The sequence below is a fragment of the Barbatula barbatula genome, assembly GCF_947034865.1.
Source record: "Barbatula barbatula genome assembly, chromosome: 3".
Lineage (NCBI taxonomy): Eukaryota > Metazoa > Chordata > Actinopteri > Cypriniformes > Nemacheilidae > Barbatula > Barbatula barbatula.
Genome location: NC_136764.1, coordinates 1,024,737 through 1,096,825, shown reverse-complemented (window position 1 = coordinate 1,096,825; position 72,089 = coordinate 1,024,737). Strand labels below are relative to the sequence as shown.

The following is a 72,089-nucleotide window of genomic DNA, read 5'->3' as shown; positions in this document are numbered from 1 at the left end:
ACACAAGTGCAACCCGTGTGCTATATAACAGACTGAAAATCTGCAGTAGCTTTTACATTTAAGATTATTTTTATACTACGTCTGCATATGCAAATACAGGTTTGGAAGTAAAAGACACGAGGTTTATTCTTATGAACTGATATTTTCAGTAATTATATCTCTATAATTGTTATTATAAAATATATTTTGTGTCTTCGTTCACAGCTCCTGAAGTTTATTCAATGGCTGGAAGAGGCCGAGGAGTCTTCAGAGGGGGATGAATGAACATCGTACCTATTATGAGAACCTTCAGTGATTCATAAACACATCTGATGGATGGACATGTTCTCATTGGATTGAATTGGAAGAACATTAGACGATCATCCTTACAAATTCAGTTTAAAAGAAACCTGCAGCGTTGGGTTTATGAGGCATAGCTTATTATTTGCTGTATGGTTGTAATGTATATTTAAAGACGTTTATTGGGAGAGAATACCACAAGCTTCAATAAATTATCAATTTATAGTTGTCTCTTGTTTTTTGTCAAGTGGAAAGTTTATTTTGAAATACTATTTAAAGGCGCATCTCAAAAAATGTATTTGTCTTTTGTAATCTAACTCCAATAAGCAAACTTTCTTATATTCTAGATGCGTTACACACAAGTTTTTGTGTGTGTTTTAATTCTGATGGCAACGATTTACTGCTCAAAGATGTAAACAATGAGGCGTCTTAAGGAAATGAGGTCTCACATTCATTCCTAAAACCAAGTCACTCCTGAACCAGAAAAGTTCAAAGTTCTCTTTTCAGATGAGAGTAGATTTTGCATTTCATTTGCAAATCATGGTCCCGGTGTCTGGAGGAACGTGGAGAGGCACAGAATCCAAGTCGCTTGAAGTCCAGTTTAAAGTTTCCAGTCTGATGATTTGGGGTGTCATGTCCAAAGTCAAAGCATGAAATATTTCACTTTGTGTGTAATGAATGTAGAATATGAGTTTTGCTTTTTGGAGTAAAATTTCAAAAGAAAAATAGCTTTAATTCTACCTTTTTGAGATGCGCTTGTATGTCCTGGCGTTTGGGAACACTTGACAACTGAATTTAAAAATATCCAAAATAATCCAAATATAAACATATCCAAATGTTAGTGCACAATAAACCAATCCACATTATTCCAAAGAATTACTTTCTGTTTAAAAGAACGCATTATTAATAAACTTGCTGAAGACAAGAATGTTTTATTAACATATTTTTATCCAACTTGCTATAGAAAAACTTTATTTTCAGTATTAACGCATTTTTAACAAACATGCTGAAGACAAACTTTGTTAACATATTTTTTATAAGCTTGGTATAAACAAACTTTTTTTATAACGTATTATTAGTAAACTTGCTGAAGAAAATTTTCATTTACAATATTAACGTATTTTTAATAAACTTGCTAAAGACATTTTTTTATTTAATGTATTTTTATCAAACTTGCTATAGACAAGCTTTATTTATTAACATATTTTTAATAATATATTTTATATAATTAAGGTTAAGGGGTTGGGTTAACATATTTAACCGTGCTCATTACTTACCGGCGTACACTTCATCACAATGACATTGATAAGAGAAAACTTAACTCTCCAAATTGTGGCTAAGTATTGAAAATGGGAGGATCTGGATTCAACTTCGCCCCCTGGATCTTGTATTCGGCAGTGAGGACCATCTCGGTATGGACCACCCATATCTCCCAATCCTTTCTCAGCTAAAAGTCTCCTATTATAAACTATTGTAATAAAAAACCTTCTTAAACAAAACCAAAGATAGCAGCAGATCGTTGTTTATTTTCCTAGTGTGGCGCGTACATTTCATGATTCTTAAACATCTTAATCAAAAACAGTATATTGGAAATCACAGTTTTAACAGATTTAAATCAAGTTCTCAGACATCCTCTTACTCAAAACGCCACAACACATTTAAAACAGCACCAGTGATATGAGATTCAATCAGTTCTTCTTATCCTTGAGCCCAGTATGGATGAAACCAGCTATCAGCGTGAACCCCGTGATGCCGAACAGCACCGTCAGCCCTTTCCACATGTTGGCGCTGTTCTCCTGCCGCTGAATGAAGCTCTTGTAATCGCCGGGGATCAGGATGTAACTGCGACCGTCTCTGGGTGGCCGCAACTTCACGACCTTGTCCTGCTCCAGCACGAGCTCTCCGAACCCTGTGAGAAACGACCCGACCCGCAGCATCTCTTCACACTCCTCTAGAGCAACGGGCTTCTCCCCGCTGAACTCCTGGACGATTATGTCCACCAGGCCCTCTTTAGCCTGTCGGAGGCGTTTGTGCACCCGCTCCAGGTAATCACCGGCCGCCTCCAGAGGAGAATCCACATGGACGGAGACCTCGCTGGTGTATGATCCAGGCTGGACCAGGCTGAAGGGCACCGTGTTGTTGGTTTCCTTCTTGTTCACTGTTTTAGAGACCCTGTCCATGGACAGATAAGCTTTTATTGAGCATTATATCTTATTAAATCACTGACTCTGAGAATGCAGTTTCTCCAAGTCACACTATATGTTATGTGCTATCAAGACTTTTGGATGAAATGCAATATGATGATCGATTGAGCGTTTACCATGATTTCAGCATCGAGTTCCAATGCTTCCAATGCTCCTGGACGGTAATTTTTTGTATGACACCATGACACCGTGGCACGTATTGGCTGGAAATGGGCTCTCCGTTGGCCTGCACCAAACCATCTACAGCAACATAATGAAGTCTTCTGTGTGGGGTTGCGTTCAGTATTCTGAGCAGGTGATGGTCCGGCTGAAAGTGTGGGATCTCCTAGAAAAATGATAAAAATACACATAGCATTCGAGTTCTACTCCAAAATGAAAACAACCTCTATAAAAGTGTGCATACGCACAGTCAAGACCATTTGTACAATTTACGCCACATCTATTTCGATATAAACCCTACATTTCGTACCCACATGCCCATTTTGTGTTGCCTGCCATGTGTACTCTAGGCCTGTCATCTTTCACCTCGCGTGTTAGTTTGTTCTAGTGTTTGGCAGGCGGAAGCACATTACCTTCAGCTTTAGCGTTTCTTGTGTTTTATCCTTGTACAGCTTATAAAACAGAGCAGAGAAAGCCAAGCTGGATCCGGCACATATGACCGTAAACGGGCTTTGAAATGCGTCACTCATTTCTGTTCTGAAATAAAGACAGAATATTGACATTTAGGCATTTGGCTGACGCTTTTATCCAAAGTGACTTGCATTGCATTATCCTATACATTATACATAGATATCTGCAATCCCCTGAGATCCAACACACAACCTTGCGTTGTTAACACTGAGATACAGGAAAGATGTTGAAACTTTGCTTTTCTTTTCACAGTAAAATACCATATGCAGCAGACAAGGTTTGGTAAACGGGAACAAAAAAACATACACTGCAGAAATGACTTTCTAACTCAGTTTGTCTTGTTTATCAGAACAAATGTCAAAAACATCTTGAATCATGATGCGTTTCCTCGATGAGGAAAATGACCCGTTTTGAAATATGAAATTTCAATGAATTTGTGCTTAAAACAAGCAAATAAATCCGTCAATAGTTTGAATTAAGGTTCAGCTTTCTCTCAGTCACCTTTTCTGACCCCATTGGCAGATTTATTAGTTTGTTTTAAGCACAAATTCATTGAAATTTCATATTTTTGCTGTTTTTAGGTCATTTTGCTGATGAAGAACAGAATGTTTTTGTTCTGGAAAACAAGACAAATATACCAAGTAAGAAAAAGAGTCGTTTTTGCACTGTAGACACCTCCCATGTAGATGTTAAGGGTTTTAAACCACAGTTAACACATGTTTATTTGTTGCTCTTTATTTGTAGCGTTTAAAAGTAAACTAATAACAAGCCAACAAGGAAGTAAAATGACATCCAGTTCAAGCAGTTTTGTTGACGATCAGAATCTACTTTCGCTTTCATTGATTCTCAAGATATCGCGGTGTAACAATATAACACTGTTTGTAACAATATAACACCGGTTGTAACAATATAACACCGTTTGTAACAAAATAACACCGTTTGTAACAATATAACACATTTTGTAACAATATAACACCGGTTGTAACAATATAACACCGTTTGTAACAATATAACACCGGTTGTAACAATATAACACCGTTTGAAACAAAAGCATCTTAATCTCAATGTATCTGTTGACTTCACGTCGTTACTTCAGAACAAAACTGTAACATTGTAACATTGTAACTCACCGGGTAAAGACGACAGGTGAGAGCAGACAGACCTCAGATCAGATCAGATCAGCGAAAGTAGAACATAAGTTTCGGTGAATGAGGAAACCACACCTGCATTAACAAACAGAAGACCGCCATCAGTGATGTTAGATCAGTTATATGACGTTTAAGATATCAACGTGGACACTTTTCTGTTTCGAGTATTCATGTTCTCACCTGTCGTCTGTTGTTTAATCCGCCATTCTTTTCTATGGCATGTCGATGTGCACGAGGATGTCCACGAGAGGGCGCAGTCGACGAGGAAACGATCCCATTTCTGTGAGATTTCAATCAATCAAGTGTTTTGTAAATGCGTTCGACTCACCGTTGACATTAAATAAACGCGAACAGATGCGTGTGAAGAAAGCACAAGATCACGTTTATGAAAAACCTGAAAAGTTTGGGATGATACAACAAAGCATGTATTGAAGACACCTGTCTGTGCGTCAAAAAGAGCTCACCTTGACGTCATCTTATTAAATGTTGATGCAAACATGTTCATTCATCCTAAAACACACAACTAGACTTTTGCTCGGATGTCAAGTCTGCAGATGCCATCAGTTCTACATGAAACTTTTTGTGTAGGATGAAAATATGTTCAGATCTGTAACGTTCCACTTGTAGTGTATTCCAGCCATAAAAACAAAGTTTATTTGTTATTTAACACAATGGCATGCAGCTTTATGTGTTTAAAATAAGTTCCTTCCGTTCCAAATAAACTTTAAATATACAATAGATGTGCATTATAGGTACACAAATAATCAGGATTATATCGAGTGGATGTAAAAAGTCTACAGACCCAGATGAATTGTGTCAGAATTATGTGAATATATTTCTCTATATTAACATGAATAACAATAAGAATCATGTAGTTCACCGTTCCCAGTCTGGCAGGCTGTTGTGTGATTTCCGTCATTATTATTTTGTATAAAATATCTGGTTTCCAGGCCTGTATGTGTGTATCTGTCTCTATGGCAACACTCAGATGTTCATTGAGTCTGTACATACATCAGAGACCTCACAGGAAACTCCTCTCACCGTGAGGTCACATCCTGAAGGTCTCTGATCATCCACAACAGGATGCCACGAGCTATTCTTCTTCTATCTGGCTCTTAACCAAACAATGCATCGGCCCCCGTGTTTTTCAGATCTACACTAAATGTGAGCTATACAACATGACAGGGCTTAAGATGTTCCTACAGCATTCGTTTGCGTTTGCAACACTGCTTTACGAAACATATGACCGTAATGTTTGTGCATCCTGTTGCTCACGGTTTGTTTCATAAGGATCAATTTGGCTAACCTTGGATCATTGAGTCATTGAGCCGACGCTTTTATTCAAAGCAATGAGCGATATGTGTTAACTTTTCACTTCTGCAATATATTATCGCATCAACAACAAGTGTGCTTGTAAAATATATTTATGATCACACACTTGTTAAGGGTGTCAAGGATAAACCTGATGACGGATTGTCATTCATTTATTAGATGTATATTTAGGTTACCAAACACAGCGTTGTGTAATGTTAGAGGCAGGTCAATAAAACCAGAGATAGGGGAAGACATGCACTGCATACTTCTTTGAAGAAGAAAATATAGACATTGTACAGTACAGGTATGACTTGTATTTGCCTGGTATCGACCGGTTCTGGGAACTGAGCAAGAACTCCCAAGAATGTTGAAGTGCTCATAAGGGACCAACTCCAGAACAACGTCGCTCTCTGAAGAAGGAAATGATATATTGATATATGATATAAGGATTCATAGAATCATAAGATTTTTTATTGTCTTCTGAGAAGAGACGCTTGTAAATGATAATATTTAAGGGAAGGCGTGGTCAAGTAGACCTTTTTCTAGAAAACCTTCAGTAATGAAAATGTTCAATGGTTTTCTGGATTGCTTTTGCCATTTTTTCAGACAGTAGGATTGAAGACTATTATCACATGCTGTTGTTTCCAGCGTACGCTATGCAGAATGAATAAACTTTGGATACATGATGTCACATTTGGTTTGTTGTTTTATTTCAATCTGATGAATGTTGTGTTGTCATGTTTGTCACAGACTGTTCAGAGCCCCAGTCACCATTATGGTCTTTACTTGAATTCTTCTAAATTCAGATTGTTGACAGTCTTGGACAATAACTTGACAAGCGAGATTCATTTCACCAAACTTACTTTATGGTAACAATGGACTTACATTTGATGTCCAACCTGTGCACCAGGTCAATGGCATCCTGTCCAACACTGAATTCTGTGACATCATTAAAGCTTTTTGTGAATGTCATTCATGTCCACTATATAATCTATTTTTAGACCATCGAGACACAGGACTCTTAGCAGTTCTCAGAAGTTCTCGGGCTTTATAAATGTTTTTCTCAGAAGAGCGTCTTGGATATCTCATGTCCTGACGAGATAAAAACTGAGTACAAAGATCAGCCTGTTATAACAGTATTTCGACCCTTGACGCTTTTCGACATTTCTAAGAACCAACCATCCCATTAACTGATATGTTAACAGTGTTTGAGTGCAATGATATTGCTGGGAGTGTTCAGCTTATAGCAATCTCTCCAGGTGGCTTCTGCTGGCCTTGACTTGTTTCCTTTATAAACAGGACATTCAGTAAAGAGTGACAGAAGTGTCCTTCGAGAGGGAGAGCTATACATGGAGTTCCTCTCTTACTCGTGGAGCAGAAGTCCCCAACCCTAGGATCGCGACCCAGTACCAGGCCGTTGCCGGGTCGCAAGAATGTGCTGAACATCCCTGTAACGTCACTGTATATTTTTATTATGCCTCGGCCCTTTAAGAGCGACCAAATTTACCCAGTTTTTTAAGCAATGATGAGACTTTCTATGTTCAACCAGAATTAAAATGAGTGCCAAACAAACATCGCTCGATGGATTCTTTAGTGGAGGAGGTAAGAAAAGAAAACGTTACTTGCAAGAAAAAGACAGCCACCTTTAACCGAAAATAAGACGATTCATATCTAAATTATGGGTTTGAAAAAACGTAAATAGGGCGACCGCTGGCAACACACACAAACCATAACTAAAAGCCAGGCCTGGTGCTCTCTCACTGACGGTCCGGTCACTCGTCCTCTTATGCTCCCGATCTCCTCCGTGAAACGAGACCGGTGCGCGTACAGGCAAAGTATTACAATTTCAACTAAATTAAATTGACGTTGTGATGTTTATTTTTATGCCCTTGGCATGAATGCGCAGTTTGACGATTAAATGGAAAGTAAATTAATAATAAATAAGTACGTAATAATTAGTTATTTATGCACAGTAATGGATAATTATTTTTATTGTACTTCCCTCCATCCCCACCAGCCTGTCCGTGTGAATATTATAGATATAAACAAAACCGGTCCATGGTCTAAAAAGGTTTGATTCCAAGGGTATATACATATAATGTGCAGCTCAAGGGCATTTATAGAAAGACACTTTGGATGAAAGCGTTTGCCAAACAAGTTAGTGTAGATAAACACTTGTAGGTGTGTTTTTATCTATGATAGATAGTTTATATGTGTGACCTTAAGTCTTAAGTAGCACCGGAACGTTTGAAGTAATAGCTCTTTCTTTTATGTCCAAAATCACTAGGATATTAAGTAAAGATCATGTTCCATGAAGATGAACATTTCGTAAACCTAAATATATCAAAACTTTATTTTTTGCGGGTGGATGCAGCAAAATGGCAGGAAACACATCGCTCGCTGCTGTCCGCTCTTTGGGAATTACCCACTTGAGATTGGTATCTATATAAAGCCTAGAATTTCCGCTTTCAGGTTCATCTACTCTCCACAACGACATTACAGCATTTGAGCCAACAGAGAGATTTAAAACAAACCTGTTTCCTCTTATCAACGGCCTGCAGCAGCGCGTCAGATGGACAACTTTAAAGGCCATTTCTCATTTTTTCTCGTTTTTAAATAGTTCAATCTTGGACAAACATATCGCTTATTGCTCCCTGAACTCTTTGTAAGTCGCTTTGGATAAAAGCGTCTGCTAAATGTAAATATTGTTCTATCCTATCAATCTGATGAGGTGTTTTCATAAAGGTTTATAATGTTAAGTGTGTCTATTATTTATGACAATGTATTTCCGATGTTCTTTTCAAATTTCATATGTTGATATTTTCTGTAATACATACAGTATTTGGGAATTATTAGATTTTTTTTCTTTTATGCAGACAAAGGTTGTGATGTTGTTGTGGTGAAAAAATGTCAACAACGTTGTTTTTTTTTTTTTTTCATTTTAGTTGGGGTCTGAGATTGGTTGGTTGTGTGTTGGTGATCAATGAAGATCCAAATTGAAATTCATGACATTTAGGTCGTTAACTGATTATATTGATAATTGTTAAACAATTGGTCTACACAGGTGTGTACAATGATCATAATGATGACATAATCATTTCTAATGTGGATGTGGCAACCAAATGGATAAACCCACTGAAGAGGGCATTAGTCGAAACGTTTGTGTTGACCTGCCTCCCATAATGGAATAAAAGTATTTATCGCACCATTATAACCAAGGAAATACAAAAGCTCAGTGCAAATAACTTGGAATTACCAAGTTGCGTCAAACGCTTCTTTATACAGCTCTCAGATGATGTAAACATCTCAATTTCGGAAAACTGACCGTTAAGACTGGTTTTGTTGTCCAGGATTACAGCTGTGAAATCAAACAGATGTTTGTTCGACTGTGGAAAACATTAAGAAACCCCTCTAGTTTTGCCTATTCAGTATCTCTGCATGTACAGTGTTCAGCATTTCACAACAAAACTCAGGAAGTACAAAATCAACAATGTGAAAGACTGAGAGAATGCAAAGACGACGCCCCCCGAGCAATGTCCAAAATACATCTTGTCCACGTGTTTGTTGACATTGACGAAGCGTCCCTTTAAGGGCCAAAGGTAAAAGGCTTTACTAGGTATTTTTCTGACGTCAGGCATCAATACAGTCACATAGTGGCACGAAAAGCCACGGTTGGATAGATTGGTGTCATTCATGTCCGGAGTCAAAGTTGAAGTTGTGGGTTTGTCCGAACCTTAAGAGCAATATACTACATACAAAGAACCACTATAGGTCAGCATCTGCCTGATACTCCTACCCGTGTGATGATTTGAGTCCCACAGAATGAATGACAAATGTCTCATTGTAATCATGTGGTCCTCACATCTTTGGGAGTTGATGGATGTGAGCGTGTTACACATGAAGTGCAGTTTATTAAACAGACTCTTTAAAGCGCATCTATTACATTACTAGTGGATTACAATCCGTGACGCATTTGGTCAGACATATGATAAAAGACTTTTATCCGTTACAGAGGAGCTTCAATAAGGATGATTTAGGTTTCAAGAGTCTTTGCTCACGTGGACGGATACGAACAAACTTTTCATACTCTCATGTTATATATAATGTAAAGAACACAGACGATCCCATGAGACTTTAAAATCTCATTTCATTAAATGTCTAGATTTGTAGATTGTACTGTCATTCTGTATCATGTGTAAGCTCATTCAGATACAAACATTTTAAAACATTTACTCTTTCTGTAAAATCCTGTTGTTCTGGGAAAGATTCAGCAAACGCTTATGGCATTATTTCTAAAATAATGGTACAAAAAAATTATGTTTTATTGTAAATAGGTGGAGGTTTATATCTCCTATTGTTAGTTTTGGTGAGTGGGGTAGTTTAAGAGTTCTGCTTGTTTTTAAGATGTTTTAAAATGTTTTGCAATGAAATCCCCATTTTTTAAGGGAAAGTCATTCCACAGCGCCAACGTCCATCTTTACATTCATCCTTAAGTTAACTTGGAGCTTTATTGCAGAATGATTTCATCTAGAATGTGGAAACTGAGCATTATCCAGCAGCTCACACTGCACTTAATGCAAGAGGTTAAAGTCATTCATTTAGCCCATATGATGGTTCATCCCCGTAAACTCTCACATAAGACGATGGCTTGTTCGTGCCACACATGGAGCATGATGTGTTCTCGCATCAGCCGTTGAAAACACAAGGTGTGGTGATGTGAGTCGCGAGAGGTCGCAGGGACACGTGGATCAGCAAACACGCCGGCACGCATCACCTCTGATGGCCTGGGCACATATGGCTCAAAGATGAGGTGAGATATAACAATCACCTGCAATTCAAAGCTCATTATGAATTCACAGGTTTCCACAAGAAAGCACGTTTGAAAAGTGACGACTGTTGCTAGGGAACACATGTGGTGCTTGTTTCATCCTCTCAGAATGGGATAATACCTAGCTGTCCTTTGGTTTGTGCCGAAAGCTTTTCACTGTCCGGACGAAATACAGAAATACATGATGTACAAAACGTCATCTCAGAACTTCTGCATGTCTCTTTGAGGGAACGTGTTTGGTGTCTTTTTCAAAGATGAACATTTAGAGTTGTGGTGCATGTGTTCATGAAAGGGTGCTGATGGGAATCAACAGGTTCGATCCGGAAACGTCTTTTGTTGTGCTAGTGTAGGCTTCTAGAAGAAGTTCAATATGTGGCACAATCACAAAGATACTAAAAAATATATAATTATTTAGAATAACTTTTGGCTTATAACGACATAAGAATGTAATTTAAAACATTTTCTTGATGGATTTTGAATGTCCTATTTAATAATGTATATCAAATAAATATAAATGATGACATATGTATATCATGTGACTATATTGCTGATATCAATAAACATATTTCAGTCACTTTAAGTCATTTATTTTTAAGTTGAAAGTGTAAATATTTATAGAAAACCTAGAAAGTGGAAACACTGTATACCAACTATATTTGTACTTGAACAAGGATGCTTCACTTTTAGATGTGAAATTCATTCCTTAATATTCTAAACCTTTAGTTCACAAACATATTCATGTGTATCTATGTATTTTGTATTATATTTTCAGCTGTGCTTTAACAGGCACATGTGGACGTGTGGCAGGATTAAGCCTTGTTACCAGTGATGGTTTGCTTATCTGCATCAGTTCCTTTTTATAGCCAATGTGCTTTGAATCTATTTTTACAAGCTTTTATTGGCCCATTTACTTGCAGCTTTCTACCCGAATCACCGCTCGGTGGTTTACCCATAATGACAGACACTTTCTTTTCCTTTGACATCAGCTGACAATCAATCAGATCGATGGCCAGCCAGCACATTTACAATACACGTCAATAGCTCCTGAAAGTAACACAGCTCTTTCTGTGTTGATAAAAGGGACCTGATGTTCAAACTCTTATTGTTTCAAAAGGTTTGAGTATTTAGGCTGAAATATAATAATAACCATATGGCCTCATAAAACTGTGGATTACTAGATGACTTTTGGGATAAAGTTCTATAGAGATATAAATCTTATTTCCTTACACCATAAAATCCTATTACAAGAAGAATAGATGGTATCTCTCGACACTGGGTTCAGTGTGTTTTACAGTATGTGTGATTCAGTGATGAACAAGTAAACATGTTTGCATGGCTTTGTACAGTATGTGTGTGTGTTTTGCCTCTGAGCTGCACTTGTCATGAGGAAGTTGAAACAAAGCCCCAGACAGACAGGAAGTGATGTCCGTGGCTCAGAAAAACAAAATTCCTTTTCTGTCATCAGCTGCTCTGGAAGATGTTTCACACAACTCCAGTGTTACCATCAGTTAGTCTGTTCAACTTTCAGAAATATTGCCCTCAATGACCTGCTGTGACTGAACAGGCATGTTATGTATTGATGACGGTCTGGTGGTCCAGATACACACCGGTGGCCGTAAAGTAAACTGCCTTTAGTAACGGGTCAGAATTCTTTGTGTAGTGAAATACAGGCGTAATCGATACAACGCTTCTCAGCGCATATGTGTTCTTATTTACAGCTTAACTTCTTGGTTTCTGTAAATTTCACTTTGCATCTCGTGATAGAAAGACACTCAAATGTAAAGTGTCCAATGGTCAAATTAGCAAAACTTCCAAAAATGTCTATGACTTTGTTTCACTTTATATATATATATATATTATTAATATATGGGAAAAAATCTGGAGGAATTAAAAAATCCCCAGATGAACATGTGACAAGTCAAAGTCAAACCTGTAAATATGTCGCTGTATAAACTTAAAAACATTATTTCTGGGCATTTACTTTATTTGTATTAATATGTTCGACCAATAAACAACGTCTCAATAATATTTAATTGTTATTCATTTATTCTATTACTGAAGTGTTACAAATATGCACACAGAGAAAATGTAACATGGCGGGTCAATCCTCTCTCTTTTTTTCTCTTATTTTTTAAAGTAAATTTTACTTAGTTTGATTTGCAACTTTCTTTTCACTTTCCTCTTGGTCTGTTTTAGTAAAACTACAACCACGTTTTACCATTAAACCGAAAATCATTACATTTTTCAATTTTATTAAGGCTGTTCCATTATTTAGTGAAAGAAACATAAAATAATATGTCGCCTTGCTTTGTGTTTATTGACAAATAACACTCAACGACATTTACATTTGCTACTGTAAGTAAAACAGCATCTACACAGAAAAGAAAATATTCACAGATTTGAAACATTTGCATAGCAAAGATATAGTTTCCAGTGCATTGAAACATTACCTTCAAGATCAACCGAATGCTTCACACATTTAACTAAACACTCCAGTTCAAGTACAATGAAGCTCTTTAAAACAACAGCAACAGCTACAGTATCTGAACGTAGAAGAATAGAGAGTTGATGTTTCATCAGCTGTACGTGGTTTCTGGATGGTTATCATCCGTGAACTCATCAGAATCAGTTCCAGAGCTCAGCTCAATGTTGGACGATTCACTGCTCGTGCTCTCACCACACAGCAGACGAGTCACCTGCGCGTCAGACTTCAAAGACTTCACATCATTTCCAATGCACAACTCTCCCAATTCATTGATGATGACACACAATTCCTCTTTGCTGTCCTCGAAACAGTCGTCGTCTAGAAACTCATGGAACAGCATGACCCTCTCCTCCTCTCTCTCCCCGACCAGATCTTCAATGATGGAGTGCAGCTTAGGAGCGCTTCGGCTGCGCTCCACCGGAGGTTTGTACACGTTCACCATCTTCCTCTTGGGCACAAGAGGAACTGTTTGCTCTCCTATGAGAATCTGTTGCTGATGTTTGGCGTCTTCTCTACGTTTGAGTCTCTGAAACTCGCTCAGAGCCGAGCTGGAGGTCTGGTACAGCAGAAGCGCCATCGCTTTCGCCTTCTCGGGTTTGGAGACGAGGACCGCGTGACATCTCAGCATCACTGCTTTGTGCTTGATCTCGTGTCTGTAAATCCAGGCAAAGATTTTGGGAAGCCTCGGATCGGCTACGCAGTACGTGATTCGGTGAAGTAAATACAGATGTCCTGGTTTTCTGGACTTCTCGTCGGAGTGGATCATGCGTATTCCCTCAGCGCCCATGGTCAGGCGCATTTCAGTGCCGTGTCTGCCCATCTCGCTCTTATTCCAGATCTTCCTGATGACCACGTCCGTACATCCCTCTCCTTTTGACTGAATGGTGGTTGAATTGCCCAAATATAAGACCGTATAGGTGGGATCGTCTGAGGTGATGCCTAACTTTTTCCTTCTGGATTTGAAGATGGTCCCGATGCGGGTCAGAGCCCCGTCTGGATATGATTTGGTAAATGAAGACAGAGCTGAACCAAGAGAAAACTTTGAGTGTTTCTCTTTTTCTATGAGTTCATCTTCATTCTCTTTTAGTTGCAACATTATGACATTAAATGCTGCGCCGTATTGAATCTAAACTTTCACAACCTGCCAGACAGACATCTGCTCTACAGCGCTGCAGTCGCTTATATATCTGTGTGGACTGAACCATTACAGATCAAAGCAGGGGTGTCCAAACTTTTTTCTATACACTGTTAAAGATCCAACTTGAATATGTTCATTTAACAAAGGAAATTACGTTACTTGAACAAATAATGTTTGGTAAAAGGAACCAAGATATAATTTTGTGTGTACTGAATACAATTCATCCACAGCGTGTTGCTAACAAAGATTATTTTGTTGACTGGACTTAGATACTCTTAGATAAGTTATTGTTCAAAACTTGCAAAATAATGAAAGAGGATTCGACACAAACTGCTCGAGCAGTTACTGAACCAATGTTGGTCTGTCTTCATTGGAATTATGATTAGATCGTGTTTATAATGTAATACAAATAATATAAGAAAACATCACATTTTGGGTTTGGTGGCCTTAAATCCATAGTTGAGAACTCACACGTAATGTTGTCCAGTGATTTCAAGTTGGTTTCTTTTTTGTAATCACTAAGAAAATGTAGTTGATGTAAACTATTTGATCAGAAGTTGACTAAGATTGTTTGCTGTTTTGTGGAAATTGTTTAACTGTATAAGAGCCCTATTTCATATATACTGTATATTGAAACATTATTTTTTTCATGTGATCAAAGCAGAATTTTCAGTATCATTACTTCAGTCCCACATTAATAAAAAAGTGACTATTTTTCTGCAACTTCAAATCCAGAAGACTGATTTGTGAGTTTTGCCTGCAAGTGCAAATCTCAACATTCAACTTTTCACATTGGGGCTGTGAGTGTACACCTATAGATACTTATTTTACAAGTTCACAAGTGTGTGTGTGTGTGTGTGTGTGTGTGTGTGTGTGTGTGTGTGTGTGTGTGTGTGTGTGTGTGTGTGTGTGTGTGTGTGTGTGTGTGTGTGTGTGTGTGAATACTGGCGGGGAGCAGGATATGACATATATGATAATATACTTTACAGCGATCTGGCTTTACATTATGACCACTGACGGGTGAAGTGATTAACACTGATTATCTCATCATCACAGCACTTATTACTGGGGGGGAAATATTAGGAAGCAAGAGAACATTTTGTCCTCAAAGTTGATGTTAGAAGCAGGACAAATGGGCAAGTGTAAGTATTGGAGGGAGTTTGATACTCATTTTAACCTGCAGAGGCCGCCATTATCTTTCTTCAATGACATTATCTGGTTGCACTCACAGGCAGCCAAACTGAACAAAGACAAACAAATCAGATCTTCTGTAGATATAAGATGCTGTAAGATGAAAAAGAAAATAAAGACGCGATCTGGTGTTTTCATACATTTTATTATTGTTGGTTAAAAACAACACAAACATACATATTAATAAGATAAAATCATTGTAAATTTGATATAGGCCTATACAAGACTCCATTAGCTATTATAAAGTGTATTTTATCCAGGTTTTGACTTTTTGAAGGACCTCCCACATTATACACACACTTCATATTTGCAGTTTTAAAGTAAAAAGAAATCCTACAAAGTTTGTCGTCTCTCAAAAACCACGTCCTTTTTTGGCACATCCATAACGCAAGTTTATTTCCCTTTTTTAAAACAGAATATTTGTTCATAGACCGACATTTTTTTATGTTTAGACTCTTTCAACAAGGGTTTAGTAAAATATAAACAGACGGTACAATATATTCGTGCGTTTTTGTCACATCCATAATGTTGGAATTACCCATGTGACATTAGTTCATGCTATTGTAAGGTAAAAGCTTCAAGACACAAGTCACCTCAGGAGATATTTAAGACTTCTAAGGATTCAGATGTTGTTTATCAACAATAAGCATTAGCATAATATCTCATTACATTCATATTCAGAATTGAATCTTAATACAAATATGTTCAAATGCATTATTATTCACATTAATATTTCAAATAAATGTCACTTTCCTGACACACACATACACTAAAAACCCTTCACGCCCGCAGCAAATGTGCCGATGTGACACAGAAAGCTCAGATTTAAGGACAATCTGCTGCATTTGAGCCCTTTTGCTTTATAGTGGACTGAAGCAGAAAAACACAAAGAGACAAACAATCAACAGTTTGTGTGTTTTCATCTCTAACAGACTCATGTTGAGCTCTTATGAGTCACTGATGTTGTTTGTCCAGTAAGTAAACAACTCTTGTAGTTTATGACAAAACACAGTTGCTTGGTTTATGATTTTGGCTAAATCCTGTAAACATCAGAGAAACATCAGATATTATTATTATGAACTCATTACAGTCATTATCAACAGATATCATCTAACAATGACTTGTGTTGTGATCTTAAGATATGATAAATATAAACTTACACACTTCTGAAGTGACTTATATATGAGAATAACACAGAAACACTTCATCCAAACAACAACACAACACAACACAGGTGTGTTTACACAACAAGACTAATAGATGAAAGTGTATTTATAAAGAGTCACTTTTATTGACAAATAGTACAAATTATAATGACTATTGAATTTAATATGATCATTTCAAGAGTAAATAAATAACTCACCGTAGTTTCTGTAGTTTACATTGAGGATCCTTCAGTAGATCAGAGAGCAGCTTCACTCCTGAATCTTCTGGTTTATTATTGTTCAGATTGAGTTCTGTCAGATGTGAGGGGTTTGATCTCAGAGCTGAAGCCAGAGCAACACAACCTTCAGATCCAATACTGCAGTTCCACAGACTGAAACAAGAAATAAACTCTTCACACTCACAGCAAATGAATTCATGATTTATAATATTTGTGGGATTATTGTCAGTTAATAGAGAAACACATGACAGATATTTAGACATTTATTCACAGATATAAGTTGCTGGTGTTGGATTTAAACTCTTCTACCGGCACAGAAACAATAAATGTGTGTTTACGTCTGAAATGACTTGTGAGGGTCAAATAAAAAACAAATGTGTTTTAAAAAAAGTTCAAATTCAATAAACTTTTGCACATGAAGACTTGATGAAAGAGTTTAACACGTCCTTACATACAAACATTTATTTATTTTCTATTTCACTGCAAAAAAAGACTTTCTAACTCTTTAGTTTTGTCTTGTTTTCAGTACAAATGGCTAAACAGTCTTGAATCAAGATGCTTTTTCATGATGAGCAAAATCACCTGTTTTGTTTTTAGACAACAATTTGAAATGTCAGTGAATTTGTGCTTAAAACAAGATAGAAAATCTGTCAATGGGGTCAGAAATATAATCTTGAATTAAGTTTCACCTTTTTCTTAGTCAGTAAATTCAAGATTATATTTCTTACCGTATTGGCAGATTTATTAGTTTGTTTTAATAACAAATTCACTGAAATTTCATATTTTTCATCTTAAAACAAGAATTATTTTCTTATTTTGCTCATCATGAAAATGCATCTTGATTCAAGAATGTTTAGACATTTGTGCTGGAAAACAAGACAAAAATATCAAGTAAGAAAGTCATTTCTGCAGTTTAATGTCATAATAACACTTTCACTCACTGTAGTTTCTGTAGTTTACATTGAGGATCCTTCAGTAGATCAGAGAGCAGCTTCACTCCAGAATCTCCTGGTTTATTATAGTTCAGATTGAGTTCTGTCAGATGTGAGGGGTTTGATCTCAGAGCTGAAGCCAGAGCAACACAACCTTCAGATCCAATACTGCAGTTAGACAGACTGAAACAAGAAATAAACTCTTCACACTCACAGCAAATGAATTCATGATTTATAATATTTGTGGGATTATTGTCAGTTAATAGAGAAACACATGACAGATATTTACACATTTATTCACAGATATAAGTTGCTGGTGTTGGATTTAAACTCTTCTACCGGCACAGAAACAATAAATGTGTGTTTACGTCTGAAATGACTTGTGAGGGTCAAATAAAAACAAATGTGTTTTAAAAAAGTTCAAATTCAATAAACTTTTGCACATGAAGACTTGATGAAAGAGTTTAACACGTCCTTACATACAAACATTTATTTATTTTCTATTTCACTGCAACAAATGACAAAAAAAGACTTTCTTATTCAGTATGTTTGTCTTGTTTTCCAGCACAAATGTCTAAACATTCTTGAATCAAGATTCATTTTCATGATGAGCAAAATGACCTGTTTTGTTTTTAGGCCCAAAATATGAAATTTCAGTGAATCTGTGTTAAAGACAAGCTAGAAAATCTGTCAATGGGGTAAAAAAATAATCTTGAATTAAGTTTCACCTTTTTCTTAGTCACTAAATTCAAGATTATATTTCTTACCGTATTGGCAGAATTATAAGTTTGTTTTAAGAACAAATTCACTGAAATTTCATATTTTTCATCTTAAAACAAGAATTATTTTCTCAGGTTATTTTGCTCATTATGAAAATGCATCTTGATTCAAGAATGTTTAGACATTTGTTCTGGAAAACAAGACAAAAATATCAAGTAAGAAAGTCATTTCTGCAGTTTAATGACATCATAACACTTTCACTCACTGTAGTTTCTGTAGTTTACATTGAGGATCCTTCAGTAGATCAGAGAGCAGCTTCACTCCTGAATCTTCTGGATTATTATAGTTCAGATCGAGTTCTGTCAGATGTGAGGGGTTTGATCTCAGAGCTGAAGCCAGAGCAACACAACCTTCAGATCCAATACTGCAGTCAAACAGACTGAAACAAGAAATAAACTCTTCACACTCACAGCAAATGAATTCATGATTTATAATATTTGTGGGATTATTGTCAGTTAATAGAGAAACACATGACAGATATTTAGACATTTATTCACAGATATAAGTTGCTGGTGTTGGATTTAAACTCTTCTACCGGCACAGAAACAATAAATGTGTGTTTACGTCTGAAATGACTTGTGAGGGTCAAATAAAAACAAATGTGTTTTAAAAAAGTTCAAATTCAATAAACTTTTGCACATGAAGACTTGATGAAAGAGTTTAACACGTCCTTACATACAAACATTTATTTATTTTCTACTACACTGCAAAAAAAGACTTTCTAACTCTGTAGTTTTGTCTTGTTTTCAGTACAAATGTCTAAACAGTCTTGAATCAAGATGCTTTTTCATGATGAGCAAAATCACCTGTTTTGTTTTTAGACAACAATTTGAAATGTCAGTGAATTTGTGCTTAAAACAAGATAGAAAATCTGTCAATGGGGTCAGAAACATAATCTTGAATTAAATCTCACCATTTTCTTAGTCACTAAATTCAAGATTATTTTTTTGACCCCATTGGCAGATTTTTTAGTTTGTTTTAAGAACAAATTCACTGAAACTTCATATTTTTGTCTAAAAAGAAGACTTATTTTTTTAGGTTATTTTGCTCATCATGAAAATGCATCTTGATTCAAGAATGTTTAGACATTTGTGCTGGAAAACAAGACAAAAATATCAAGTAAGAAAGTCATTTCTGCAGTTTAATGACATCATAACACTTTCACTCACTGTAGTTTCTGTAGTTTACATTGAGGATCCTTCAGTAGATCAGAGAGCAGCTTCACTCCTGAATCTTCTAGTTTATTACAGTTCAGATTGAGTTCTGTCAGATGTGAGGGGTTTGATCTCAGAGCTGAAGTCAGAGCATCACAACCTTCAGATCCAATACTGCAGTCAAACAGACTGAAACAAGAAATAAACTCTTCACACTCACAGCAAATGAATTCATGATTTATAATATTTGTGGGATTATTGTCAGTTAATAGAGAAACACATGACAGATATTTAGACATTTATTCACAGATATAAGTTGCTGGTGTTGGATTTAAACTCTTCTACCGGCACAGAAACAATAAATGTGTGTTTACGTCTGAAATGACTTGTGAGGGTCAAATTAAAACAAATGTGTTTTAAAAAAGTTCAAATTCAATAAACTTTTGCACATGAAGACTTGATGAAAGAGTTTAACACGTCCTTACATACAAACATTTATTTATTTTCTATTTCACTGCAACAAATGTCAAAAAAAGACTTTCTTATTCAGTATTTCTGTCTTGTTTTCCAGAACAAATGTCTAAACAGTCTTGAATCAAGATTCATTTTCATGATGAGCAAAATTACTTGTTTTGTTTTTAGGCCCAAAGTATGAAATGTCAGTGAATCTGTGTTAAAGACAAGCTAGAAAATCTGTCAATGGGGTAGAAAAATAATCTTGAATTAAGTTTCACCTTTTTCTTAGTCACTAAATTCAAGATTATATTTCTTACCGTATTGGCAGAATTATAAGTTTGTTTTAAGAACAAATTCACTGAAATTTCATATTTTTCATCTTAAAACAAGAATTATTTTCTCAGGTTATTTTGCTCATCATGAAAATGCATCTTGATTCAAGAATGTTTAGACATTTGTACTGGAAAACAAGACAAAGATATCAAGTAAGAAAGTCATTTCTGCAGTTTAATGACATCATAACACTTTCACTCACTGTAGTTTCTGTAGTTTACATTGAGGATCCTTCAGTAGATCAGAGAGCAGCTTCACTCCTGAATCTCCTGGATTATTATAGTCCAGATTGAGTTCTGTCAGATGTGAGGGGTTTGATCTCAGAGCTGAAGTCAGAGCATCACAACCTTCAGATCCAATACTGCAGCCAGACAGACTGAAACAAGAAATAAACTCTTCACACTCACAGCAAATGAATTCATGATTTATAATATGCAGTTTCCTAAAACACACACACATGAAATTAGTCTGTGTTTCGATTTGACTACTTTTTTGACGCTGCAAGCGTCTGTTTTGCATTATAATCCTATGGACACAGTGTTTTCAAGAAAGTCCTGAATGTTTTTTTAAAGGTCAGTGTCGGCGTCTTTTTCTGGAGCTCACAGCATCTGTTGAGGTTGAAAAGAGTTCAAATGATGTCCTACGAGCGTTTTCTAAACTAATAAAGCACTTTTGTCAACTTTTTCTTGTCCAAAAATAAGTTCGTTCAAATTTCTGGGATTTTTGTTATCAATAATATACAAAATTAATAACAATTTAAATTATTTTAAATGTATAAAATATTGTGTTGTGACATTCCTTTTTTGTCCATGAAGGTCACAAAGAGGGTCATCTAATGGAGACGATCAGAGGGTTAAGTGAAGAAGTTGAAACCTGAAACCGATTAGTATGGAAGTATTTTAATGACTTTAGTCTTTGAAGCTAAAATCATGTTGAATTACCACTAATCAAAAATAAACCTGTTGCATTACCAGTGCTTGCATGTTTAGAGTTTACAATCCAATACGGTTGTAAAATACAACCTTTAATATTCAATAGAAAAATTTCAATTCATATTATTTCGGTTAAAAAATTTGCTTCCATAAATTCAGGCGTTCAAATTCACATCCGGGAATCACAGGTGAAGGAAAAGAACGCATTCAGCCAATCCATGATCTCTACCTGCTGCCTGACCGCTTCACCAGCAGATGTTGAAAGTCGGTTCTGATGAAGATCAGAGAAATGCAGATGCTTTTTAATATGTTTGCCACACAGTCCACTCATCTGCTCGATGTGAATTAAGTTGTTCTCATAGAAAGCTTCTTATGCATCATCATGAAAAATGATTGATGCTTATACTGGCAGCTTAGCTCACTACTATCAGCCCTGGAACGGACATGAGCACAGGTACAATTCCAGCTGGCCAGGAATCAGTGGACTAGTAATACATTTAAAATATTCATTTAATAATTTACATATCCTACCTGATCTCCTAGTACTGCCTATTTATAGTACGAGTTTATGTTTGTATTTGGCTTGCTATACTCATTCATTACTTTTTACGTGCATATGATACATTTACATTTAGTCATTTAGCAGCTTTTAGCATTTTTATCCAAAGCAACTTATAAAGAGTTCAAGGAGCATTAAAGCAAGTCATACAGGAGCAAAACAATATTGGTTGAGTAGGTATGTGCAATACAATATAAATAACATATTAAAATAAGTATTTTCTTAAAAACTTATATTTTAAAAGATTTTGTAAATGAGGGATATAAATGCTTGATCTTAAACAAACGAATAACTACTTAAAAAAGAAATATCAATGGACTTAAATATGCCTTCTTTTCATCTGAAATCTCTCAGAACGCAAACAAAATAAAGTCAATTTGTAAATTTGAAGATTAAGCAACATTAAAAGTTTTAGCACGGTACACCGGCCCTGATGGAGGTCGGTGGACGCTAAAGGGATAGATAGGCTACAGGCACTTAGCAAGTCTCACAAGATTATATGTTTTTGTTCTACCATGTCACCATGCCACATATTCTGGTCTAAGTCGTTGAAAATATATGTCATGGCACATGTGGTGTCCATTATGGCATCGGGTCCACGGTTATTTAAAAGGAATGTATTTTAAGCGAATCTAACCGAAAGACACAAATTAAATACATTTAATGGTTAGGTAAACAACAAATATTTGTTACACCAAACTAGACATAATTCATAATATGAACTCAAGCAGTTTGGTGTGTAGTGTGTGACACATTATTGGAAACACGCAGAACGCAGCAAAAGTTTGTATCTTTGCGCTTAAAAACCATTTTACAGCTGTTAGATCCATAACGCCATGAGGTATCTCGCTTGGGTGCAGGCTGCACAAGACGTTTCAGGTCTAGTCTAAGCTGCTAGTTGAGATCTCAGATATTTGACCTCTTTAAACACAATAAATGTCATGTAAATGCTGATGATACATATTATTGATGTGAACACGATGTGCTGAAGTAAAATTAATTAATTCCTTCAAGCCAGAGCAGGAGGGCACTCAAAGTCTGAGCATAATAGGCCTGTGTCTGTGCGGACTGCTGGCAGTACAAGCGTAAGTACAATTTCTGATGATGCATAAGAAGAGATCTATACGAAAAAATTAATTCACTTAAAGGAGCAGATGAGTGGACTGTGTGGCAAACATATAAAAAGTATCTGTATTTCTTGCTTTGATCTTCATCAGAACCGATTTTCACCATCTGCTGGTGAAGCGGTCAGGCAGCAAGCAGAGATGCATTGGAGGAATCGTCACTCTATTGCTTCTCCTGTAATTCCCGGATGTGAAACTTTGAATTTCAAGCCGCATTTGAACCCCTGAATTTGTGGAAGCAAATTTTTTAAACGAAATATGTACTGAAATTTTCTGTTGAATATTAAAGGTTGTATTTTAAAACAAGTTGAATATTTTGAATGAAATGTCAAAGGTGAATTTTGATTATTGAATTTATAAACGGTGAAACTGTTTCAAGTTAAAATATTCACATCTTCGGGCGCTACTGAGGTGCACATGGAGTAGACGTGTTTCATCAAACTCCTCCGCTCCAAGTTTTTTAAGCTGATGGAATTAGGTGCCGTCTTACTATTTTATTTCATATAAGTTGATTTTGAACTTCTACTTGCTTGCGTCTCTTATCTGGATACGAAAAATGCCTTTAAAACCAGCAAAAGCCTCGAAAAGTGCTGGCCCTCAGCCTTCAGCTAACGTTAGCTGTGACGATGCAAATCTCGCCGTTAGCCATCATGCTTCTACTGACGATATGACACTGATGTGGGAAAAGATGTCGAACAAGATTCTTTCAACCATAAATGAAAGATTTGACAAGTTTGAGGAAGATTTTCGAGCTCTACAGACATCGGTACGAGAATTTGCGGAGAGAGTGAAGACTGTCGAGGGTCAGATACGGGACCATGAGGGTCGCATATGCTCTCGAAGCAGCTGTGTCAGATTTGCAGAAAACGAATAAAACTCTTCGATTGAAGGTCAACGACTTAGAAGGGCGATCGCGACGCAACAACATAAAAATAATTGGTATTCCTGAGGGAGAGGAAAAAGGAAGACCCACTGAGTTTGTTGCATCGTTGATTCCGAAACTACTGGGCGAGACGCACTTTCAGGCACCGCTGGTCATTGACCGTGCTCACCGTGCTCTCAAGCCAAGGTCGACAGATGGGGAGAGACCCCGCATCATCATTGCACGTGTGCATTTCTTTCAAGAAAAGGAATTAATCCTTCGACTTCGCCCAGAGATCGCACCCTGGAGTATAACGGGCACAAGGTGTATATCTTTCCAGATTACACAGCAGAAGTGATGGAGCAGCGAAGAGCATTAAGTGATGTGATGCGGGAGTTGAGAGAGTTAAAAGTTGTACATAGTCTCAGATTTCCTGCGCGCCTCCGTGTTCAGCACAACGGACAGTTCAAAACCTTCAATGAACCTGCTGAGGCTGCGAAATTTGTGGAGACCAAGCTGAAGGAGTAGAAGAATAATATGCACAAAACTGGTATCACTCTTAAAATATTATTGTTACATATTATATATAGTTTTCTTTTATTTTTTTGGCTTATAAAAATGACAAATAATTGTATATTTTTATCATTACTATTTTTTCTTCTACTGCCTAGCGATATGCTATTTTTGGTATGTTTTTGTTTTATTAAGAGTGATTACAAAACGCATATACACTCAGCCTATATATATAAATATACGGCGCTACTGTTAATTGTTCTAGATCTTTGTTTATTACTTGGATGTGGAGTTGAGCGAGGTCGAAGTGGCTGGAGCTAGATCCACTTACTACTTACATGCGAGTGGTGTTCTCGGGTCAGAAAAGGGGAAAAGTGCTTCATTTCGGGGAAGCCAAAAGTGGGAGGAGGGGGGTTGACTTTGTTCTAAATCCTGAAGAGTTCTATGTATCGATGTGTGTGTGCGCGCGTGTGTTGGTGTTTGTTTTTGTCCCGTTCGGACTGCCTCATTTCAATATCCCAGTCTTTAATTATTACGGAGATTGATGACTAATACGAATGGGGAAGCTATTACATTGCCTTCTTGGAATGTAAGGGGCCTTGGCCATGTAATTAAAAGAAGTAGAGTGTTTGCACATTTGAAATCACTCAAGGCTGACATAATATTTCTTCAGGAAACTCATCTTAGTATAACTCATCAATGCAGACTCAGGAGCAACTGGATATCTCAGCTTTACCAGGCCCCATTCAATTCTAGAGCAAGAGGTGTAGCCATTATTTTCCCAAAGAATGTTCAGTTTCGATTTTCATCCATGGTTGCTGATCCTCAGGGTAGATATTTAATGGTATCTGGACATATCAATTCTCTCCCCATAACTTTGCTCAATATTTATGGCCCCAATTTTGATGACTCTGAATTTTTTCGCAAAGCCTTTAATATAATTTCAGATGCAAATTCTTCCAATGTAATAGTAGGTGGTGATTTCAACTGCTACTTAGATCCTTACATGGATAGACTTTCCTCAAAACCACCACCTACAATTACCTCCATACAAACACTTCATAATTTAATCAAATCTAGAAATATGGTTGATATTTGGAGGCTGCAGCATCCGACAGATAGAGATTATTCATTTTACTCTCATGTTCACAAATCATACACTAGAATTGATGACTTTTTGGTAACGTCTGAATTGGTTTCAAGTATTAGCAACACTAAACATCACAATATATTAATATCTGATCATAGTCCAGTTACATTTCAACTAGATAATGTTTTGCCAAAGGTAAACTACTGTTGGCGTTTTAATCCAATGTTAATCAAAGATTCAAATTCTACGGAGAGGTTTCAGATTCGACTTTGTGGGAAACATTTAAAGTTGTTATGCGAGGACATATCATAGCGTTTGAGTCATCTAAAAAACAGGCTTCGAAAAAACGCCTTCGAAAAATAGAAGAAACATTACCAGTGCTCGAACAAGCATATAGTGTGTCACTCTCAAACTCGGATTATAATAAAATTTTAAAATTAAAGTATGAATATAATTCAATCCTGAATACTCAAATAAGTAACCTTCTCCTCAAACTTAAGCAGAAGAATTTTGAATTAGGGGATAAACCCGGTAGATTGTTTGCCAGGCAGTTGAGGGGAGAACAAGCTAAGAAGGCGATTCATATGGTTAAATCAAAAGCGGGCAGTTTAATAACTAATCCAAAAGAGATAAATGATTGTTTCAGAGACTTTTATTCTGAATTATATACTTCAAAAGTACAAGATACAGACCCTAATTACGATAGTTTTTTTTCCAAATTGAATCTTCCAAAACTTAGTGAATCCTCCAAATCTGACCTAGAATCTGAACTCTCAATTGAAGATATATTGGGGCAATTCATGCTTTTCCATCTGGGAAAGCTGCAGGCCCTGATGGATTTGGCAGTGAATTTTTTAAAGCTTTTAGTAAAAGACTTGCTCCTTATATGCTAAGAATGCTACAGGATTCAATCCAAAGGAAGAAACTTCCTGATTCTTTGTATGATGCAAACATTTGTGTAATTTTGAAAAAAGGAAAGCCTGAGACTAATCCAGCTAGTTATAGACCCATTGCACTCTTAAATTTTGATCAAAAAGTATTGAGGAAAATATTGGCTTCCAGGTTAGCACAACATATCTCAACAATTATCCATCCTGACCAAACTGGATTTATTCCAGGAAGGTTTTCATTTTGTAATGTCCGCCTACTTCTTAATATTTTATATGCAGATCGTCAGTTAGCCAGAAGTTCTACAGCTATTATCTCACTAGATGCCCAAAAAGCCTTTGATCAAATTGAATGGCCATATATGTTTGAAGCACTAAAACCAGTGGCGTAGCCAGGGGAGGGGCCATGGGGGCACTGGCCCCTCTTGAAAACTGATTGGCCCCCCATTGTGCCCCCACCCTTCTACTTGTCTGTCACTCACAAATTCAAATTATAATCGTTCAGTTTGTAGTAATTAATGATTGCGTCGCGATGCTTCTCAACGAGGACCAAGAATAGGAAGCTGCTGTTTTCCAACAACAACAAAAAACACACGGTAAGTTGATCTATTTTATATTGCTTATGTTTTTTCGATTAGCGAGTTGTTGCAGTGCAAGAAGGGTTTGGTACTATTAACGTTAGCAGCTACCGTCTTTCGGTGTTAGGACAGACCAGGTTCGATGACGATGTTATCTCCTAGAGCAGACTAATATAATGCTAATCGTTATATTTACTATGCACCTGACCTGATGCTGAATGTAACATGGGATTTACTTATTTTTTGGCCGCAACAACGCAAGTGATATTGCAAGCGAGGTGACGAAACAAATCGTATGATCTATGATGTTTATCTAACGCTACACACTTTAAGTTGAGACACGGTAGGCAAAAACATAGTTTTCTATTATTTTTTACTTGTCAATTGTGAGATTTGGGGCTAACGTTATTTGTCTTCAATAACATGTCTTCTTTCAGACTTGTGGTGAAAAGAAAAGTCCACAATACACACGTCTTTATTTTGCTACACTTTTAATCTATTTGTGTCTGTAGATTTTTCCTAAATTCAACAAAAGTTGGCGTTCTAAATCACAACCATGGTGCTGCATCGCTTTCTGCACTGTGTCATTACGTCATCATAAACCTCTCTCTCTCTCTCTCTCTCTCTCTCTCTCTCTCTCTCTCTCTCTCTCTCTCTCTCTATGTTGTTTAATCCAAATATGGTCATTTCCATTTCATCATCAACCAATCGTGAAAGTAAAATGGGGCATTTAACTCTAAAAGCGAATCTCATAGCTGATGCCAATTTCCGACAACGTGATTCGTTCAGACGCATTTTTCATTCGTTCAGACGCCGAGTTATAAGTTTTAAAGTGTTTTAGTTGGTTTGTATTGTTATTGTTGTTGTGGTATGGTATAATCAGGGCTGCACATTTGCTTAAATTTATATATTGGTACTTTAGTATATTGGTCATTTCAGGATCATACAGAAAAAGTGCACTCCTGAGTGTTATTCTATTAATGCATAAAGTTATGTGGTTAAAATCCTTATATTTGACTAATATGCCTTTGTGTTATAGCTGTCTCTAGGGATGAAACAGATGAGAGTGAAAGTGATGTGGAAAAGCTGGATACTTCCCCACCTTCAGAAGCTGAATTGTACTTTTTTTAAATTAACCAGATACATAAACCTATTATAAGCCACATTTTACAACTTATGAACTAAGTTGTTGTTTATTTGCTTGGTCAGTATTAACAGTTGTTTGGCTAAAATTAATTGTATCTAATTTCTATAACTTGATGTTTACTTTTCTTGCCATCTTGCTATACAATATATTGTAGTTTTCTTGAATTTTGTGTCAAAGTAAATCAAATTAGTCTCAAATTTAGTGTGTACTGTGTTTTCACAGAAGTTTATTTATTACAGTTTTTCTTTCACTTTTGTAATGTGAAAAGTTAACACAAATTGTTTTGTTTTGATTTAGAGCAGTGAATAACTGCTATTAAAATATAATAGGGTATCACTGTTTATTACTGAATTTAAAGGTTCCTAAACTCTTAAAATGATTTTGATATACAGTTCACACAACACAAGATTGGCCCCTCTGTATTAATTGTGCCCCCCTGTTGAAAAAATCCTAGAATCGCCCCTGACTAAAACAGTTTGGCGACAATTTTATCGACTGGATCAAAACGGTCTATTTCAGTCCATCCTCAACTATTTTGAGTAATGGTAATAGATCCAGCTCTGTTAAGCTCCACAGGGGGGTACGACAGGGAGATCCTTTATCACCTCTTCTTTTCAACATTGCACTTGAGCCATTGGCTGTAGGAATAAGAACTCATCCACATATTCATGGTATTTCATTGGGGAAGGCTGAAAGTCTGGTAAATTTATATGCAGATGATCTTTTACTGTGTGTTACTGACCCTGTGGTTGCTGTCCCCAAGATTTTAGATTACATTGATACTTTTAGTAAACTTTCAGGATGCTCAATAAATTGGAGTAAAAGTGAATTTTTGCCCCTAACAAATAACTTAAGCGATGCCTTTTTGAAGAGTATACCATTTAGAATAGTGGAGGATCATTTTACATATCTTGGCCTGAAAATTCCAAAGAACCCTAAACATTTATTTAAATTAAATTGTTTAGACATGATTAACAAACTTAAATTAAGCATCGAAAGTTGGAAACTGCTTCCTTTATCACTAATTGACCGTGTGAATGTGATAAAGATGGTTACTCTGCCTAAGTTTCTCTATCTCTTTCAAAATCTCTCTATTTACTTGCCGGCAACCTTTTTTAAACAACTTGATTCAGTTATTCTGTCATTTATATGGAACTTTAAAACGCCTCGCATAGCAAAAGCCCACTTGCAAAAACCTACTGATTGTGGAGGCCTTGGCCTTCCTATTTTTAAACATTACTATTGGGCAGCAAATGCAAGAGCTCTCACTTTTTGGCAAAGGGGCTTCCTGGATAACATGCCACCTGAGGTATGCCCATTATGGGTTTGTGCAGAGGCAGTGCCAAGGTCCTCTCTTCCAGCTTTACTTTTTACAGAATATAAATCTATCTGCAAAATAGGAAACTCTAATTTTGTATTGAGAAATTCTTTGAGAATTTTGAAGCAGATAAATAAATTCTATAAATTACCGAAGGTCTCACTCAATACTCCAATCTCATGCAATCCTTCATTTGAGCCCTCTCAGATTGATGATTCTTTTGTAGGATGGAGGAGAAAAGGTTTATGCCATATAGGAGACCTCTATATAGATAAAACATTTGCATCTTTTCACAACTTAAAAGTAAGTTTGCACTTCCGCAGTCTCACTTCTTCCGTTACTTGCAAATCAGAAATTATGTAAAGGAAAATATCCCACAGTTTACAAATAAACCTGAAAACCATATTATTCACAATCTTTTATCTTCTAATCCTGAAACCAGACAATTAGTATCTGGTTTTGTTCGGGCTTTTGCAACATCTACATGCACCAACCACCTTAAAGCCGCCTGGTCTACTGAACTGAACGATGAAGTGTCTGATGAGATCTGGGAAGAAGGCCTATCGAGAATAAAGAGCTGTTCTGTAAATTCCAGATACAAATGAATCCAGTTTAAAGTTATACACCGAATTCACTACTCCAAAACTAGATTAAGCAAAATATTTCCCTCCATATCTTCTCAATGTGATAGGTGCAGGATGGCAGAGGGGACATTGGCACATTTATTTTGGTTTTGCCCTAACTTATATGATTTCTGGTCAAAGATTTTTGAATTGTTTTCAAGCGCATACAGAATTAGTATTCAACCTGACCATAATCTGGCTATTTTTGGCTATTCTGATGTAATGGAAACTATCCCTCGTACTCTTCAGCATGCTCTAACGGTAGGCCTGATTGAGGCCAAAAAAGTAATACTCCTCAATTGGAAAAGATCACACACGCCTTGTTTCCAGAGATGGTTAAATGAGATGCTTTATAATATTCAAATGGAACAATTACATTTTGAAGAGTTTTGCTCACAAAAACGATTTGAAGCCACATGGGGACCTCTCCTGAAGGGTTTGGAAGTTTAATATCTATCTTCCTCCTGTGGTAAATTTGCTGTATTATAAAACTATTGTGAATATTGGATATATATTTATTTTGTTTCAACAACTATTTTGTATATATTTGCTGATTGAGGTAATCCATATGTGTGTTTTTTTTTTGCCTTTGCTGTCCTGATTGTTTTATGTTTTTGTGTCTGTAATTAAAACTTCCAAACTGTTAATAAAAAATAATATACAGAGAAAGTCATTTCTGCAGTTTAATGTCACAATAACACTTTCACTCACTGTAGTTTCTGTAGTTTACATTGAGGATCCTTCAGTAGATCAGAGAGCAGCTTCACTCCTGAATCTTCTGGATTATTATAGTTCAGATTGAGTTCTGTCAGATGTGAGGGGTTTGATCTCAGAGCTGAAGCCAGAGCAACACAACCTTCAGATCCAATACTGCAGTGAGACAGACTGAAACAAGAAATAAACTCTTCACACTCACAGCAAATGAATTCATGATTTATAATATTTGTGGGATTATTGTCAGTTAATAGAGAAACACATGACAGATATTTAGACATTTATTCACAGATATAAGTTGCTGGTGTTTGATTTAAACTCTTCTACCGGCACAGAAACAATAAATGTGTGTTTACGTCTGAAATGACTTGTGAGGGTCAAATAAAAACAAATTTGTTTGTGTTTTAAAAAAGTTCAAATTCAATAAACTTTTGCACATGAAGACTTGATGAAAGAGTTTAACACGTCCTTACATACAAACATTTATTTATTTTCTATTTCACTGCAACAAATGACAAAAAAAGACTTTCTTATTCAGTATGTTTGTCTGGTTTTCCAGAACAAATGTCTAAACATTCTTGAATCAAGATTCATTTTCATGATGAGCAAAATCACCTGTTTTGTTTTTAGGCCCAAAGTATGAAATGTCAGTGAATCTGTGTTAAAGACAAGATAGAAAATCTGTCAATGGGGTCAGAAAATAATCTTGAATTAAGTTTCACCTTTTTCTTAGTCACTTAATTCAAGATTATATTTCTTACCGTATTGGCAGATTTATTAGTTTGTTTTAATAACAAATTCACTGAAATTACATATTTTTCATCTTAAAAGAAGAATTACTTTCTTAGGTTATTTTGCTCATTATGAAAATGCATCTTGATTCAAGAATGTTTAGACATTTGTGCTGGAAAACAAGACAAAAATATCAAGTAAGAAAGTCATTTCTGCAGTTTAATGACATCATAACACTTTCACTCACTGTAGTTTCTGTAGTTTACATTGAGGATCCTTCAGTAGATCAGAGAGCAGCTTCACTCCTGAATCTCCTGGATTATTATAGTTCAGATTGAGTTCTGTCAGATGTGAGGGGTTTGATCTCAGAGCTGAAGTCAGAGCAACACAACCTTCAGATCCAATACTGCAGTTCCACAGACTGAAACAAGAAATAAACTCTTCACACTCACAGCAAATGAATTCATAATTTATAATATTTGTGGGATTATTGTCAGTTAATAGAGAAACACATGACAGATATTTAGACATTTATTCACAGATATAAGTTGCTGGTGTTGGATTTAAACTCTTCTACCGGCACAGAAACAATAAATGTGTGTTTACATCTGAAATGACTTGTGAGGGTCAAATAAAAACAAATGTGTTTTAAAAAAGTTCAAATTCAATAAACTTTACATTTTTATTTACAAATTTAACGTCCTTACATACAAACATTTATTTATTTTCTATTTCACTGCTACAAATGTCAAAAAAAGACTTTCTTATTCAGTATGTTTGTCTTGTTTTCCAGAACAAATGTCTCAACATTCTTGAATCAAGATTCATTTTCATGATGAGCAAAATGACCTGTTTTGTTTTTAGGCCCAAAGTATGAAATGTCAGTGAATCTGTGTTAAAGACAAGCTAAAACATCTGTCAATGGGGTTTAAAAAAATAATCTTGAATTAAGTTTCACCTTTTTCTTAGTCACTAAATTCAAGATCATATTTTTTACCCCATTGGCAGATTTATTAGTTTGTTTTAAAAACAAATTTACTGAAATTTCATATTTTTCATCTTAAAACAAGAATTATTTTCTCAGGTTATTTTGCTCATTATGAAAATGCATCTTGATTCAAGAATGTTTAGACATTTGTACTGAAAAACAAGACAAAAACATCAAGTAAGAAAGTCATTTCTTCAGTTTAATGACATCATAACACTTTCACTCACTGTAGTTTCTGTAGTTTACATTGAGGATCCTTCAGTAAAACAGAGAGCAGCTTCACTCCTGAATCTTCTGGTTTATTATCACTCAGATCAAGTTCTGTCAGATGTGAGGGGTTTGATCTCAGAGCTGAAGCCAGAGCAACACAACCTTCAGATCCAATACTGCAGCCAGACAGACTGAAACAAGAAATAAACTCTTCACACTCACAGCAAATGAATTCATGATTTATAATATTTGTGGGATTATTGTCAGTTAATAGAGAAACACATGACAGATATTTAGACATTTATTCACAGATATAAGTTGCTGGTGTTGGATTTAAACTCTTCTACCGGCACAGTAACAATAAATGTGTGTTTACGTCTGAAATGACTTGTGAGGGTCAAATAAAAACAAATGTGTTTTAAAAAAGTTCAAATTCAATAAACTTTTGCACATTAAGACTTGATGAAAGAGTTTAACACGTCCTTACATACAAACATTTATTTATTTTCTATTTCACTGCAACAAATGACAAAAAAAGACTTTCTTATTCAGTATGTTTGTCTTGTTTTCCAGAACAAATGTCTAAACATTCTTGAATCAAGATTCATTTTCATGATGAGCAAAATCACCTGTTTTGTTTTTAGGCCCAAAGTATGAAATGTCAGTGAATCTGTGTTAAAGACAAGCTAAAACATCTGTCAATGTGGTCAGAAAAATAATCTTGAATTAAGTTTCACCTTTTTCTTAGTCACTAAATTCAAGATTATATTTCTTACCGTATTGGCAGATTTATTAGTTTGTTTTAATAACAAATTCACTGAAATTACATATTTTTCATCTTAAAAGAAGAATTATTTTCTTAGGTTATTTTGCTCATCATGAAAATGCATCTTGATTCAAGAATGTTTAGACATTTGTGCTGGAAAACAAGACAAAAATATCAAGTAAGAAAGTCATTTCTGCAGTTTAATGACATCATAACACTTTCACTCACTGTAGTTTCTGTAGTTTACATTGTGGATCCTTCAGTAAAACAGAGAGCAGCTTCACTCCTGAATCTTCTGGTTTATTATCACTCAGATCAAGTTCTGTCAGATGTGAGGGGTTTGATCTCAGAGCTGAAGCCAGAGCAACACAACCTTCAGATCCAATACTGCAGCCAGACAGACTGAAACAAGAAATAAACTCTTCACACTCACAGCAAATGAATTCATGATTTATAATATTTTGTGGGATTATTGTCAGTTGATAGAGAAACACATGACAGATATTTAGACATTTATTCACAGATATAAGTTGCTGGTGTTGGATTTAAACTCTTCTACCGGCACAGTAACAATAAATGTGTGTTTACGTCTGAAATGACTTGTGAGGGTCAAATAAAAACAAATGTGTTTTAAAAAAGTTCAAATTCAATAAACTTTTGCACATGAAGACTTGATAAAAGAGTTTAACACGTCCTTACATACAAACATTTATTTATTTTCTATTTCACTGCTACAAATGTCAAAAAAAGACTTTCTTATTCAGTATGTTTGTCTTGTTTTCCAGAACAAATGTCTAAACATTCTTGAATCAAGATTCATTTTCATGATGAGCAAAATGACCTGTTTTGTTTTTAGGCCCAAAGTATGAAATGTCAGTGAATCTGTGTTAAAGACAAGCTAAAACATCTGTCAATGTGGTCAGAAAAATAATCTTGAATTAAGTTTCACCTTTTTCTTAGTCACTTAATTCAAGATTATATTTCTTACCGTATTGGCAGATTTATTAGTTTGTTTTAATAACAAATTCACTGAAATTACATATTTTTCATCTTAAAAGAAGAATTACTTTCTCAGGTTATTTTGCTCATTATGAAAATGCATCTTGATTCAAGAATGTTTAGACATTTGTGCTGGAAAACAAGACAAAAATATCAAGTAAGAAAGTCATTTCTGCAGTTTAATGACATCATAACACTTTCACTCACTGTAGTTTCTGTAGTTTACATTGAGGATCCTTCAGTAGATCAGAGAGCAGCTTCGCTCCTGAATCTTCTAGTTTATTAAAGCTCAGATTGAGTTCTGTCAGATGTGAGGGGTTTGATCTCAGAGCTGAAGCCAGAGCAACACAACCTTCAGATCCAATACTGCAGTCAGACAGACTGAAACAAGAAATAAACTCTTCACACTCACAGCAAATGAATTCATGATTTATAATATTTGTGGGATTATTGTCAGTTAATAGAGAAACACATGACAGATATTTAGACATTTAGTCACAGATATAAGTTGCTGGTGTTGGATTTAAACTCTTCTACCGGCACAGAAACAATAAATGTGTGTTTACGTCTGAAATGACTTGTGAGGGTCAAATAAAAACAAAAGTGTTTTAAAAAAATTCAAATTCAATAAACTTTTTCACATGAAGACTTGATGAAAGAGTTTAACACGTCCTTACATACAAACATTTATTTATTTTCTATTTCACTGCAACAAATGACAAAAAAAGACTTTCTTATTCAGTATGTTTGTCTTGTTTTCCAGCACAAATGTCTAAACATTCTTGAATCAAGATTCATTTTCATGATGAGCAAAATGACCTGTTTTGTTTTTAGACCCAAAATATGAAATGTCAGTGAATCTGTGTTAAAGACAAGCTAAAACATCTGTCAATGGGGTCAGAAAAATAATCTTGAATTAAGTTTCATCTTTTTCTTAGTCACTAAATTCAAGATTATATTTCTTACCGTATTGGCAGATTTATTAGTTTGTTTTAAAAACAGATTCACTGAAATTTCATATTTTTCATCTTAAAACAAGAATTATTTTCTAAGGTTATTTTGCTCATCATGAAAATGCATCTTGATTCAAGAATGTTTAGACATTTGTGCTGGAAAACAAGACAAAAATATCAAGTAAGAAAGTCATTTCTGCAGTTTAATGACATCATAACACTTTCACTCACTGTAGTTTCTGTAGTTTACATTGCGGATCCTTCAGTAGATCAGAGAGCTGCTTCACTCCTGAATCTTCTGGTTTATTATAGTTCAGATTGAGTTCTGTCAGATGTGAGGGGTTTGATGTCAGAGCTGAAGTCAGAGCAACACAACCTTCAGATCCAATACTGCAGTGAGACAGACTGAAACAAGAAATAAACTCTTCACACTCACAGCAAATGAATTCATGATTTATAATATTTGTGGGATTATTGTGAGTTAATAGAGAAACACATGACAGATATTTAGACATTTATTCACAGATATAAGTTGCTGGTGTTGGATTTAAACTCTTCTACCGGCACAGAAACAATAAATGTGTGTTTACGTCTGAAATGACTTGTGAGGGTCAAATAAAAACAAATGTGTTTTAAAAAAGTTCACATTCAACAAACTTTACATTTTTATTTACAAATTTAACGTCCTTACATACAAACATTTGTTTATGTTCTACTACAATGCAAAAAATGACTTTCTAACTCTGTAGTTTTGTCTTGTTTTCAGTACAAATGTCTAAACAGTCTTGAATCAAGATGCTTTTTCATGATGAGCAAAATCACCTGTTTGGTTTTTAGACAAAAATATGAAATGTCAGTGAATTTGTGCTTAAAACAAGATAGAAAATCTGTCAATGTGGTCAGAAATATAATCTTGAATTAAATTTCACCTTTTTCTTAGTCACTAAATTCAAGATTATTTTTCTGACCCCATTGGCAGATTTTTTATCTTGTTTTAAGCACAAATTCACTGACATTTCATATTTTTCATCTTAAAACAAGAATTATTTTCTCAGGTTATTTTGCTCATCACGAAAATGCATCTTGATTCAAGAATGTTTAGACATTTGTACTGGAAAACAAGACAAAAATATCAAGAAAGAAAGTCATTTCTGCAGTTTAATGACATAATAACACTTTCACTCACTGTAGTTTCTGTAGTTTACATTGAGGATCCTTCAGTAGATCAGAGAGCAGCTTCACTCCTGAATCTCCTGGTTTATTATCACTCAGATTGAGTTCTGTCAGATGTGACGGGTTTGATCTCAGAGCTGAAGTCAGAGCAACACAACCTTCAGATCCAATACTGCAGTCAGACAGACTGAAACAAGAAATAAACTCTTCACACTCACAGCAAATGAATTCATGATTTATAATATTTGTGGGATTATTGTCAGTTAATAGAGAAACACATGACAGATATTTAGACATTTATTCACAGATATAAGTTGCTGGTGTTGGATTTAAACTCTTCTACCGGCACAGAAACAATAAATGTGTGTTTACGTCTGAAATGACTTGTGAGGGTCAAATAAAAACAAATGTGTTTTAAAAAAGTTCAAATTCAATAAACTTTTGCACATGAAGACTTGATGAAAGAGTTTAACACGTCCTTACATACAAAAATTTGTTTATTTTCTACTACACTGCAAAAAATGACTTTCTAACTCTGTAGTTTTGTCTTGTTTTCAGTACAAATGTCTAAACAGTCTTGAATCAAGATGCATTTTCATGATGAGCAAAATCACCTGTTTTGTTTTTAGACAAAAATATGAAATGTCAGTGAATTTGTACTTAAAACAAGATAGAAAATCTGTCAATGGGGTCAGAAAAATAATCTTGAATTAAGTTTCACCTTTTTCTTAGTCACTAAATTCAAGATTATACTTTTTACCCCATTGGCAGATTTTTTATCTTGTTTTAACACAGATTCACTGAAATTTCATATTTTTCATCAAAAAACGAGAATTATTTTCTTAGTTTATTTTGCTCATTATGAAAATGCATCTTGATTCAAGAATGTTTAGACATTTGTGCTGGAAAACAAGACAAAAATATCAAGTAAGAAAGTCATTTCTGCAGTTTAATGACATCATAACACTTTCACTCACTGTAGTTTCTGTAGTTTACATTGAGGATCCTTCAGTAGATCAGAGAGCAGCTTCACTCCTGAATCTTCTAGTTTATTATAGTTCAGATTGAGTTCTATCAGATGTGAGGGGTTTGATCTCAGAGCTGAAGCCAGAGCAACACAACCTTCAGATCCAATACTGCAGAGAGAGAGAAAAACTTACAGCAAACTATAATGTATGATTCATGTGTTTCTGTTATGAACAGGGAAAAGCAAATTAAAATAGATCAATATTTTCCAAACGATTTTTACATACATATACGTGATGCAGTTAATGCATCATTTAAACCCAAACATCAAAATTAAGCAAAAACAAATATGTACAAACACAAATATTTATTTAAGAATATCATTAAAGAAACACGATGTAAAACAATCTCTTAATCTGTTATTCTCAAACTGAAGATCACACCTCAGCTATTTTTATACACTGATTTATTTCCATTAAATGTGTTTATATGGGTATATTTGGTATGTCACACATTTATAGATTGATGTTTTACTTGTTTGACACGAAGGAACTGAAAGAAATGATGTGCACATTGTCAACTGCCATGCAGGGGCGGAGCCAGACAATATAGACATTGGGGGCAGAGCCCAAATCTATGGGCATGGTCCCCCGAGGAGATTTAATTATGGCAGCTATCACAATTTGTTAAGTGTTCTTTGCTTTATCATTTTGAAACCATAACATAACAAATGTTCACAATGACATTTTCTCTTCTCTTAAAATATATCTCAGCAAAATATATCTGCTGTGAGGAATTTAAAATAAACAGCATTACTGATTTTGAATCTTGAGGCCTGTTAAGTACACTGTAAACAATTATTCTGTGTCGTAGAAGATTTCATGAAATTAATTGAGTAAACTTTACTTAATACAATTGTGTTCTAGTTTTTTTAATTTAAATTATAGAAATATCTCGGAATTCTAAATGCAGAAATAATTAAGTGAATTCAACTTCATTTTATCATGTTCAACCCACTTAAACTTGTAAAAAGGATCTTTATTCAATTATTTTGTGGTGGAACTACAGGAATTATTTATGTTGTGTAAACATTAATAAATGTTAAACTGAAGTTGAAAAGATCGAGAAGTTAAATCCAATGAGTATTTCTTCTTGACTTTTTCAAGTTTATCATGTGACGTGCTTAAATCATTTAGGTAATTTTACGTGATGTATTTGTGGAATATTGCGTTAAAAATATGCTTATATATGAATAAAATGATTTTTCTTTCAAGATTCCAAAGGAAGATTTGACATGTTGTTCAGTTTGAAAGATGAACTTCACTGAATTTCTGACATTCTTTAACATGGCAAGACTACATCTTCTTTTAAGAGACGGGATTGTGTGTATTTGTGTGTGTGCACATGGTAGTTTGTGTTTGTTTCTCTTTCTTTCTCTGTATATATACTGTATATTGTTATGTTTTGGTGTACTATGTTCTCCTTTTTTCTATGGTTTTATTACTTTTATACTGTTATGCTTTGGTTTCCTTTCTTATTCCCAACATTCCTCCCGCCTGGTCACTGGTCTCAATTATTATTTCGTTCATTGTACACACCTGTTTCCCATTAGCGATCTCTATTTATACCACGGTGTTTCTCTCACTGGTTGTGGCGTTGTCGTCTTTACTCAACGACCCATGTGGATTACGGTCAATGGTTTGTTCTTGTGTGGGATTACGGTCAATGGTTTGTTCTCGTGTGGGATTACAGTCTGTGTTTTGTTTCTCGTGTGGGATTACGGTCTGTGTTTTGGTTCTCGTGTGGGATTACGGTCTGTGTTTTGTTTCTCGTGTGGGATTACGGTCTGTGTGTTTTGTTTCTCGTGTGGGATTACGGTCTGTGTTTTGTTTCTCATGTGGGATTACAGTCTTTGTTTTGTTTCTCGTGTGGGATTACGGTCTGTGTTTTGTTTCCGTGTTTTTCAAAGCAGTCTCGTTGAGGCCGGTTTGGACGTTATCTCTCCCATTCGGTTTCCCTGCTTTACCAGACGGACCTGGCGCTAGCTCACCTTCTCTGGATTATTGTTTTTTGTTATCGTTTGCTGTTTTCAAACCAGGAGTGCCCCGTCTCACTGTGTACTGGATTTCTAACCAGTTGGATCAATAAACCCCTTTTGTGATTTAATCTCCTTTTTGTTTCTCGTGTGGGATTACGGTCTGTGTTTTGTCTGTGTTTTGTTTCTCGTGGATTACAGTCTGTGTTTTGTTTCTCGTGTGGGATTACGGTCTGTGTTTTGTTTCTCATGTGGGATTACGGTCTGTGTTTTGTTTCTCATGTGGGATTACAGTCTGTGTTTTGTTTCTCGTGTGGGATTACAGTCTGTGTTTTGTTTCTCATGAGGAATTACGGTCTGTGTTTTGTTTCTCGTGTTGGATTACGGTCTGTGTTTTGTTTCCGTGTTTTTCAAAGCAGTCTCGTTGAGGCCGGTTTGGACGTTATCTCTCCCATTCGGTTTCCCTGCTTTACCAGACGGACCTGGCGCTAGCTCGCCTTCTCTGGATTATTGTTTTTTTTTTATCGTTTGCTGTTTTCAAACCAGGAGTGCCCCGTCTCTCACTGTGTACTGGATTTCTAACCAGTTGGATCAATAAACCCCTTTTGTGATTTAATCTACTTTTTGTTTCTCGTGTGGGATTACGGTCTGTGTTTTGTCTGTGTTTTGTTTCTCGTGGATTACAGTCTGTGTTTTGTTTCTCGTGTGGGATTACGGTCTGTGTTTTGTTTCTCATGTGGGATTACGGTCTGTGTTTTGTTTCTCGTGTGGGATTACGGTCTGTGTTTTGTTTCTCGTGTGGGATTACAGTCTTTGTTTTGTTTCTCGTGTGGGATTACGGTCTGTTTCTCGTGTGGGATTACGGTCTGTGTTTTGTTTCTCATGGATTACAGTCTGTGTTTTGTTTCTCGTGTGGGATTACGGTCTGTGTTTTGTTTCTCGTGTGGGATTACGGTCTGTGTTTTGTTTCTCGTGTGGGATTACGGTCTCGTGTGGGATTACAGTCTGTGTTTTGTTTCTCATGAGGAATTACGGTCTGTGTTTTGTTTCTCGTGTTGGATTACGGTCTGTGTTTTGTTTCTCGTGTTGGATTACAGTCTGTGTTTTGTTTCTCGTGTGGGATTACGGTCTGTGTTTTGTTTCTCGTGTGGGATTACGGTCTGTGTTTTGTTTCTCGTGTGGGATTACGCTCTGTGTTTTGTTTCTCGTGTGGGATTACGGTCTCGTGTGGGATTACGGTATGTGTTGTTTCTCGTGTGGGATTACAGTCTGTGTTTTGTTTCCTTGTTTTTCAAAGCAGTCTCGTTGAGGCCGGTTTGGACGTTATCTCTCCCATTCGGTTTCCCTGCTTTACCAGACGGACCTGGCGCTAGCTCGCCTTCTCTGGATTATTGTTTTTTGTTATCGTTTGCTGTTTTCAAACCAGGAGTGCCCCGTCTCACTGTGTACTGGATTTCTAACCAGTAGGATCAATAAACCCCTTTTGTGATTTAATCTCCTGCATCTGAGTCCTTATTCACACGCCTAACAGTATCTACTCTGTGAAGTAATCCTGAGGAGTTTCTTTTACAGAATCATGTTAAATACTTTAATGGTGAAATTCAGTATGAGGGGTGGTGGTCAATTTGAAGGAAAAAAAAATTTAGTGGACATTCTCTATGAACACCAGGTTTTCCCAGAAATGTTTACACACCTAGTTAAGGGTACGGGGGCAAGTGCTTTAAACTAATCTAACATATATTCTGTGTCACAATCCAAACTCTTCATAGAAGTTTTCATTCATATAGCGCTTTTAACAATATGCATTGTTCCAAAACACCTTTACAGGAGAAAATAAGCAAAACACAAAAAAGTTAAAACATTGTGTTTCTAGAACAAGATAAATTATTCTAGTAAATAATATCTAATGTCAGCATCTCCCGGTGGTTTATTTAGCATATTCTGCATGAAGTGAATGCTTGTCTGTAAAGATGCGTTTTTTAATCTAGATTTAAATTGGGCGAGTGTGTCTGATCCTCTAATAATATCAGGAAGGTTATTCCAGAGTTTAGGTGCTACGTATGAGAAAGCTCGACCTCCTTTGGTGGATTTAGATATTCTAGGTGTTATCAAAAGTCCTGAGTTTTGAGATCTTAGAGAGCGTGATGGGTTGTAGTGTGATAGAAGCTCTGTTAGGTAGGTAGGGGCTAAACCCTTTAAGGCTTTATAAGTGATTAAAATAACTTTAAAGTCAATACGATACTTAATGTGTATCTAGAGAAGGGTTGATAACATTGGGGTTATGTGATGGTATTTTCTGGACCTGGTTAGAACTCTGACAGCTGCGTTCTGAACTAACTGTAGTTTGTTTATTTATGATGCAGGACAACCACTAAGTAGCGCATTACAGTAGTCAAGTCTTGAGGTCATAAATGCATGAATAAGCACATTTCTTAGGTGGAAAAAGGCTGTTTTTGTGACATTTGAGATGTGATTTTGAAATGACAGGTTTACGTCTAATATATCGCCTAGAGCTTTTACTGTATTTGTTGGAGTAACAGTACATCCTTCAACTTGCAGTTTAGAAACAGAAATATTCGGTTTATGTTTCTTTGGTCCGATAAGTAATATTTCTGTTATATTAGAATTTAAAAGAAGGAAATTACAGGTCATCCAATGTTTTATATCTTCAATGCACTCTGCCAGTTTGGATAGCTGGGGGGAATCATCTGGTCTTGATGAGATATATAGCTGAGTATCATCTGCATAGCAACAGAAGCTTATTCCATGTTTTTTAATAATGTTTCCAAGCAGCAGCATGTATATGGAACAGCACCGGTCCTAAGACCGATCCCTGAGGTAATCCATAATTTACTTGCGTTAGATTAGATGATTCCACATTTTAAATAGACAAATTAATGTCTGTCTGATAAGATCTGAACCAATCGTAGTGCCTGTCCCTCAATACCGGTATAATTGTATAATTGATCTAGAAGTATGTTATGGTCTACAGCATCTAGCGCAGCACTAAGGTCAACCAGGACTAGGAGTGAGATTTTACCTTTATCTGATTTACCTGAAACACCTTTTTGGGTTTGTTTACATTTGTTTTGGGTTTGTTTACATTTGCGCTCCAGTTAACACGTTTCTCTTTTAAGGGCGCAAGTGGTGCTATTGTACTGTGTTTTTCTCATTAATCTTTTTTGACTTCATAGGTTCGACAGCTTCTAATGTATTAGAGAAAATAGTGCCCAATTTGCTGGTCATGTCATCGAGCGATTCTGAATTTATTGGTATGTTTATTAAAGGAGTCAGATCTGGAAAGCTCTTTGCGAAACTATCTTTAGTAGTCGAGGTAATTGTTCTACCCTGTCGATAACGAATTAAACGGCTGATTCCTGCAGTGCGCAGTGTACATGTTATAAGATAGTGATCAGTGACATCATCGCTTGGAGGTATAATATCTATATTGGTAATATCGGCTCTGTGATATATAATCAAGTCTAGTGTATGATTTAATCGATGAGTGGGTCCATTGATGTCTTGTTTTACTCCAAAAGAGTGAAGTAGTTCTGTAAACACCACTACTAATGCATTGTTAGCACTATTAGTACTTTATCAACGTTAACCAATATGTCGGATAAGAAATCCGCAAACTCTTTCAGAAAATCAGTGTAGGGCCCACGGGGTCTATATACAGTAGCCAGTGTAATAGAAAGCAATGGATTTTTACTTTTGTTTGAAACAATTATGTTCATCGCAAGCATGTAAACGGATTTAAATTGATGCTTTGTTCTCTGAATGACAGTTAGAAAGTCTCTAAAGATTGTTGCAACACCACCACCTTAACCAACCAGACGTGGCTCATGCATATAACAGTAGCTTTGGTGGGGTACTTATTTAGACCCCAATAATAATTTGGTTTAACCCAGGCTTCAGTAATCAATGTATATCAAAAATGTTGTCTGTGATAATTTAATTAAGAAAAACTGCCTTTGAATTTAGTGATCTAATATTAAGTTGGCCGAACTTTATGAATTGGTTTAGGTTGTTTATTACATTGTCTTCAGGGTAGACTTGCCATGATCCAGATTGGCAGCTGTTTGCTGAAGTTCATCTTTCAAACCGAACAGCATGTAATGCAAAACTCATCAGGTGCTTTTGCAACCCTTAACAATGTAAGTTCCCTTTCTGTCTGTCTTTTGACGTTGTGTCGAGACTGACAGAATAGGATTTGACTAGAGAACCTATCATCTCTGATTATACTTTGAAAAGGCCAATGAACTTGGTGAATGGGATGGCACGCCAGACTCCGCCACGTACATACGGGTATAAAAGGGAAGATGTCGTGCCCATTCATTCACCTTTTTGCCCTACAGAAGAGGGAACCGAGGCTACATCCGTCACAAGACATTTATTCTAGTGTTATTAGTAACTTTGAATGCCATAAGATTGTTCTAGGGAAAAACATGTAATACATAATAAAGTAAGTAATACTGTACATGTTAATTACAATCTTAAATTAAGTCGTAGGATCATAAGACTTTTTCAAAACGTGAGGTAACTGTCACAAACTTGACACTACAGGTCTTCACGGAGGACCGTGCGGGTTCGGGTCTATATTTGAACCGGTTAGCCGGGTCCGGGTCGGGTCCAAATCAAATTACTTCAGGTGCCCGGTCTATTTAATATTTTTTGAGTCGATTAAAACTCAGTTTGTGTTTTGTAACTTACTTTCAACTGGTAAAATTAGTTGAAAAAAACCAACGAGCGAGCTCGGTAAGGAAAGAATTAAATTAGAGAGCTCTATAATTCAATTATGACTAGTCATATATCTCCATTGACTTCCATTCATTTTTAATTACAGAGCTCTCTAATACAGATTTTACTAGTAACATTTGAATTAGAAAACTCTATTGGAATGAGAGATCTGCAATTGTATTTTACTAGTAATAATTTAATTAGAGAGCTCTGCATTTATACTAGTAAGAATTGAATTACAATTACGACGAGTAACTCTGAGGAAAATTTAAGCTAATTCGGCTTGCCATAAAATAAAGCTGCTCGTTCAGTCAGCTAGAAAGGAATAACATGGAGACCACATTAGCATTGCATCACAATTCAGTACGAGGGAGTAATGTTAGTAGGTAAGACAAAAAGTCATTAGAAAGACAAATGTCACATTTATTGCATAAAATAAAGGGTTTGAAGATTTTAAGTATAAAAAGAAGGATAAAAGTCAGGCAGGGTGTTGGAGAGAAAGATCGTCTAAAAATCACCCCAGAGGAGCAGTTTGTGTGGTCTAAGCTATGATGAAGCTCAGCATTTCATGCTTGCATTGCACAGCACGTTTGAGTGCAGAGCTAGCTAACGGTAAATAGCAACGCTGTTAAAGGCGTTAGATCTGACAGTGAGATAGCAGTTAGGAGTAAGTCAGTAGATGTTTTTCTCCCCTTTTGTAAAATCAGGAACAACCGGACACTGTACTGCAGGGTAAAGGGAGAGGAAGAGGAAACGCATTTGTGGAGCTGTTTGTTCGTTTAGGGCTACTGTACAAAAATGATGAATTCCATGTAGGCTCTGTAGACCCACTCTGTATGTAGATAGAAATAGCTTATTCTAAGGTAAAACAAACAAACAGTTCATTACATCTTCACTTCTGAAGACATAGTTCTGTATATCATATTACATTTCTGTCAATGGATCCTTCTAAAAAACAGACAAGGCTCCTTTAATCTGTGTAATCAACATGTCCTGCATTTGTTCAGGTAACCTTATATTTCATCAAAGATAGTTGAGAGCTGATAGGTTTAGAGGGGCTAAGATGAAAAACAGCGGGGCTGAAGCCCACCTAAAAAGGGTCTAGAACCGCCCCTGCTTGATATCCTGCCCCCATTATTCAACTGCAGTGAAAGCATATACAAGGATATAATTTGCAATGAAGCACTGTGTCATCAAGTTCATTTAATAATAAAAACTTTTAATTTTATTAATAATTTAATTATCCATCTTTAACATTCCTTATTGTTTATAAATAGAACTGGAGTTTTAGAGACTTAGAGACTTACTGTAGTTTCTGTAGTTTACATTGAGGATCCTTCAGTAGATCAGAGAGCAGCTTCACTCCTGAATCTCCTGGATTATTATAGTTCAGATCAAGTTCTGTCAGATGTGAGGGGTTTGATCTCAGAGCTGAAGCCAGAGCAACACAACCTTCAGATCCAATACTGCAGTTAAACAGCCTGAAACAAGAAATAAACTCTTCACACTCACAGCAAATGAATTCATGATTTATAATTTAGAGTGTCCTATCACACACACACACACACACACACACACACACACACAGTTGTACCCAACACAATTGTTTTTTTACAATTCAAAATTGTTAACTTCCAGGCTATATGCAGTCAGTGAGTATTAGAGCCTTATATTGGCCATTGATATGTTTTAAATGTAGCTAAAAAAAAAAACTGTCCTGGCCGAGGGGGGCCTTGGTCAGGGCAGGTGATGGGTGGTGTCCAGGGAGGCAACAATACCACGTGTGCCTGCCTGAACTGCAACCAAACATGCTGGACAGCGCGGGGTGGAATCCGGAGGAGGAGCAGTAGGGTGAGCTGTGACATCTGCCGAGTGAGGGAGGATCGAGGCATGAAAGTACGTGTCCTGCAGGTCGATTGCCAATCCTGATGTCAGACGGACCTCAGGACGTGCCTCTGCGTCAACATTCTGAAAGGAGGCCTGAAGAGCTTAGTTCAGAGAGTGCAGAAGGTAGCGGGAACAGCCTGACACAACGTTGAGCAGAAACTGCACTACGTTTAACAATACACCCAGGGAGGAGGACGCTCTCTTGAGTCAAAAAGTGGGTGCCAGGTCCTGAAAAAGGTATGTGACGGGACGGGGCAGGAGCCATCCCAGTGCGACACGACAGAGGTGTTGACTGGAGCCACGCCCAATGTCCTGGCCTCCCTGGGTTGTCCCTGTCAGGTTAACTTTTCTTAATGCCTCCCTCAATGCTCCTACCAAGGGGGGCCGCCTAAAGAGGGGGCAGCGGAACGCTGTGGAGAAAGGTGTCACCGAACAGTCCACCCTGCGTAATGGGTGCATCGAGTCAAGGCAAGGGAGCATGTCGGACGCGAATGCGCCGAAAAGGGGGTATTCTTGGTCCACGTGAGCTTGTGATGGACGTCCTGAAGATAGGTACAGGGTACCAATCCATCAGCGAGTGTTTCGGGAAGTCGGTGCAGTTCACTGCAACCCAACCCTCGCGGCAGCATCAGCCTCGTCCTGGGTTTGACCGGCCGAAGTTGAGAGCTCCAGGGAGTCTTTCACGTCTGATGGCAGGAAGTCGCTATGGGCCGTTCAGTGCTGCCCATCGGAAACACATATTGGGTTATGAACGGCGATGTTGCTGATATGTGTTGTATGGACCAGTAGGTAAGTAAAGAGCAAAAAATTGCATAGCATAAAGATAATGCTTCACAGGTTCTGAAGAACAGAAGGTGAATGAACGGGCAAAAAGTGCAATCGGAGTTTTTAAGATCAAAGCACACCTGTCAGTTCGACACAACGTCTGGAGACCGATAGAAAGGAAACTATTTCTCATCGTAAACAGATAAACAGATCAACTCTGAACATCCTTAAACAACCTAAATACAAACCAAAATACACATTTTATAAGATAATAGAACAATTCATTTGTTTAATGTATTCATGTTGCAATGCATGCTGGGAGTCATGAATAAGGTTGTATGAAGTTGGCACTCAACATGCACTGCAGTTTAAAGCAGTTTTGTTGATTGTCACCATTGTTAAGATCCAAACACTGATTCTTGATGTCTGAATTCAGTTGCAAAGCTTTTTTACTTTCATAACTATCACTTCACTTACAAGGTGCAAAACTTCAACTTCATTATAACAAAACCTGCAGTATTTGTGCTTAATATTAAATGTAATTGATGTTGTTTTGTGAGGTTTAATGCTAAAATGTAAGAAAACACAATTTAAATGATGCAAATGTAGACGCTCACACTTATTGGATTAAGAATGTACTTACTGTAATATCTGTAGTTTACAGTTTGTATTCTTCAGTCCATCAGAGAGCAGCTTCACTCCTGAATCCTTCAGATTATTGTGACTCAGGTTCAGTTCTGTCAGACTTGAGGAGTTTGATCTGAGAACTGACGCCAGTGATGAACAACTTTTCTCTGTCAGATCACAGCGACTCAGACTGAAAGAGAAATAACAAGATAACAGTGAGTTCATTCAGTTATAACAAACAAGAGCAAATGGATGTTCAATGTTAAGCAGCTGGTGTGAAAAGAGGATCATCAAGGGAATCACTGTGTAATATAAGCGTGCTGAAGTCACATGCAGGCAAAATAACAAAATGAGTTTAAAACCACAGAAATGTGTCAAAGACATCTCAGTTCTCCATCTTTAATGGCCATTGAATGCAATCTTGTGAGGCAGCTGGATTTGCATTACGCTGTGGAAGAGTTTTCTCGGAGGAAATCATCTCTGCAAACCTTTAATACATCCATGCCCAGAGCACAACAAAGTCATAATCCATATACACATTTACTATAGGCAGTGGCGGATTAACCATATGGCCAATTGGGCAAGTTCCCAGGGGCACCAAATAAATGAGAAATACAAAATAAAAACATTATAAATGTACATAAGCACTTGATTTTTAAGACTAAAGTCATGTATCTGCGCTAAATACCCCCAACTGTCATGATTCCACTATCATGTCATGTTTATTCTTTGTCTTGCAGCGGAGTCATGGCATAGCCTTAGGTTTTGTGTGAGAAAGACATGGCTTTGTTTTGATTCTGACTTGCCATGTGCTTTCTCGTGTCTCGTCAGTGTTTCCCGCCCTTTTGACTCGTTAACCTTCCCTGAGTGTTTCAGTACCCACACCTGACCCTTGTTAATTATCCTTTGTCTGTCTCCCTTTAAAACATCCTCGTGTTCATTGTCCTGTGCTCGTTCATTGTATTTCATACTTTGGATGCTGTGCCTTTATAAGACTTCACCATGTGCTACATGTTTCTTGGAGTATTCGCGTCTTGAATTATTGTTACCCTGTGTTTGGTGAGTCGAGTCGAGTCGAGTCGAGTCGAGTCGAGTCGAGTCGAGTCGTTTAGTTAGTCAGTGTCCTGTTGTCATTATTATTTGTCTTGTCCTGTTTTACCCCCTCGTGGTTTTTTTTTCTGTTTATTAATTAAACTTATTGTTAACCCCTTTCATCCCTGTGTCTGCCTGCAATTGGGTTCTTCCCCACTTCATTCCTGACACCCAACTTTCTGATAAAAAGGGTTCTGTCCTCGGCACTTTATCGACACACCTCCATGTTATCTGCTTTGTTACATATTCAATTCAATTTTATTTACATTGTGCTTTTCACATTGTGCATTGTTCTAAAGCAGCTTTACAGGGGAAAATAAGAAAAACACAAAAAAGGTAGAACACAGTCCATGAATAGTTTAACTTGTTATATAAACACCTAGTAAATAATATCTAATGTCAGCAGTCTCCCGGTGGTTTATTTAGCATTTAGTGAATGCTTGTCTGTAAAGATGCGTTTTTAATCTAGATTTAAATTGGGCGAGTGTGTCTGATCCTCTAATAATATCAGGAAGGTTATTCCAGAGTTTAGGTGCTACGTATGAGAAAGCTCGACCCCCTTTGGTGGATTTAGTTATTCTAGGTGTTATCAAAAGTCCTGCGTTTTGAGATCTTAGAGAGCGTGATGGGTTGTAGTGTGATAGAAGCTCTGTTAGGTAGGTAAGGGGCTAAACCCTTTAAGGCTTTATAAGTGATTAAAATACTTAAGTCAATACGATACTTAATGTGTATCCAGTGAAGGGTTGATAACATTGGGGTTATGTGATGGTATTTTCTGGACCTGGTTAGAACTCTGGCAGGTGCGTTCTGAACTAACTGTAGTTTGTTTATTGATGATGCAGGACAAACACTAAGTAGCGCATTACAGTAGTCAAGTCTTGAGGTCATAAATGCATGAATAAGCTTCTCTACGTCAGCAACACGTAATTTGGCAACATTTCTTAGGTGGAAAAAGGCTGTTTTTGTGACATTTGAGATGTGATTTGAAATGACAGGTTGCTGTCTAATATAACGTCTAGATCTTTTACTGTATTTGTTGGAGTAACAGTACATCCTGCAGGTTATAAAAAGAAATATTCGGTTTACGTGTCTTTGTTCCGATAAGTAATATTTCTGTTTAATTTGAATTTAAAAGAAGGAAATTACAGGTCATCCAATGTTTTATATCTTCAATGCACTCTGCCAATTGGAATAGCTGGGAGGAATCATCTGGTCTTGATGAGATATATAGCTGAGTATCATCTGCATAGCAACAGAAGCTTATTCCATGTTTTTTAATAATGTTTCCGAGCAGCAGCATGTAAATGGAACAGCACGGGTCCTAAAACTGATCCCTGAGGTAATCCATATTTTACTTGCGTTAGATTAGATGATTCCACATTTTAAATAGACAAATTAATGTCTGTCTGATAAGATCTGAACCAATCGTAGTGCCTGTCCCTCAATACCGGTACAATTGTATAAGTGATCTAGAAGTATGTTATGGTCTACAGCATCTAGCGCAGCACTAAGGTCAACCAGGACTAGGAGTGAGATTTTACCTTTATCTGATTTACCTGAAACACCTTTTTGGGTTTGTTTACATTTGTTTTGGGTTTGTTTACATTTGTTTTGGGTTTGTTTACATTTGCGCTCTAGTTTACACGTTTCTCTTTTAAGGGCGCGAGTGGTGCTATTGTACAATGCTGTGTTTTTCTCATGAATCTTTTTTTACTTCATAGGTGCGACAGCTTCTAATGTATTAGAGAAAATAGTGCCCAATTTGCTGGTCATGTCATCGAGCGATTCTGAATTTATTGGTATGTTTATTAAAGGAGTCAGATCTGGAAAGCTCTTTGCGAAACTATCTTTAGTAGTCGAGGTAATTGTTCTACCCTGTCAATAACAAATTAAACGGCTGATTCCTGCAGTGCGCAGTGTACATGTTATAAGATAGTGATCAGTGACATCATCGCTTTGAGGTATGATATCTATATTGGTAATATCGGCTGTTACGGCCCTTGGCCTGTCTTTGCTGGTTCTCTTGCCCCTCCTCTATTGCAGGCCTAATTGCTGTCACCTGGGAAGAATGGTGTTGAAATAGAAGCTCGAATGTTGGACCAGGAGGTTCATCCTCGCTTCGGACACCAGCCGTTTATGCAGATGGACGTTTGAGTTGATTTATGTTTATGTCTTTTATGTTTTACACTCAACATTCACATACATACAATACATCCATGCACTCGCACTACATTACTGATATTTACATCCACACCTGATATTTTGGTTCTGTTGGTTATGTTATGGTTGTGTGGATTAGAACCCAAGCGCAGGCAGACATGTGTCGAACAACTAGACTTTATTACAAAGCAAAAACCCTCGATGGGGAAAACAAGAACAAAATAAGACTAACAACTAAAACTTCCCACAAGGGGAGCAAAACAAACAAGGTCTAAAGAACAACAAACTAAGTCCACAAACTTGAGTCCAGGGAACAGGAACACGGGTAATCCAGACAGACGAAGGGTAAATGTGCAAAATGCAAAATGAACCGACAAGAGACAGAGGGAAACTGGGGCTTGATAAGGGGAAACACTAACAAGGACTGATGACACAGGGAGAGTGGCGGCAGGTGACATGGATGAAACACTAAGGGAAAGCTAACAGGAGGATTGCCCGAGGCAGGTGAGGGGACTGAAACACTAAGGGAAAGATGGATCAGGGCTGGAGACAAGACTAACACTAATGGACCGCTAAACGGGGAAACAAGGGGGCGGGACTAAAGGACGTGACACCGGAGAGAGAGCATGGCTTCTCAAACCAAAACAATGCTCTTTCTCCACACAAAACACATGGGACTGACATGATCCTGCCACAAGACTCGAAAACCAAGACAAGGAGAGGCAGGATCATGACAGGTTAAACTTGTGTTACACGTACAATAAATGTATGTTTTGCACTGCTTGTTTGAGGCATGGTCTCCTATCTTTTGTTGTGGCTCTGAGCCAGTCGTAACATCGGCTCTGTGATATATAATCAAGTCTAGTGTATGATTAAATCGATGAGTGGGTCCATTGATGTCTTGTTTTACTCCAAAAGAGTGAAGTAGTTCTGTTAACACCACTACTAATGCATTGTTAGCACTATTAGTACTTTATCAACGTTAACCAATATGTCGGATAAGAAATCCGCAAACTCTTTCAGAAAATCAGTGTAGGGCCCACGGGGTCTATATACAGTAGCCAGTGTAATAGAAAGCAATGGATTTTTACTTTTGTTTGAAACAATTATGTTCATCGCAAGCATGTAAACGGATTTAAATTGATGCTCTGTTCTCTAAATGACAGTTAGAAAGTCTCTAAAGATTGTTGCAACACCACCACCTTAACCAACCAGACGTGGCTCATGCATATAACAGTAGCTTTGGTGGGGTACTTATTTAGACCGCAATAATAATTTGGTTTAACCCAGACTTCAGTAATCAAAGTATATCAAAATTGTTGTCTGTGATATATTAATTTACAATAACTGCCTTTGAATTTAGTCTAATATTAAGTTGGCTGAACATTATGAATTGGTTTAGGTTGTTTATTACATTGTCTTCCGGGTAGACTTGCCATGATCCAGATTGGCAGCTATTTGCTAAAGTTCATCTTTCAAACCGAACAGCATGTAATGCAAAACTCATCAGGTGCTTTTGCAACCCTTAACAATGTAAGTTCCCTTTCTGTCTGTCTTTTGACGTTGTGTCGAGACTGACAGAATGGGGTTTGACTAGAGAACCTATCATCTCTGATTATACTTTGAAAAGGCCAATGAACTTGGTGAATGGGATGGCACGCCAGACTCCGCCACGTACATACGGGTATAAAAGGGAAGATGTCGTGCCCATTCATTCACCTTTTTGTCCTACAGAAGAGGGAACCGAGGCTACATCCATAACAAAGACATTTATTCTAGTGTTATTAGTAACTTTGAATGCCATAAGATTGTTCTAGGGAAAAACATGTAATACATAATAAAGTAAGTAATAGTGTACATGTTAATTACAATCTTAAATTAAGTCGTAGGATCATAAGACTTTTTCAAAACGTGAGGTAACTGTCACAAACTTGACACTACAGGTCTTCACGGAGTTCAGAGAACGCAGCCCCCCACCTTTCTTGGGGACTGTTACGTCCGCTATGTATTTTGGTTGTTTCCTTTTTCTTTCTCTCTATCATTCTCAGCTGTCATTAGTTCTTAGGTCCGCGATTGGCTGATCCGGACATCAATCATCGCCAAAGAACCAATTGGAGCTCACCTTCCCTGTATAAAGTGGAAGTGACCAGAGGAAAGAGAGAGGAGCGGATTTTCTTTTGTTTGCATTGACATTCTTGTTGTTTGTTTGCTAGCCTTCCCGATTGATGTTTTGTTGATGACACTGTGTTTTGGGGGATTCTTTTGACTACATTTTTAAGGTTGACTGTTGGATTGCTTGCGACGTGTCTACTGATCATTTACAATCTCGGACTCAAGAGTGATGGGACAGTAGCATGTCACGTGACCTACATAACACAACACGTAGAACCTAAGTTTGTAAATACACACCAGGTAAGGAGCGGGTGCTACTTTATGTATTTATGTTAGTTAGTTAGTTAGGGTAGCTTAGTTGTGTAAGGTGTTTATTTCTGTCTTTATTTCTAAGGTAGTTAAGTACTTTATTTTGATAAGTTAGTAGATGTTTTGTTTTGATGATTTCTTTGCTTTAGCCCCGCTCATAGTCCCTCGCTTTTGGGTTCCGTGTATTTGTTTACAAGTTGAGTATACCTTCTGTAGATATTATTTTCTAAGTTCACAATTACTTTGTAAATCGATCGGGTGTTTTCTTATGTTTTTAAATTACTAAATTAATTATTAATTCAAATTTGTCTCTGCCTGTTTCATCACATCACACAATCATCACACAATTTTTCAGTAACTGAACCCGTTCATTTATTTCATTTCAATTTATTTTACTTAAATAAATATGTTACAGACCCTATTTTCTCCTAGATATATTTTAAATAGGGAGACGTAACAGGGACGATGAAGTAGAACCCTGAGGACATCTCGGTCAGACTCGGTCAGAGGTTGTGTGGATGGTAGAATGTCTGCCTCATCGTGGGCGGCGCCCTAGTGAGGCGAGCGGTGCTGCGGACCTCATCTGCCTGAAGTCTTGGCTGCACGACGCACTGTCGAGTAGAGAGTGAAGAAGGCAGCGGGAACAGCATGTCACAACGTTGAGCAGAAACTACACTACGTTTAACAATACACCCAGGAGAAGGACGCTCTCTTGAGTCAAAAAGTGGGTGCCAGGCCCTGAAAAAGGCCCAGTATGTGACGGGACGGGGCAGTGTTGTATGGACCAGTAGGTAAGTAAAGAGCGAAAAATTGCATAGCATAAAGATAATGCTTCACAGGTTCTGAAGAACAGAAGGTGAATGAACGGGCAAAAAGTGCAATCGGAGTTTTTAAGATCAAAGCACACCTGTCAGTTCGACACAACGTCTGGAGACCGATAGAAAGGAAACTATTTCTCATCGTAAACAGATAAACAGATCAACTCTGAACATCCTTAAACAACCTAAATACAAACCAAAATACACATTTTATAAGATAATAGAACAATTCATTTGTTTAATGTATTTGTGTTGCAATGCATGCTGGGAGTCATGAATAAGGTTGTATGAAGTTGGCACTCAACATGCACTGCAGTTTAAAGCAGTTTTGTTGATCGTCACCATTGTTAAGATCCAAACACTGATTCTTGATGTCTGAATTCAGTTGCAAAGCTTTTTTACTTTCATAACTATCACTTCACTTACAAGGTGCAAAACTTCAACTTCAGTATAACAAAACCTGCAGTATTTGTGCTTAATATTAAATGTAATTGATGTTGTTTTGTGAGGTTTACTGCTAAAATGTAAGAAAACACAATTTAAATGATGCAAATGTAGACGCTCACACTTATTGGATTAAGAATGTACTTACTGTAATATCTGTAGTTTACAGTTTGTATTCTTCAGTCCATCAGAGAGCAGCTTCACTCCTGAATCCTTCAGATTATTGTGACTCAGGTTCAGTTCTGTCAGACTTGAGGAGTTTGATCTGAGAACTGACGCCAGTGATGAACAACTTTTCTCTGTCAGATCACAGCGACTCAGACTGAAAGAGAAATAACAAGATAACAGTGAGTTCATTCAGTTATAACAAACAAGTGCAAATGGATGTTCAATGTTAAGCAGCTGGTGTGAAAAGAGGATCATAAAGGGAATCACTGTGTAATATAAGCGAGCAGAAGTCACAAGTAAATGAGTAAAAGTATCAGGAAGGTTATTCCAGAGTTTAGGTGCTACGTATGAGAAAGCTCGACCCCCTTTGGTGGATTTAGTTATTCTAGGTGTTATCAAAAGTCCTGAGTTTAGAGATCTTAGAGAGCGTGATGGGTTGTATTGTGATAGAAAGGCTGTTTTTGTGACATTTGAGATGTGATTTTGAAATGACAGGTTGCTGTCTAATATAACGTCTAGATCTTTTACAGTATTTGTTGGAGTAACAGCACATCCTTCAACTTGCAGTTTATAATCAGAAATATTTGGTTTGCGTGTCTTTGGACCGATAAGTTATATTTCTGTTATATTAGAATTTAAAAGAAGGAAATTACCGGTCATCCAATGTTTTATATCTTCAATGCACTCTGTCAGTTTGGATAGCTGGGAGGAATCATCTGGTCTTGATGAGATATATAGCTGAGTATCATCTGCATAGCAACAGAAGCTTATTCCATGTTTTTAAATAATGTTTCAGAGGGGCAAATACATAGATTTGGAACCATCCGAGGAAGGGGGGTAGCGATTCTGAACCGTGGATTTATCAAGTGCCCGGTTATCGATACATGGCCTCAGTTGTGTCCATAGCGATGCTGAATGAGGTGTCAAATAAATATCTGATATATCATTGGTTAAAAACGTAAACAAGCCTCCACGACGTGGAAGTGGAGTCCACGTGCTGGCTTCGTCACATCATAACGGTAACTTGCTGAAACTTCAGACCTCATTTAATCCGGAATGGACAAAAGAGCACAACTTGGATGTCGCTGTGAAGTGGACGTTTGTAGTCAAGGGACATGCGACATGCCAGCACAGAAAAACAAAAGTAACCCACGAGCTGCAGGTACATCTTCAGGTCAAATTTTTTTTCAAAAAATATTCTGGCAATGAATAGAGTAGACTGTTTCAGAATCACTGTATCATGATGTCATCGATATGATGCACAAAATTGTATTGTAGTTGCGAGTACACCAGAGTCCTATGTAATTATTCTTGCCTCACTAAATGCTCCTTTTTGGTGTTATGGAAATGGCCACCCTAACGTTGTCAGAAAAGGTGAGTTTGTGATGTATAACAAACGAACGATCATCATCATCAAGTTTTATGAAATGAATTAAAATGCCCTTTGTTCAGGTCAGAGCAACTGCCCCTCAAAATTCCTCTGCAAGTCCCTGATTCTGTGACATTAGTTAAAGTTGAAATAATATTGTGTTCTGAAACAACCTATTCTCAGAGGCGTATTATTTCTTATGCAATCTTTACTGTAAACGTACATTTATTAATGTAGTGAAGCTTATCTCTTATTTTAGCTTCACTAAACTCCGCCCTCTCGCAGTGAATTGTGGGTTGGAGTGTCCATGGATCTACACTTAGAATTTTCACCAGAAACAATAGACCGTCCTGGTACTTTGAGACTACTACTATGATCTAGGACATACTAATTCTACTTTCGTATACTATTTAGGACGGATTTTAAGTGAATTGGGATGCACCCTGCAAACCTTTGATCTGTCTATTCGAACTATACATATCTGTGCATGTTTGTCGAGTTCTTCCACGGGTGACTGACTGTCACGATCGGGGGTGGAAGAACCTAATTGCAGGCAGCGACCATGAAGGGGTAAACAAGTCTTTAATAATAAAACACAGAACAAATACCCACGATGGGTGCAAACTGAAAACAAGACTTCCCACAAAGGGGCAAAAATATACTCTGACTAAAAATAAACTCACAACACATCGTACACACATTTTACACTTTTGTTAGGCCTTAATTTGCATGTTTTGAATGTTTACGAATTTTTAAGATCTCAGGAAATCATGCTGAACATTTTATTCATGTTATTTAATGTTGAAAGCAAAGAAAGAAGAAAATAACTTGATGAAAGTCAAGAGGTCTCAACTAAAGCAAACACTGATCACAATAATGATAATAATCTGATGACATTTCTCTTTTTGTTCAACAATAACTGTTGGTGCAAAATGATATTGATTCAATGCAAATAACATTTCAACAATTTACTTCTATGGTTTTAATCTGCTCTCTTACTATCTGGGCAATGACATTTACATTTACATTTACATTTATTCATTTGGCAGACGCTTTTATCCAAAGCGACTTACAAGTAGTTTTATGCAGTGGCACATTACTGCAGAGCAATCAGGGGTAAGGTGCCTTGCTCAAGGGCACTTCAGTCATGACCTGCTGGCACTGAGATTAGAACCGGCAACCTTCTGATCACAAGCCCAACGCTCTAACCATTAGGCCACAGCTGACAGCACTGTGTCCAGTGCTGTCTGTGTGACAACACTGAATTCTAACTGTATTTATATTGTGGTGGCAAAAAGTCATGTTTGTGTCACTTACACCATAAAATGCTTTATATGATTTATATTATGGTCTGTTTGAATACTGGATTCTTATTGGCTGGAAGGTGTGCGTTAAAACTAATGTAGTTCCAGTCAGTTTGATCAATGTTTGAAATTCACTGATGAAAACAAGTAAAATTTTCACCTGTATGATAAACAATGACACTAAACATCAATAACAACTTTAACTTGGCAAATGACCCAATAATCCACAGCTAGCTGAGCGTTAAAGGATTTTCATTCACTCCACGGCTGCTTCTTGGCCTCCATATTGTGCACATAAACTTGCACGGCAAGCCGAGGATTATCTCTTACTTATATACAAACAACACATTCCTGAACTTCTTGTAAACAGGTATAACAGGTAAATGACTCACTCAGCTCTTCTGGACGCTTTGATCACTGGCAGAAGCCTCAGAAGACATTCATCTGATGGATCATATTTCCTCAGATTAAACTCATCCAGCTTCTCTTCTGAGTTCAGTAACACAAACACCAGAGCCGACCACTGAGCAGGAGAGAGACGGACTCCAGTAAGACTAGACTCATCTCCTCTGTTCACATATGTTTGTACTTCCTGCACTAGAGAATGATCATTGAGTTCATTCAGACAGTGAAACAGATTGATGGATTTCTCTGGAGAGAGATTCTCTCTGATCTTCATCTTAATGTACTCGACTATTTCCTGTTTACTGTCAGAGCTTCTTCCTGTCTGTGTCATCAGATCTCGTAAGATTGTCTGACTGGACTCCAGTGAGAGACCCAGAAGAAATCTGAGGTAAAGATCCAGGTGTCCGTTCTCACTCTGTAAGGCCTTGTCCACTTCACTCTTCAGTAAATCACTCATGTTTGATCTGAACCAGCTGAAGAATCCTGATGTTTGCTGAAGAAATGACAGAAACTTGAATAAAGCAGCGAGAAACTCCTGAATGCTCAGATGCACAAAGCTGAACACCTTCCCCAGGTTCAGTCCAAACTCCTCTCTGAAGATCTGAGTACAAACTCCTGAGTACACTGACGCTTCTCTGACATCAATGTCACACTCTCTCAGATCCTCCTCATAGAAGATCAGGTTCCCTTTCTCCAGCTGTTGAAAAGCCAGTTTTCCCAGAGACTCAAGACTCTTTCTAGCCTGCTGAAGATCTACCTCACATTTCCCATCATACTTCTGACTCTTCTGTTTGATCTGAAACATCAGGAAGTGTGTGAACATGTGAGTGAGAGTCTTGGGGATCTGTGCTGGACTCTCTGCTTCACTCAACATTCTCTGGAGAACAGTGGCTGAAATCCAGCAGAAGACTGGGATGTGACACATGATGTACAGACTTCTGGATGATTTCATGTGTGTGATGATTCTGTTGGCCAGACTCTCATCATTGATTCTCTTCCTGAAATACTCGTCCTTCTGAGGGTCATTGAATCCTCGTACATCTGTGATCAGATCAACACACTCAGGAGGAATCTGATTGGCTGCTGCTGGTCGAGAGGTGATCCAGATCAGAGCAGAAGGAAGCAGATTCCCCTTGATGAGGTTTGTCAGCAGCACATCCACTGACGCTGATTCTCTGACATCAAACAAACTCGGATTCTTTGAGAAATCTAGAGGAAGACGACACTCATCCAGACCATCAAAGATAAACACAACTTTATAATCATCAAAGTCTGTCGATCTCAGTTCTGTTGTATCTATGAAGAACTGATGAAGAAGATCCATCAGACTGAAATTTGTCTGTTTGATCAGATTCAGTTCTCTGAAAGGAAGTGGAAATATGAAGTGAAGATCTTGATTTGTTTTTTCTTCAGCCCAATCCAGAATGAACTTCTGCACAGAGACTGATTTTCCAATTCCAGCGACTCCTTTAGTCAGCACACTTCTGATGGGTTTGTTTAGTTCAGGTGAGACTTTAAAGATGTCATTACATTTGATTTGTGTTTCTTGTGTCTCTGATCTTCTGGATGCTGTCTCAATCTGTCTCACCTCATGTTCATTATTGATGTCTTCACTCCCTCCCTCTGTGATGTACAGCTCTGTGTAGATCTCATTCACAAGTGTTGAGTTTCCTTGACTTGAGATTCCTTCATTCATTCTCTGGAATTTCTCTTTTAGTCTGGATTTGTGTTTCTTCATGTATAAAGGGGCCAATTCTGATAAACAAAGGGAATATAAATAAAAATACATGTAAACAATTAGGAAAATCCTTAATTCTACAGTATGTTCAATGTGAAAAAACAAACATATTTATTTTTCTTATTTAATATCATTTGAATATAGTAAAGCTCTCTATGCTTATTAAACCAAATGAATATTTTTGCGTCATTTGTTCTTATATTTGACCTTAAGAGTGTTTTAAGGTTTTGATGATCATGACATTAGTTGAACACAAAAAGCTTCATGGTTCTATTCTGTTGATTTATTAACTGTAAATGTATTTTCACTAATAATCATCAGTAAATACAGACACTGTGTCTGTTCGTCTGAAGGTAAAGTGATGTCATAGTCACATGACTGAGAGCTCTTACTGGTCTGTAGTTTGTAAGCGAGGTCTGTCTGCTTCATCTTCCTCAGGACGTTCAGTGTGATCTTCAGAAACATCTCTCTGACTCTGATCTGATCTTCATCATCCTCCTCTTCTCTCTCAGAGCATGATGGGTAATCTGGACTCAGTAGACTCTTGAAGATCTTCAGCTCTTTCTTCATCAGAGAGATGAGTTTGTGCTCAAGCTCCTGAAAACATTGTTCAAACACACATGATTTAGTTTTCTTATGAGGGCAGAAAAAGGTTTTAATGCTCATTTTAGTGAACACAGTTTTTTTCTAAATAGCTTGAACCTCATTTCATGAAACCTATAACACATTTAAACGCTATAAACACAAATCAAAACTACACAAACAAAATCTTATTTTCTTTAATTCATATTTTGCCTTCAAATGATTCTCAAAGCATCAAATACACATCAGCATTGATAACACACTGAGATCTATTTCAAATCAATATGATCGTGACTTCTTACTTCAATGAATCAGTTTGAAACTAAACATCTAAACATGTTTCAGAATCATCAGTAATAATAACAGTAATCTGTGTAAAGCTGCAGTACGACTGACAGTAAAAGAATCTCATGAAACGCCCCTTAAACATACAGATTTAATTTTGGGCTTATTAATATATTTTGGGGTAAAATCATTTTAAAGCTTCATTTGAAGAAGAGCATCTACATGTCAATGTGCAAGACAGAGGAAGGGTTAACAAAAACTTTTAATAATAAAAACAAAAACACACAACAAATTAAATAGAAATACAGATCAAAACTTCCCACGAGGAGGTGAAATAAACAAGGTCCAAGATTTATAAATAATACATCAGAAGCAAGAATGAAAAAGTCCAACAGGATCACAGAACTTTACAGGAGACACAAACGGTGATGCCACAATGGAGACAAACAATGAACCGACATGAATGAAAGGCACTAAGACAATATATAGGGAAACACTAGCTAGGGATGATCACAAAGGGAGGGTGACGGGCAGATGAAGGGAATGAAACACTAATGGGGGCAAACGGAGAAACTAGGGGGCGGGGCTAAAGGGGAGCATGGCATTACAAAAACAAACAATGCCCTTTCTCCACATAAAACACGTGTCTGACATGACACTACATTTCTGAATAAACTGTATGAACATGATATTGAATGTTAATTTAATTATTGTTAATAAAACAAAATACTGTAAAAAAATCCCTAATAAATATTTATATATAAACGGTTGTTACACAGTAGTTGCTTTACATCCATTTCTCAACTTCACACACGCACACACACACACAGACACACACACACACAAACATACACACAAACAGACACAGACACACACACACAGACACACACACACACGCACACACACGCACACACAGACACACACACACACACACGCGCACACACACACACACAAACATAGAAACACAGACACACGCGCACGCACACACAGACACACACACACACAGAGAGAGAGACACACACAGAAACACAGACACACACACACAGACACACATACGCGCATACACACACACACACACACACACACACACACACACTCACACACACACACGTAAACACACGTACACACACACACTCACACACACACACACATAAACACACACAGACACACACACACACACACACACACACACACACACACACAGAGAGACACACACAGAAACACAGACACACACACACACGCACACACACACACTCACCTGGAAAACAGACTCCATGTTCTTCCCTCTGAATGAGACATTTGTTGTGTTTCTGTAATGTAACAATAAATGAAATATGTGTTTCATACAGTGAACACTTGGATTAATGTGTGTATCTGTCAGTAAAGTGTTCAGTGAATATCTGCAGTAACATCAACAGCACAGACTCAGATCAGAGAATAAAGACCAGAGGTGGGGGACTCGAGTCACATGACTTGACTCGAGTCACAATTTTCAGGACTTGCTTGCTTGATTGAAGTTAGAAAATGACTTGACTTGACTTTGACTTGAGAGCAAGTGACTTGAGACTTGACTTGACTTTAAATGGAAGACTCGACAATGACTTGAACTTTTAATATAAAGTAAAGTAATGAAATTAGTTAAAATAATTATTGTGACTCAGCAGCACTGCAGCGCCTGTGCCTTTAACGCTACTCAACTCAAACCGCGGCAAACAAGGTGTACCGGCCAATTACTGTAGAGCAGTCACGATAGAAAGGAAACTGCTCATGCGCCTGGCAGCTTGAAACAGTTGTGGCGGTTACAATGGCAGACAACATTCGAGCTGCACAAATATTCACGTATGGCTACAAGGACTTTGAACTGGACCGTGAAAATTAAAAAAGATTTGCTAGATGCAGAGTATGCAACGCAAGTATTTTTGGACACGACAATCACAACATCGAATTTCATCCGACATTACAAGAACCACAAGGAAAGGTAAGAAAGTAATTTCTTTATAGTTAGTGTTATAAAACGAGTACTAATGTAATGAATGTTTTTTTTACTATTAGTAATGTGATCATCCCTGATCACATGCCAACATCTCATCTCATAAGTAGATGAATTGAGGAATCTGGCTATGACGTCGTAGCCCGAATTTTTATGTTCTTAAAACATTAAAATCATCTTAAAATAGGGCTTCTCTATATTACATATAGGCTAATGTCTATATTAAATGCGGGCATGTTCAAGTGGACTGGAGCTGAATAGCAGCTCGCTTGTACTGCATGACAGGCTGATGGACGCGCCGGTGCGATCACTTGCACTTAAATAACTCTTTAAAAACTTTTCGGTCATACTGACGAGAATTATTTCAAAGTTCGAATCTGTTAATTGTCTGCATTTTTTTATACTCACAATAACAACAAAACGTTTTGTGCTGTAAATAATGATATTATTCAAATAGTTCAAATAAAAAAAGTTCAAATAAAAAAAATATATATTCTCAGATTATATATTACGTATTAAACGTGCATTATTGCGCGTCCACCGCAGAGATGACGATTAAGCATCATAACTTCATCACTGGGCTATATTTAGTACTGCGACTTGACTTGACTTGACTTGAAACTTATCAGGACTCGACTTGACTTGCTTAGGGTGAACCCTTGACTTGACTTGACTTGAAACTTATCAGGACTCGACTTGACTTGCTTAGGGTGAACCCTTGACTTGACTTGACTTGCTTGATTTATCTAAACTGTGACTTGAGATTTGACTCGAGACTTGATGGTTAAGACTTGAGACTTGCTTAGACTTGACCATATGTGACTTGTCCCCATCTCTGATAAAGACTGATGAAGTGATTTACTCTTCTAAACCATCAGACTGTTCTCACCTCACATCTGGATCATCACAGTCTCCTGAACTGAAGTGAACTGGATGCCCCATTGATGCTTCACTCTTCATGGACACACAGCTGGGTTTAGGAGATTCTCTACCAGTCAAACTAAAACAACATTACAACACTTTACTTCATGTTCAGTGTTATGCATTTTTCAATAAATCACTTTTATTAATGAGATATTTCACACAATAATAATACTTTATATAAATGATAAAAACATATTTCAATACAATTCATAAAAATATAATTAGTAAATGTGTATTAAATGTACATTAACATAACGTCTCTACATTTTAATTATTATAAAACCACAAATAATAAATTAAACTAAACTGAAACTATTTAAACTAAAGTAAGTTATTAAATAACTGACCAAAACTCCATTCTCCCATTTCCATTTACGCATTTGACAGACACTTTTATCCGAAGCAACTTATGCTATACAAACTGTATGTTTCCTGTAGTATATACAATCCTCTGGGATCAAACCTATGACCTTGACATTTTTAGCGCCAAGCTCTTACCACTGAGCTACAGGAAAGCTAACTATAGACATCTAACTATAGTTCCCTTTCTGTCGGTCTCTCGACGTTGTGTCGAGACTTATAGAATGGGGTTTGACTTGAGAACCAGTCATCTCCGACTCTTTGAAAAAGCCAACGAACTTGGCGAATGGGGCAGCACGCCAGACTGTCTCCTATGGGGGTCACCAGACAGTTTCATAGAGGATCCACGCTACGGCGTGCAGAGGATAGGATTTCGGCTGCAACATCGGGTGGCGATTTTCTGACATCAGATGCTGAGGACTCTCTGCAGCTTCCGGCTACGGTCGGTCGAGCCCAGGAAGAGCCTTATGTGGAGATGTCAGGCGTGCTTGCCCGGACCGCTGTGAGCAGCGGCCGGAATCCTGGTACCTGGACACGGAACACGGGGGACCCGCGTTCTGCCCTGGTGCCAGTTTCCTGGAAGTGCACGACGAGCTTACGAAAACTGTAAACGGCCCCTTTGATGCGTTCACGGCAGACGGGCTCCGCCGCTGTGACTTCCCTCGACTCTGGAGCAGCTAAGGGCTATGTCGGTATCCCAGGAAGAGCATGCGCTCATGGCACAAGTGCACTTGTGTCCACAGAAGTGCTACCTGGAGGCACCAACCAAGGCTCCCTTCCAAAGTGTGTTCACCCTCGCCATCACTGATGTCGAGGGCTTTCACTGTGCCCTTCATGCCATGGCCATCCTGCAGAGCCACCAGGCTAAGATGTTGGAGTGGTTAGATGAGGGATAACAGGACCCAGTGGTTATGCAGGGCCGGCGCACCGCCACAGACCTCGCTCTACGGGCGAACGAAGTGACGGTGCGCACACTGGGCTTGACGATGTCCACTCTTGTGGTCCAAGAGAGACACCTCTGGCTCAATTCTGCGCAGATAGGAGGCATCGAGAGAGTCCGCTTTCCTGATGCACCTATCGCACAGCGTGGGCTGCTCAGGCATCGTCGAAGACTTTCAAGTCTTTTGACGAAAAAGAAGACAGAGACAATATGCCTCTCCGCCCCGACCCGGCCCCCACTAGAGCGTCGTGGTCCCAGTTGGTGTCTGCATCCCAGCAGCCCCGTACCTCCACCCGTGGTTCAGGTGTCCCCTCCTCAGGTGGCCCCCCACGGATGGTGGTTTCTTCTGCGCAGATGGGAGACATCCGGAGAGTCGGCATTCTTGATGTACCCATCGTACAGCGTGGGCTGCTTGGGAATCGTCGAATATTTTCGAGTATTTTGAAGAAATGGCAGACGGACGCTATCAGCCTCTCCGCCGCGACCCGGCCCCCCTAGGGTGTAGAGGTCCCGGTTGGCGTCTGTATCCCAGCAGCCCAGCCCCTCCGGTGATTTCAAAGGAGGACGTCAGCTCCCTGCCAGGAAATGGCTGGCAGGAGCCACCCGGGGAGACCTAGGACATTAGGCGCAGCTCCGGCCCCAAGATCGGTGTCGAGCTGCATGGGATGGTCCTTGCCACGTCCTGTGACATGCCACTTCCACAGCCCTCCGCACTCTCCACGTGACGGTGCGTTCGGCAGCGAAGACTTAAGACATGTAAGTCAGCAGACCCGCTTGCCCTCCCAGGGCCCTGACCCTGGCTGGACAGCTGTGCTGCCATCACAGAACCTCCCGCCACGGGGCAATGATGCAGATCTCCCTGCTAGTTCCTCCGTCACGATGTCTCTGGGCCTTGTCACAGCTCCCCAGCACGTCACAGTGACTAGTGAGGATGATCCGCCTCTGCCTCGCGATCGGTTGCCAGGCACTCACCCAAGTCATGGGACATTCTCTATCCTCAGAGGTGAGATCGCTCCCATACTTCACCTTGAGGGTGCCACCCTTCTGGAGAGGGGGGCAATCGAGCCCGTCCCTCTGGCTGAGATGTCTTAGGGGTGATAACCTCTAATTCATTTCCCCTGAGTAAGGTGGGGGGCTGCGCGGAGGCGCATTCTGGAGTCTGTCGGGCATCAGGATTGGTTTGTGGTTACCTTCACAAAGGTCACGGAGGCTGCCCTCACTACCCCCGCTGCGCATGCTAACTATTTTGACCTGTGGGATCTGTGGCCTACGCACTGTGCCTAGCACCTCGACCGCATGCTCTCCCCTGCCAGAGCACCTCTTTTCCCGTTATGGGACTAGACTCTGTAACCATACAGCATGCCTCATGAGAGCGTGCCCAGCCAATGCTGTGCTGCCTGGCCCCTGTCAGGCAACAGTCAGTGGTCGCCCTGAGACATTCAGAGGCTCATGGGCCATATAGCGCTTTGTCGGCAATCATGCCGTTCAGGTTGATGCATATGAGACCACTTCAGCATGGGCTTCAGAGTTAGGTTCCCTGGAGAGCGTGGCACACCGGCACAGGGCGTGTTCCCATCCTGTCTATCTGCCAGCGCACCCTAACCACTCAGACAGACATGTCCCACTCCGGGCTGGAGTCCCATCAGAGCAAGTGGGAGGCGTGCCGTGGTACGGCAGTCGCATTCTTGCTCGGTTGGGGTGCGGTGTGTAACGGGCAGGCAGTGCTGGGGCGCAGGACGTGCCCCTGTCTGCAGTGGCAATCAAATTGCCTAAGATTGCGGACAGCTTGCCTTGCAATGTAGAGGCCCCTGCCTCTCATTTGGCCCAACTCATGCTGCAGACAGCATAGCTGCCCTAGCGTGGGTCAACCGTCAAGTGGCGTTCGTTCATGGCAGATGTAGCAACTCGCCCGACGCCTCCTCTGGAGTCAGCAGTGGGTGGTGTCCCTGTGGGCCATCCATATCCCGGACAACCTTGATCAAACAGCCGATGTGCTCTTTGCAGGTCGCTCCGCGGAAGTTGGCAACTCCATCCCTGCGGTCCAGCGCATTGGGAGCAGTGCGGGCAGGCAAAGGGAGTCCTGTTTGCCCCTGCACACCACCCATTGCCCGCTTTGGTACTCCTTGACCGAGGGCCCCCTCGGCACGGATGCCCTACCGCACAGCTGGCCGCGGGAAAAGCGGAAGTGCGCCTTACTGGCCCAACCGGACTTGGTACTCGGAGCTGATGTTCTTGACGATAACTCCCCCCTGGCCGATTCCCCTGACCTAGGACCTTCTCTTGCAGGGGAAGGGCACGTTGTGGCATCCAAGACCAGACCTCTGGGACCTCCATGTCTGGCTCCTGGATGGGACGAGGAGAACCTGAGTGGTCGGTGGTTCCCTCTTGAGACCTCAATGTGATCCTGGCACGCCTTCAGAGGCCCCCCATTGAGCCCCTATCAGATGCCGTTCTTTCTCACCTTTCGATGAAGACTGAAGAGTGTTGGGGCCCTTCAAGTATTTCCATATCCACGGATAGCCTAAGTTTCGGGCCTGGTGCCTCTCACGCGATCATGAGACCCCGGCCTGGCTAAGTGTCCAAAGTTCCCACCACTCCTTTTGGACCAGGTGGTGAACTTGCAGGCGCTCCCCACTGAGGAGAAAGAGCCAAGCCTGTCTGTGTTATCCAGTACGCGCGTTGCGCCTCTACCTAGACCGCACGCAGAGCTTCAGGATTTCTGAGCAGCTCTTTATCTGTTTCTGAGGTGAGCAGAAGGGGAGGGCTGTCTCCAAACAGAGATTGGGGCACTGGATCGTGGACACCTTTACGATGGTGTACAGATCACAGGACCGCCCGTGCCCACTGGCAGTGAGGGCACACTCCACTCGGGCTGTGGCCTCCTCGTGGGCACTGACTCAGGGCACCTCTCTGGCAGACAAACTTCATTTGCCTATTTCATTGGCCTTTTCAAAATAGTCAGAAGATGATAGGTTCTCAAGTCAAACCCCATCTGTCGGTTCGACACCACGTCTCGTTCCCTCAATAAGGGAACAGAGGTTACATACGTAACCGGGACGTTCTATCAGACTACAACCCATCACGCTCTCTAACATTTCAAAACTCAGGACTTTTGATAATACGTAGAATAACTAAATCCACCAAAGGGGATTTGAGCTTTCTCATACGTAGACCCTAAACTCTGGAATAGCCTTCCCGATACTATTCGATATTCCCAAATTAAATCTGGATTAAAGATGCATCTTTTCAGCCAAGCATTCACTTAATGAATTTATTCACTAAATAAACTACCGAGAGACTGCTGACATTAGATATTATTTACTAGAATAATTTAACTTGTTCTAGAACCATTATGTACTGTGCTGTTGTACCTTTTCTGTATTTTTCTGGTTTTCTTATTTCTCCCGGTAAAGCTGCTTTGGAACAATGCACATTGTGAAAAGCGCTTTATAAATACAATTTAAGATAATTTTTGTTGATTAAAATCTTTAATTTCTCACCTTTCGGTCTCTTTGGAGAGATTCATGATGAACACACAGTGTCAGAATATAAAGAGTTAATCTCAAACCTGTAAAGAAAATACTGATGTGTTATGTGTCATCTCAGAAATACACACTTCTTTCCCATCAGTCCGTCCACAACATTGAGCTTCACATTTGCTCTTAACAGTGAAACTAAGTTTTCAAAACGTCACTTTGAATGTTTTGAGTTTATAAACACACTTCCTGATTCCAGAAACAACACAATATTCAAGACAGTTCTTCAACCAATAAACTTAATGTGATGTTCAGATCAAGACGATATTAAATCTACTGAATAAACATGAGGCTGTTTATACTTACTGTGTTTTTAGCTTCTTTATGATTTATTTTCTTGAACGAGGCTTTGCTGTAAAATGGCTCCTGCTGTAATAGTTTCACTTTCATCTGCAGCTTCCTGTGAAGGAGGAGGAGCCACCAAACATGACAGACTTGTTCCACAGTCAGATGACATCAAAGTACCGCGAGCGCATTCAGACTGAAGTCCACTAGTTAGTGACCCCTGCGCTAAAGGTTCTTCCAGGGCCGGTACAGCCTCTGTTGTTGCCCTCGGCAAGATTTTAGATTGCACCCCCTATAAAAAATGTCCTAACAAAAATATCATAAAAGCAAAATTACTTTTTATTTTTAATATAACATGAATTGTGATTAACAGAAATAAATAGGAAGTAAATAAATAACAACAAATATTTGTAATAAGAAAATAATAATTACCTACTAATTGTTAGAAAATAATGTTGAGAATAAAACAAATTGTTTTCTCAATAATACTGTATTTTAATATTAGAGCTCATAAAACAAATATTTCATTATTAATATTATTTAGATAAAGGTTAATAAGAAGCTTTTTAAAACATTTTGTCAACCTCTGCGCAAATGCTGTAGGGACACAAATAAAAGTTTATTGTTTTGTTTGAGGTGATGTTACAGGTGAGGAGCATCCTGTCTGTTACTTTTCTTAAAGCTCTTATCCAGAATGTGTAACTCAAACCAAAGTCTTGTGTGATGGTCCTTATTAGTACAAGAATACAATCTTGACATCGGGCATAAAAAGGGCAAAGACAATGTTGTGGCAGACGCTCTGTCTAGAGTTCATAAATGTGTTTTGTGTTGCTGTAAATAGTAACTACAGTACTTGAGTTTCCATTTTATGTACAATACTGTTCCAGAAAAGTACAGTATGAATATTCAAGTGTGTGCAGCGCTTTTCACAGATGATTCCTTCACGAAGCTGTGAGAGATCAAGACCGGCTGTGCACGGAAGCTTTTGTTAAAAAGTGGGTAAATGTAAAAACGTAAGTCCTAATAATCAGTACAACTATAGGCAACAAATGTTGAGTTTATAATGGTGTTTATTGTCTTTGTTGAGTCACGACGAGACATGACGTAACACTGGTTGATCAAGAAGGGCCGAAGCACTCGCTGGATTTATTATGTGACCATTCCCTGCTGTAATGGCAGCTTGTTTCTATCTTGTATCGGCTTGATCTTCATTTTCTGGATCAGATTCGGGCTCAAATTGATAAGGACGGATCGATGCCATTTTTTCACCTGTCAGTAGTTTTGGAATCTGATGTTCTGAATATGTTAAGAGGCGTTACATTTCTGTGCAGTGTTCGGCCAATCACACGCACTCGTGAACTGGCCAATCACAGCAACCTAAAAAGGGCCTAGCAACGCCACCGAGCCTCAGAAATATAAAAGTGCTGATAATATGTGAGATTGTGTGCTATTGTGTGGAACTGCACACATTGAATCAGTTGGACTTCGATAAATCTTTATAGGTTCTTTATAAATAGCTTCTAGTGTGTCTAGAAGAACCTTTAAGTGTTTGCTCAATGATTGACAAACTATTCATGAACTAAAATATACTTTAATGTCAGTTTACACTTAAAAGTGAATTACATGTAATATATTTGAAGAAACTTACTGTAAAAAGAAACCTACTTTAACGTAAAATGTTAGGGTTCATTTACATCAAAAATATCAGTCAAATACATGCAATCCTGTTCCACTTAAATGTTGCTTTAGGTTTAAACAAAGTGAAATGAAATAAAGTGATAAAACACAACAGTGCTTTCTGTCGTTTTTATTTTAAGATATGACTCTGTGATTCTGGCATCATGACTGCTGTGATTTAGTTTAGAATGAAATGTGATGTGAAACACAAGACTTTATTATAAAGTGTTAGACGTTTGTACAAAAGGGAATATAACAAACAAATCATTTAGTCAAAAGTAAAGTTCCTCCAGTAGGTGCTCAGGTACAACATTACATCCAAAATAAAAGTGAAACTTTGCCATCAGTCAAAACGATTTAAATAAGAGATTTATTAGCCTGTTAGATGGACCCGAAATGAATAATATCTCATGTTTAACTGCTCTACATATATCTGAGCCGGCTGAGAGATTCAGAAACACTTGGCGAGGTGAGGCTGCGTCAGGCGGGTACATGAGCGACCGGTGATCGCCTGGAGCTCACATCTCCAAAATCCTCCCAGCAAAGTTTAAAATAGACGAGATCCTTCTTAACCGCAGGTTAATATATATTAATTATATTGCATACAACTTGGACGCAAGGTCTGCGCTTAAAACCTACATTATTTTACGCTCCCGTAACTTGAAATGCGTATCAACAGTTACGCATTCCGCCCCATTGCAACTTAAGCGCGACTTTCAGGCAGTTATCAATTATTTTACTTATCTATCCATTGGTATTTACACTGACACTGTGTACACACGTGGTGCTTTTATTATGGTGCTTTTATTTAAAAGAAGTAACCTGACAGATCAGTCACTCCCATGTCCAATTTAAAAGTATTTGTGTGGGTCCCACACCGGACGCGCAACGCCGCGTCGCCTCTTGAGCATCAGAACTGTAGAGGAGCACCTCCGCCAGACGCCGAAAATGGAAACAGACTTCAGTAAAACTTCGTTGTGTGTACCCTTATATAAACGATGTGTTCCATGTTTGAAACATGGCGTGACACGCGTCCGATGTGCGACCTTTATAAATCTTGATATTTAAAATCCAGGATATTTTCTCGCTTTACAGTAAAGATAAATGTGATATGCAAGTCACCATAAAATGATAGGAGAAACTTGATATGTAAAGTTAGGCCTATAAGTTTTTTACCCGAATGTCCGCGGCTGCACCCTGCGGTTTATTAGCTTGAAATAGTGTGGTAACTTAGATTACACATTTCTTCTATAGTTTTGCTTCTCTGTCTCGATACTCTGGTCATTTACACTGTCTTTGCGTTAACGTTGGTTATAAAAACTATGACTTCTTGTGATAAAGATCAATTAGATGAACTGCTTAAAAAAGGCCAGGCAGTGACTGCAACGCTCAATCGCATTGACGATATAAATCAAATGGATGGCCTGATTAAAAAAGGGCAAACTGATGCTGCAAAGCTCAGCCACGACTACTGCAGAACTGAGCTGGATGAACTTCTGAAACAAGGTCAAACGATTATTCAAAACCTCAGCCATGACGGTCCCAAAGATCAACTGGACGAGGTCCTAAATCAAAGCAGAGAGCTTATTGAACAACTGAACCAGAATGACCATATGGTCCATCCAGTTTCGGTAAAGTAATATATGATATTATGCAAATATAACTTTATTTAAATAATAATAAGACATTATGTATCTAAGTGAATTGACCGAATTTTGAAAGATTCATATAAATTATTAAGATGTCATTTCTGTTTAACTGGTGATGAAATACACAGCTGTTGTAAAATTCTACTGTATTTCCACAGGCAAAGAAGAGTGCCAGCAAGTCCACTTATAAAGTAAAGTCAAGAAAGAGAGATAAACCCATATTTGTGAATAAATCCAGACAAATCCTTTCACAAATCCCCAAGCCATCAATATTCACCCGTCATGGTAAGGTTCTACTGAACTAACGGATAATTGAATGTTAATATGTTTTTCATTTCTTGAGAATATAAGCATAAACTGTACTATTTGACTGTTAGTAAAGTGACATCATGTAAACTGGCTTACTGAATAATAAACTAAAACTGTGTTCAATGTGATTCTAACACAGGTAAGAGATTATCTAAATTAACAATGCAAAGCAGTGTGCCTGTGGTAAAA

At 37.9% G+C, this 72,089-nt stretch overlaps 4 protein-coding genes across 6 annotated transcripts in view; 1 reads left to right on the top strand and 3 right to left on the bottom strand.

Moving 5' to 3' along the window:
* The window catches only part of eif2b5 (eukaryotic translation initiation factor 2B, subunit 5 epsilon), a 7,172-nt gene extending 6,668 nt beyond the window's left edge, over positions 1-504 (top strand). The window contains exon 16 of the mRNA XM_079453025.1: positions 205-504. Coding sequence (XP_079309151.1) covers positions 205-264 — 60 coding nt within the window. The 3' untranslated portion in view covers positions 265-504. The remainder of the gene's footprint in view (positions 1-204) is intronic.
* A 1,281-nt stretch (positions 505-1,785) lies between these two features.
* On the bottom strand, positions 1,786-4,734 carry mul3 (mitochondrial E3 ubiquitin protein ligase 3). Of its 2 annotated transcripts, none has more exons than XM_079453037.1 (5): positions 4,442-4,734; positions 4,244-4,336; positions 3,056-3,179; positions 2,600-2,808; positions 1,786-2,451 (listed from the first exon to the last, which is right to left on the bottom strand). In XM_079453037.1, the coding sequence occupies exons 3-5, from the start codon at positions 3,170-3,172 to the stop codon at positions 1,968-1,970; spliced, it is 810 nt and encodes a 269-aa protein (XP_079309163.1). In that variant the 5' UTR covers positions 3,173-3,179; positions 4,244-4,336; positions 4,442-4,734; the 3' UTR covers positions 1,786-1,967. The 2 variants fall into 2 exon arrangements, with proteins under 2 accessions (XP_079309163.1, XP_079309162.1); XM_079453036.1 differs by having other exon boundaries at positions 3,056-3,946; positions 4,110-4,336; positions 4,442-4,514.
* A 7,967-nt stretch (positions 4,735-12,701) lies between these two features.
* Positions 12,702-14,040, bottom strand: LOC306892162 (protein FAM43A-like). Its single transcript, XM_079453034.1, has one exon. It carries the CDS (start codon positions 13,982-13,984, stop codon positions 12,980-12,982), a length of 1,005 nt encoding a protein of 334 aa, XP_079309160.1. The 5' UTR covers positions 13,985-14,040; the 3' UTR covers positions 12,702-12,979.
* A 1,304-nt stretch (positions 14,041-15,344) lies between these two features.
* Positions 15,345-68,374, bottom strand: LOC306892150 (uncharacterized protein). 2 transcript variants are annotated; one of them, XM_079453015.1, is made up of 24 exons: positions 68,287-68,374; positions 67,945-68,012; positions 67,816-67,860; positions 63,110-63,220; positions 61,489-61,540; positions 59,756-59,960; positions 57,613-59,380; positions 54,528-54,701; positions 47,461-47,634; positions 45,473-45,646; positions 37,402-37,560; positions 36,438-36,611; positions 35,483-35,656; positions 34,506-34,679; positions 33,528-33,701; positions 32,551-32,724; positions 31,583-31,756; positions 30,601-30,774; positions 20,459-20,632; positions 19,483-19,656; positions 18,519-18,692; positions 17,543-17,716; positions 16,581-16,754; positions 15,345-16,257 (listed from the first exon to the last, which is right to left on the bottom strand). In XM_079453015.1, the coding sequence occupies exons 2-24, from the start codon at positions 67,968-67,970 to the stop codon at positions 16,251-16,253; spliced, it is 4,983 nt and encodes a 1,660-aa protein (XP_079309141.1). In that variant the 5' UTR covers positions 67,971-68,012; positions 68,287-68,374; the 3' UTR covers positions 15,345-16,250. The 2 variants fall into 2 exon arrangements, with proteins under 2 accessions (XP_079309141.1, XP_079309142.1); XM_079453016.1 differs by having other exon boundaries at positions 67,816-67,857.
* Between the last annotated feature and the right edge of the window lie 3,715 nt (positions 68,375-72,089).

Bases quoted from the DNA above. Each gene is read 5' to 3' on its own strand.
- LOC306892150 (XM_079453015.1), bottom strand. From the start codon at position 67,970: ATGAATCTCTCCAAAGAGACCGAAAG. The intron at 63,221-67,815 runs GTACAACAGCAC...ATGTTGTTTTAG, and splicing joins ACCAGAAAAATACAGAAAAG to TTTGACTGGTAGAGAATCTC. The intron at 61,541-63,109 runs GTGAGAACAGTC...GTTACATTACAG, and splicing joins TGTGATGATCCAGATGTGAG to AAACACAACAAATGTCTCAT.
- mul3 (XM_079453036.1), bottom strand. From the start codon at position 3,205: ATGTCAATATTCTGTCTTTATTTCAGAACAGAAATGAGTGACGCATTT. The intron at 2,809-3,055 runs GTAATGTGCTTC...TCATTTTTCTAG, and splicing joins AAGAAACGCTAAAGCTGAAG to GAGATCCCACACTTTCAGCC. The intron at 2,452-2,599 runs GTAAACGCTCAA...GTCCATGGACAG, and splicing joins AACTCGATGCTGAAATCATG to GGTCTCTAAAACAGTGAACA.
- LOC306892162 (XM_079453034.1), bottom strand. From the start codon at position 13,984: ATGTTGCAACTAAAAGAGAATGAAGATGAACTCATAGAAAAAGAGAAA.